General features: G+C 53.3%; 1 protein-coding gene across 5 annotated transcripts; it reads left to right on the plus strand.

Annotated features, from left to right (window-relative positions):
* Positions 1-3,657: 3,657 nt before the first annotated feature.
* TRIOBP (TRIO and F-actin binding protein) lies at positions 3,658-58,933 on the plus strand. 5 transcript variants are annotated; one of them, XM_032492205.1, is made up of 21 exons: positions 3,658-3,786; positions 8,483-8,622; positions 9,943-10,123; positions 11,207-11,372; positions 16,621-18,646; positions 22,722-22,836; positions 23,540-24,628; positions 27,298-27,375; positions 38,856-38,912; positions 41,536-41,604; positions 41,726-41,815; positions 42,197-42,306; positions 43,788-44,292; positions 44,947-45,057; positions 50,371-50,518; positions 52,241-52,343; positions 52,926-53,085; positions 53,165-53,278; positions 54,326-54,412; positions 55,161-55,324; positions 58,197-58,933. In XM_032492205.1, the coding sequence occupies exons 1-20, from the start codon at positions 3,673-3,675 to the stop codon at positions 55,320-55,322; spliced, it is 5,625 nt and encodes a 1,874-aa protein (XP_032348096.1). In that variant the 5' UTR covers positions 3,658-3,672; the 3' UTR covers positions 55,323-55,324; positions 58,197-58,933. The 5 variants fall into 5 exon arrangements, with proteins under 5 accessions (XP_032348096.1, XP_032348092.1, XP_032348095.1 ...); XM_032492201.1 differs by lacking the exons at positions 3,658-3,786; positions 8,483-8,622; positions 9,943-10,123; ... (3 more) ...; positions 23,540-24,628; positions 27,298-27,375 and adding an exon at positions 33,864-34,052; XM_032492202.1 differs by lacking the exons at positions 3,658-3,786; positions 8,483-8,622; positions 9,943-10,123; ... (3 more) ...; positions 23,540-24,628; positions 27,298-27,375 and adding an exon at positions 36,911-37,048.
* The last annotated feature ends 1,997 nt before the right edge of the window (positions 58,934-60,930 follow it).

Raw genomic sequence — 60,930 nt, forward strand, 5'->3', positions numbered from 1 at the left:
AGGAAGGTAGAGGGAGAGAAGAACTGTCACTTACTGTTCTGCTTCCCTGGATCTCTGAAGAGATGTGCCTGGGCCAAGGGCAGCAGCATGAGCAAAGGAGGGGAGGCGAGCAGGCACAGACTCTCCAGGGAGCAGAAAGGGGAATGAGAGGCTGGAGCTAAATGGTGACAAGTGGTGACACTACCCTGGCTGCCACCATTACACCCTGAGCCACCCCACAGAACTCAGTGTTGCTAGACCAGGCTCTGTCATCAAGGAACTGAGTGGCTTTGGGTAACTTGCTTGAACCTTGAGTTTCCTGTCTATATAATGGGTTGTAGCTGCCCTTCTCATCACAGGGATGGTGTGGGGAGAAACCCACTGATGTGTATGTGAGGATGGCAGCTTTGCCCTCTTGGGAAAAGGAGGAGCTGTCATTACCTAGATTACTAAGAGCCCCTCTTCTGGCCTCAATCACAATCACCTACCACTGTCCCCCACAGGAGGGGGCTTCCTCCAACTGTCCCCTTCACTCCTCTCAACACACCCTTGGGCTCCCAGGCCCCCTCCCCCCACCTCCTTCCAACCATGTCTCTCCCTTTCAGAACCCTGGCTGCTGCCCAACCTCCCACCAACCATTTCCCCTGCCCTGGAGGAGGGGAACCAGGCAGTTTCAGAGCTTAGAGAGAGCACTCAGGACAGCTCACCAACCCTACTCACTGGCCCTCCCCCTTATTCCCTCATTCTTTCCACTCCAGCCCCAGTGTCTGCTTCCATCCCTGCAACCTGAAGCAGCCTGAATCCCTCTTTCCCAGGACCTGCAGGCTCACTGCCTCATCTTCTCTAGGTCTTTGCTCAAAGGTAGCCATCTGAGTGAGGCTTTCCCTGACCACCTTATTTTAAAAGTAATGCCCTCTCCACAGCAGCCACTTCCAATCCCCTCCCTGCTTCATTTTTCTCCTGAGCACCTATCACCAGCCAACGTACTCCATATATTGCTGACTTATCTTGTTTGGGATCTGTTTGTCTGCACTAAAATGTAAGTACCACAAAGTACACCAAACAGGAGAATCACTCTCCATGAGTATTGAATGAATTAAATTGTCAAGAGTGCCACCCTGAGTTGGCTCCAGATTTTACTGATTGGTGGGGGCTAGAGGGCTGGGGCCATACCCTCACCTTCAAAGTCAAACCAGGTATCCACTTCACCCTTGGCTCAGAGAGGTCAAGTAACTTGCAGGATTACACAGCCACGAAGTGCTAGAGCCAGATATTGCACATGAGTCTCACTACTTTGTTTTGCTTACAGTACACACCAGGGTTTTGGTCTTGGCTCTGCCACTAACTGTGTGACACTGGTGAGTTAGTTAATTCTGATCCTAGTTGCTGTGAAATGAGGATCTTGGTACTTAATCTTTCAGGTTACTATGTCCTCATATATGTAAAGATTTTGGAATAGGAGTTGGCAAATTGTGCAGAATAAATGTTAGCTTAAAAAAAGAAGGCAATTTTTCTTTTCTTGTTTTTTTTTTTAAGGATGAACTGTACATTTTGTGAGTGAGCGCCACATCAGTGGAAGGGTACAAATGGTTGAAAAACCCTGGACATTTAATTTCATCCTCACAGGTACTATTACTACCCCTATTTTACAGATAAGAAAACGGAGGCACAGAGAGGTTAAGTCTCCAGCCCGAGGTCTGGACTAAAGCCAGCCCGGGGGACTGTGGTGGGAATAAACCAAAGGGAAAGAGATTAGGAAGCCAGACCCGCCAGTGCCAGGCCTCTCAAGAGCCCCCTGGGAACCCCCTGGGAACCCCCTGACACTGCTGCTCAAGCTAAACGTGCAGCGGGTCCCGCACTCGGAGGCATCTGGGCGCCGCCCGCCTCCGCCCCGCCCCTTGCTCTCGGGTTGTCCAATCCCACAGTCTTCATGTAAATAAAGCACCTAGAGAGAGCCTATGCGAGAGTGGCAGGGGCGTGGTCGTCGTCCACCTCCCGGGCAACGTTCTGATTCATTGTTAAAATAAAGAGGCTGTGACCCCTGGCACCCCACCCCGTCACCCCCTGTGCGTGGAAACCCGAGCCGAGGTTAGTACAGCGGGCAGAAAGGTTGGAAGGGAGGAGAGGCTAGTGGAGAAAGGTAGAGGGATAAGAGACACGGGGAGGGACTGGTTGACTGGCTGGATGGAAAGAGGTCCAGGGGTCCATTCTCCGGGTGGGGCATGCATGTCCGCTGAAGGTTTTTTATTGTTATATCCACACCTAAAGTGCATTTTAGAGAAGGATTCTGCCAATTGGTTGGGGGTGGGGAGGAGGAAGCGGGAGCGGTGAGGGGCACGTGTAGTAGAGCCCCCCACCCCCGCCCCGAGGGAAATAACGTTCTTCATCAGAGGCGATCCTCCTTTATGTGGCAAGATCTGGAAAGAACCGCCCAGGCAGGGCAGGAGGGATGCGTTCCCCTCTCCACCACTGGAAGCTGGGAACGACTTTGGGAGATTACAGTCCCGGGAGGATCAAAGACCCCAGGACCACCGAGGGGTCAGTGGGTGCCCCTCAACCCCCACTGTGCCCTGCTGCTTCCCTAGGTCTGATGGTGGAGGAGCCAGGAACCTTCTCCCTGGCTGCCCCAGGGGAGGACCTGAAATTCCCCAGCTTTCAACCGAGATTGGCAACTAAGGCTGAATCCCTGAGCGGCTTAGGAGGAAACTTGCCAGGTAAGGACTGTATGGGCACATGACCTGGAGGCATGGTAAGGTGCATGTGTTTGGGAATATGGATTCCTCTCCTCCCCACCCCTCTCCTGGCTCTACGTGAGTGAGGATGGCATCTTCAAATCACTCTTCTGAACGGGCTTCCCCCACCCAGGGTGTGGCATTGGAGCCCTTAGCGGCACCTAGAGGGAGATCCCTGGGCTGAAGTCAGAGTCTCTTTGGCTGAGCTCTGCCACCAACTTGCTGTGTGACCTTATGTTGTTCACTTTCATCCATGATTTTGTCCTCAACTCTGAAATACCTGGCTGGCCTCTTGCCTCACTCCCAGTGTCTCCTAAGTGACCTGTGTGAGCTGGCAGTGAGGTCCAGTGTCCCTCACTTCCACCTCTGAGAGGGTGGCGAGGCACACAGACTGGGTGTGAATCCAGTTCAGCCACTGGGGCTTTGAACAAGTTCTGGAACTTCTGTGAGCCTTAGCTGCTTCATCTGGTTGGCATTAATTTTATCCACAATGCAGGATACTTGTACGGCAAGGGCACTCAAACTTCTAGGTGCATTGGAGTCACCTAGGAGACTTGTATAACACCTTGTATAGGTGTCTCACCTCCAGAGATTCTGACTGGGTGAATCTGGAAGGAACTGGGAATATGCATTTTATGAGCAGCTCAGCTGAGTCTAATGCAGGGTCCCCAAAATACACTTCGAGCAACGCTGCAGTAATGACTACAAATCACATGTCGAATGCTTGGCAGAGTGCCTGATGCTTAGGAGGTGCTTAATGAGTGTTTGTTGAGTGAATAAATGAACAGATGAAAGAACTGATGGATAACCTCATTTCTTTGGTTCTTGTCTATCTAGGGGCAAGCTGGGGCTGGAGTCTGGGTAGGCTGCCAGCCAGTTAGCTGGTCCTTGCTCCTATCCCCACATTCTTCCCAGGTCCCACCATTTTGGATTGCAGGAGCTGCCGTCTGACTCAGACGATATGGAGGGGATGGCTGGGAATGCCCCCTGTGGACATTTTGAGGCCAATGTGCTTACCCAGAGCTGCTGTCAAAACTGCTTCCACCCTGAGGAGGCCCACAGAGCAGTGTACCAGGTGGGCAGTCTTTCCTGAGTTGTCGGGGTGGTTTGGGATGGGGGAGTCTGTGATGGGGGGAGGGGCCTCGCTGTGCCACTAACTTGCAGTTAGACCCAGACACTGACCCTCCTCCTGGGCAGAGCCTCAGTTTTCCCATCTGTACAATGAGGTGGTGGGACTATGTTAATGTTTCCCATGCCGGTCGCCTCCTGCTTTTATGATTTTTTTGCCAAGCCTCATGAAATCAATTACTTACCTTATTGTCCTTTAAATCAACATTTTTTGGGGGGTAGGGTATAGCTCAAGTGGTAGAGCACATGGTTAGCATGCATGAGGTCCTGGGTTCAATTCCCAGTACCTCCTCTAAAAATAAATAAGTAAACCTCATTACCTCCCCTCCCCAAAAAACCAACAACAACAAAATCAAACCAACACCCTTTTTTCACTTATACTAAAACAAAACTTTACATCACCACCACAAATAGAAACCTAGGATCATATCCTTTATAGAGAAGGTTTAAAGGAAAGAAAGAAAGAAAAAAAAAAACCAGAAATGTCATTAAATTCTAACTAGGGTGTTGTCGGCTAAAGGCTCTGAGCCTGAGTCCTGCTGTCACTCTGTCAAAAAGGGAGAATGGTAGGTGTTAGGCATTAAAGGTCCCCCACACCCACTGGAGACAGTCTCCTTGAAGGTATTGAAGGAGTGAAAGGGGAGGGGTTTTCTCACTTCGTGATGGATGTGATTTTAGGCTAAGCCCTGGTGCATGTAAACCTGAGCAGCTGGTACACACGCTCTGAGAAGCACGGGACCCGTGAATCTCCGAGGGCCCCTCCAGCCTTGACCCCCTATGGCTCCATCATCCCAGGGGGGTGCTGAGGCTCCTCTTAAGCCTGGCAGCCATCCTCATGCAGGCGTTAGGCTCTAAGAGGTGGCCATTGTAAGGGAGTTGCTGTTCAGCTTTGGAGCCAGGCAGGCCAGAGTTCCAGTCCCAGGTTTGCCATTTACCAGCTGTGTGACCGTGGGTCATTGATCTCTGGTTTCATTCTCCATATGGGTAAAGTGGGGCAACAAAGCTTCTCACTCAGGGCATCCGGCCCTGCTTAGCTCAAGTCACATGTGGCTAATTCAATACACGTTAGTTTCCTCTTTTCCACCTTCCCAACCAGAAAAATAAACCTGGGAGATTCTTTCCTACATCTCTTGATACCTCCAATAACAGTTCCTCTACCCTCACCCAAGTTCAGGGAACAGATGCCTGAAAGCCCCGTGAGTCCATCTCCCATGCAAATGACCTTCTCCCAATGAATGGGGAGATGGTAAGTGTGGAACAGGAGAAGAACCTTGGATTCAGGTCTGAGTTTTAGTCTCAGTCCCACCACTTCCCAGCTGAGAACTTGGGCCAGCTCATGTGTTCACATATATTGCAGAGGTGCTTAAAATGTCCTGAGCATGACGCTAGATGTTGGGGAAATAGTGATAAATAGAACAGATGCAGTTCCTGGTTCATGGGGCTTATAGTCTAGTAAGAGAACTGGAGACTGAGAAAGTAATCATGCAAATAATTATTTAATCGTGGTTGTGATAAATGTTGTAAAGGAACAGCAAGAGGCATGAGGGTAAATGATAGGGCATCGGGGAATGTTTCTCCAAGGAAATAATATTTCAGCTGCTGGTAAGGGTTGTGAGGGCATGGCCAGTGAAGTTGGGGGAAGAGGAGAGGAAGGGAACGGTATGTGCAAATGCCCTGAGGCAGAAAAGAGGAGAAACATTGGAGAGAGGGAAGCCAAAGAGAGGGAGGGGCAGAGGGCCTCTAGGACAAGGATGGAGAATGGGGTGGGGACTGGGATTCACCGGCCTTGTGGGGACTTGTGGACATGCTGAGGACTTTGGTCTTTTTCCTGAGAGGCATGGGGAGCCACTGAAGGTTTTAAACAGGAGAGTGAAGGGATCAGATTTGCATTTTCAAAAGTCAGTCTGACTGCAGGGCTGAGAATGGACAGCAGGGAGTGAGAGTGAACCAGGTGACCAGTGAGGAAAAGTGCAATTACTCATGCCAGAGATGATGGAGACTTTGAGATGGAGACAAATGCACACATTTCAGAACTAACTGAATAGAAGAATCTAAAGGATTTAGTAACTGAGTGACGTGGAGGGGGGTAGAATATAGCTGACTGCTAAGTTATTTCCTGAGGCAGTGTTCTTGGGATGGGAGGTCTGTGTGGAGTTGTTTGGGTTGGTGAGTGAGAGGTCCCTGGGGACACACTGGCGATGAGGGGAGTTGACTTAACATAAGGCGCTCAGGAGCCAGACCTCAGCGGGAGGCAGAGGCTTTCAAGTTATCAGGATCTGGCACCGATGATCTTGCTTATGGAAGAGCAGTTTCAAATATGTGGAGTCACAAAATCTGTATGTTAAAAAAGCACCCCCCAGCCTTGAGGGATCTGTGCAGTTCCCAGCTGGACCCCTAATTACACATGGAAACAAACGCATCCCTGAGGAGCCTGCTAAAGGTATCACCTGGGATAGGAGCCAGTTCTGACATCACCTACGTTAGAATATGCAAAAATGGCCCCAGGTCCCAGAGCAACCCTTTCCCAGAAGCTTGCTCCAGCTCCCCTAGGATCCTGGGCTCCAGAAGCATCTCAGTTCTACTCTCAGCTGAGTCTCACAGGCTGGGAGGAGGACATATCCCTTGAAATCGCACAGCCTTGACCAGGTCCTGGCCAGGGAGGGAGGAGGGAGGAGGGAGGAGGGGCTAAGTGGGAGAGCCCGGCTGTGTGCCAGGCACCACACATTCCTTTTCAATGTATCTATTCTTAAGTAGACTTAACATTCTATTGATTTAACACTAATAAAATTCTATTGAATGTTTTTATACTATTATATTTAATGTGTACAGACCAGGCACTTTACAAATATTAACTCATTTAAATCTCATAACACCCCTAGGAAGTGGGTTCATTAATCATCCCGTTTTGTAGATGACAAAACCAGGCTCAGAGAGGAAAGCCACTGGGCTGAGGTCACCGAGCTGGGAAGTGGAGGCGCCAGGATTGGGCCTGATGTCTGTCTGAGGCCAGAGCCCATGCTGACCCGCCAGACAGGAAATCAGAGCTGGGGACTGGCTACTGGGCCTACTCCTTCGGGTAGTGGGTAGTGATGGGGGCTGGAGGTAAAAGCAGGGAGGAGGTGCTGGGACAGGCTGGGGCTCCTGCTGGGCTCAGGACCCCTTGAGGATGCCCCGTGAGCCGCTCCCTCCTCATTCATGTGCTGAGGTCCCCAGGGCAGCCAAGGTGCCAGGCCAGGCTGCAGATCTGACACCTCCTGCTACCCAGCGCTGATCAGAATCTAGCTCTGGGGCAGGGGGCGAAACTGAACCCAGCCAGGCCTTCTCTGGCGTGGACTGTGCAGCAGACACCCCAGCCCCACTCCTTGTCATGCCCAGATCCCACAGTGGTGAGTGGCCTTCTTGGAACCCAGCGACTCCGTGCCCACCCTGGGGCTGTGGCCAGGCTGTGGCCTCCGCCCTGGTTCTGGGCTCCAGGGTCCCCAGGGAGCCCGCGCCCAGGCCCCCGCCCGGTCTGCTCTCAGGTGAGCCACAGGGATCGGGTTCCTGCGGTTTCATGTCCTGCATTGTTCTTGGCTGGGCCCTGGCTTATGAAACAGTAATGAGGGGCCCCTGCTCCCGCAGCTGGCCCCTCTAAGGTTTCCACTGCCTCGGCCGACGCCGTCACGGCCCAGAGTCGGGGCCTGGGAGGGCGGCAGCGCGGGGGCCTGAGCCGGAGCCCCCCAGGGACGAGGGTGCTGACAGCCGCCAGCCGCCACCGCCGGAGCCCGCCGCCCAGGTAACCCAAGAGGAGGCGGGGTGCAGGGTGCTATGGCCACTGTCTCCCACCCCCAGGGGAGGGCCCTGGCACCCCAGGAGGTGGGAAGGAATGGGGGGGCCTTCCCGGAGGGGAGCAGCCGTTCCCCCCGGGTGAGCCCAGCACCAGCCTTCGCAGGTGTGGCCCTGCTCAGGGCAGGAGGGAGAGAGAGGCCTGCAGTCGGCTCAGGGCCCCCCGCCCCCACCTCTGGGGCCTTGACCCTCCAGCCCTGGAAGCCCCGTCATCTTCAGTAGGGCAGATCTCTGCCTGCCTCCAAGGTCTTCTTTCCCATCTTCTCCCTCAGACTACCTCTTCCTCCCTCCGGCATTTTCCTTCTCCAGATCAGCTTAACCCTCCCCCTCATCCTTATCTCCTGGCTACCAAGACCCTTTTGGGTCCTTTTGTGCACTTCACATCCTCAGGTCTGCACTCATGTATTTGTGCCAACATGCACGTGCTTGCGTGTGTACACAAGTCAGGTGGGTTCACTGATGTGTGTATTTATAAACACACAAATAAACATACACGCACTTATGCAAACCGACACACCAGTGTTCCCACAAGTCATGCATACACATGCATGCACACGCACACACTTGCACACACACAGGCCTTTATACGCACACATACCTATACCCATGTACGCGTGCACATACCCTGCATCTCTGCCAGCCCCCAGCTTGGGTCCCAAGGGGCGCTCCCAGTCTGATGGACAGCTCTCCTTGAGAAGTATGAGATCCCTGGAGGTGTCTGGAGACTCTTCACATCGCCTGGTGGGGGGAGGGGCTGCGCAGGGGGAGGGGAGCCCCCACGTGGGCCATAAGCTGCCACCTCTCCAACTCTGTCTCAGGAGCCCAGGAGCCCTCCAAGTGCTGAGGCACCCTACTGTGACCTACCCCGCCGCCCGCCTACCATTGACGACCTGTTTGGTGCTTCGACCTCCAGCTGCCAGTCCGTGGTGGGTCCAGGCCTTGGGCCAGGGCCCGAGAGGTGGGTAGAACCCTGGGATCTGAGGAGGGGCTCCTGGGGTAGGATGCCATCACCCACCCTTCCCCACACCCCCCTTCACGATGGCAGCCTCTGTCTGTGATGGCTTCTGGCATGGGTCACACAGTCAGTCCACTCAGCTTGGGCACAAGCAGCAGGGCGGGTTCCATGGGCCCTATCTCAGAGGATGGATCAGCTCTGCATCCACCCGGCAATGGGCATGGCCCACAGCCCACTCATTTCCTGGTTCTCTTTGCACAGCTTTAAAAGATTAAATTGTCAGCACCCAGGGGCAGTTTCCACCCACCTCCCTGACCACGCACTGCTCCTCCACCCCGGGGCCTGAGTTGGACTGAAGTCCCTTTTGGGGACCATAGTGCCTTGTGGAGGCATGGCTAAGGATCTAGAAACCTAGATTCCAGCTTCAGCTCCCTCCCTGATGGGCTCTGGGACCTTGGGCAAGTTGTTCCTTCTTTTTATGCCTCAGTTCCCCTGTTTAAAAAAGAAGAGGGATTGAATCAAATCAGCATTGCTTTGGGAACATATGTTCCTTAAAGGTAGGCATTATTTAAAAAACAAACAAACCAGCTCTGCCATCAAATATGTTTCAGAAAGTCTGCGATAAACAAATTTGAATAGCTTGCTTGCAGGACTTGTCAGAGCCTTTAGTTTGCTAGCATGCATTTGTGCTTTTGGGTGGGGGAGGTAGGAGAAGGATGTAATGTATCTTAAACTTATTTGACCACAGGCCTCTTTTAAAAGTCATCACCCATTTCTATCCTGTAGGCCAATCTGTGGGTCACCCTTTGGGGATACTGCCAGCTCTAACTGGCTGCCTTCTTTAAAGCAGGATTTTCTGTACAAGTCCGTCCCTCAGCATCCAGACTTGTGGCCCTGTCACTGTCCCTGGAATCCTGCTACCTCTCAGAGCGCCCTATTAGTCTAGCATGATTCTGTCTTCTTAGTCTTACTGAACCTGGGGTCCTCTCTCCTGCTCCAGTGACATGGTCAGGGCTGGGGCCACAGCCCTGGTTCATAATGCATCTCTGCCTTTTCCTGCCTCTGTGACCTTGGCCGGTCCCTTGACCTCTCTGAGCCTCAGTTTCTTCATCTGTAAAATGGGAATCATTACATTCATTTCAAAGGGAGGCTGTTGTAGCTAAATGAGGCAGCCCATGTAAAGAGCAGAGCACAGAGTCCTCAGTGTTAGTCCCCTCCTCCACTGTAATGTGAGGTGTGTGTGTACCTGGGTGGTGGTTGGCTGTTAGTCCTTAATTCCCCTTACTTTGAGGGAAAAAGTCATGAGTCTGTCTCCTCTCCCAGGGGCCCATCAGCAGGGCTCCCTGCAGAGGGCCTCACAGCCGCTCCCAGGAGCCAGGAACCCGAGGCAGTGCCCTACCTGCCCTCCTCCCTGTGTGGCAGCTTCAACGAGAGCTCTGACTCTGGCACCAGCTCCAGCCCTGACTGTGACGCCCCTGATGATACCAGCAACTCGTCCTCTGTGGTGAGATGGGGGCGGGAGGCCAGGGTAAGAGCAGCTCTCTGCCCTGGGCCAGCCCTGGGGTTCCCACCCAAACCTCCAGGCAGGGCTGAGCCTCTCACACCAGGAAACTCAGCCAAGGTCCTCTGGAGACTTAGCTGCTCCTTGGGCCGCCCTAGACCTTCACCTGGGGGAGGCTGGCCCAGGGGGCTGAGGGTCTGGCTATGAAAAAGTGGAGGAAGGCGTTTCAGTTGTCAGGGAGCTCCCCGTGAGTCACCAATGGGCTCAGGCTGCCAACAAGTGTCAGTTCACAGAGGGCGGGGATGGTGGGTGTGGCATCCAGAGCAAGGATGGGACTGGCCCTAGGCCCTGCCTTGGTCACACAGCGCTGAGCCGCGTGACCAGCCCTGGCATAGATCTCCAGGGACAGAGGAAAGGGAGCAGGTTGGGGGGCCTGACAAGGGCTGGGGGCCATTTAACTGGGAGAAGAGGAGACACAGGGGAAATTTCTGGTGCATTCACCCCTCAAAGGGCTGTCATGGGGCAGAAGAGACAGGCTATCCATGGGGCCCCAAGGGGGAGTGGTAAGTCTCAAAGGAAAACAACACAGACGGGTGGGCCTTGTCTTGGGAAGTCCCCCCACCCCACCCCGTCTGAGGTAGAGACTTCCATGGTTTAGGGGCCAGAAATCTGAGGCTCAGAGAAGGGAAGTGACTTACTTGAGGCCTCACATCCGGGAAGTGGTAGAGCTGGACTTTGAACCCACCTACTCTTCTCTGGGTCCTGGGGGTGTCTCTGGGGTGGGGGCTGCTATGCCAAGGCCCTCCTACCATACGGAGTCCAACTGCCCTGGGTTCAAGTCCCCTTCCATAGAAACCATTTCCCAGCTGTGTGATTTTGGGCAAGTTCTTAGCTCCAATGGATGTGCCTACCTCACAGGGTTGATTGAAGATTCACTAAGTTAACACCTGCAAAGAGCCCAGCAAAGTCGTGGTCTCTCCACGTCAGTTCCTTTTCCTTCCTTCTACCCATCTCATGCTGGGAGTGCAGGATCTGGGCTCTTTCTTTTATTCTCCAAACACACTTTCTCTTCCCCTTCCCTGGCAGGACTGGGACACTGTTGAGAGGCCGGAGGAGGTCCCCAGTGGGGACAAATTCGCCGTGATGATCCCAAGGAAGCCGCAGGAGGGGCCAAGAGCTGACAGCACCCAAAGGGCTCCTCTCCTCGCCCGGTCCCCTGTGGGAGGAGACGCTGCAGGCCAGAGAAAGGAGGGTGAGTACCTTCAGCCAGGCCAGTTTGGTCCCTGTGACCACAGGTGTGGGGATGTCCAGGGGGCCTGGGAACTAGATAGCTGTGGGCCATGTGGACCCCTTGAGACATCTTATTTTGGCAGCTTGAGTCTTGATAATAGTAACAGTTCCCATATAACTATGGAGCAGCTATAATGTGCCAGGAAATCTGCTTTAAATACATCATCTCACAACTGGTGGGTTAGGATCTTCAGGTTGCAAATGACAGAAACCAACTGAGTAAAAGTCTAAGGGAATATGACTTCAGGCATGGCTGGATCCAGGTGTTCAAATGGCATCAGAAATCTGGTCTCTGCTCTGCTTTTTTGTGTTGGCTTCATTGTCAGCCAGATCCTCCCCTGATAGTGGCATGATAAGCAGCAGCAGGCTTATCTTACCTAATTTTCAACCCCCACAGTAAGAGGGCACAATTTTCCCTATAGATGTAGCCAAAGTCCTGGGAAGGGTTTTCCCTGGGACCCAGCATGGGTCATATGCCCAACCTGGTGATCTGGGATGGGATCAGCTCCCTGTGCAAACGTCATGGTCTGAGAGTGGAGGAGAAGAGATTGCCCAAAGGAAATCAGGGTGATGTTGTTCGCAGAGAAAGGCAAAGGCTGCTGGTCGGGCCAAGCCCACAGATGCCTATGACACTGGTCAGCGTCTTGCTGTCATGTGAACCCAGGGTGCTGGGCCCTCCATCACTACTGCACTGTGTTGCCTCCTGGTCTGTGTCTTCAACATCATCAGCATTTGGGGCTGTGGGGCCAGGGCATCATGTCCTAACTACTGGGGGACAGTCCTGGCTTCCCACAGCTCCTTACCATTCAATCAGCAAACATGCAAGCGCTAACCATGTGAAAACCCTGATGCTAGACACTGAGGGTGTTCAGGAGGAGTTCAATGTGGTCGCTGCTCTGGAAAGCTCATCATCTAGTAAAGCAAACAGTTGGGAGGTGACGAACAGCAGCCCAGGACAGAGGAAGAGCAGAAACAGCTGTGTGGGGCTGTGAGCCCGGCTGGGGTGGGGGCAGGGGCAGGGGCAGAGGAAGAGCTTCATTCCAGTCAGGGAAGGACTCACAGAGGAATGCCTTCTGGACGTGGCACTCAGCTGGGTAAAGGCTTGGAGGTGTGAAAACGGAGCATCCTGGTACACACAGCTTTAGCATAGATGGGAGTGTACAGCTGGACCAGACCCTGCGGAGCCTCAAGAGTCTAGCCAAGGAGTTTGGACTCTCTTCTGTAAGTAGTAGGGAGCCACAGAAGGTTTTTGAGGAGGGGAGTGATGTAGTTGATCGTGCACGTTAAGAATTTCACTAGGGCAAGGGTGTGAGGGATGAATTGGAGCAGGGCAAGGCTGAGGGATGAGAAACCAGTTAAAGAGACTGTTGTGGCCGCTGGAATGATAACTGGTTCGGGCACGAATCACCTGCTGATGCTAAATTCCTAGTGAAAGGTTGTCGGGGAACAGGATATTCACACAGTCTCAAAGTATCACCCCTCAGATTACACATCGATTACAGAGGGAAAAGGCACCCTTAGGATGGGAAGATCTGGCAGACACCACCTTAACCCAGCGGCAGCTCAGCATCCCAGCGTGGGGCAAACCGGCACCAGGTGCTCCCATGTAATGCGCAGTGGGAGGACACAGCATCCTCTCCGAGTCTCGCTGCTAAAAATCCATCCCCTGCGTCTAATCCCAGCAGAACATCAGACAAACCCAAACTGAGGGACGTTCTGCAAAATAACTGACAGAACTCTGCAGGAAAGACAAAAAGGGCTGAGGAGCTGTTCTTGAATAAAGGAGACAACAGAGACAGGGAAGTGAAATGTCCTGTGTATCTGGGCTTGGATCTGGGAGAGGAAAGGACAGAGCTAGGAAAGGTATTATTGGGACAGCAGGGGCTATTTGAATTCAAGCTGTGTGTAGATAACTGTATGGCGTCCATGCTGTATTTCCTGAGTGTGATAATGGAAGGAGACTGTCCTCGATCTTAGGAGGTACATATGGAAGGCTTAGGGGTGAAATGTCATGATGTCTTCAACAAGGTAGATAGAGCTAGACAGACAGATGATATGTAGGTAGGTAGGTAGGTGGGTTGATCAAGCAGATGAGGCAAACCGTTAACAGCTGGTGACTGGCTGAAGGATGGATGTATGCATGACCCGTTCCTGCTGTCCTTCTGTAGCGCATTGCAACTGTCCAGATGAGAGACGGAGAAACCTGAATTAGGGCTGCGGCTGCAGGATGAGGAGGGGGCGAGGAGAGACACTGAGGACATAGATTTGATGGGACTAGGGACAGAGGAGTACTGGGGAGAGGGTGCAAGCAGTGCTGACTGTGCTGGATCTGAGAGCCTGGGAAGAGACTGAGGCTGGGGGCGCCCAGCCAAGGGTCAGGGCCTTCTTCACTGGCTGTTCCTTCTCACTCTGCTCTGCTGATGCCTCCTCCTCTGCTCAACCTTCAAATATCAGACTCCCCAGAGTCCAGTACTGGGCCCTCTTCTGTTCTCTCCCCGCTAGCTCAGCCACTTCAGCTTTGAATATTGTCTGGAAAGACCCGTTATCTCCCAAGTCCATGCCTCTAATCTTAATTTCTCCCCTGAACTCTAGTTCATCTGCACAACAACCTCTCCACTGGGTGTATGACAGCAGCCCAAGCTCAACACAGTGCTCTTTATTTTACTCCTTCGATAAGTGTTTATTTATTCATTTATATATTTTTTAATTGAGGTATCATTGATTTATGACATTATATTCAGTTCAGGTGGACAACACAGCTGATTCCAAATTTTTACACATTATACTCCATTTAAAATTATACAATATTGGCCATATTCCCTGTGCTGTAGAATGTATCCTTGTAGCTCATTTATCACAGTCGATAAGTATTCACTGAGCACCTGCTATGGGCCAGACCCTGTCTTAGTGCTGCAGAAACAGACAGACAAGACCCACCCTTACGGAGCTGGCAATCCAGTGGAGGGAAGGCAGACAGAACACACATGGAAAGCTAGACCAGAGAGTGGGAACTGATTTTTGGACAGCTAAGACAGGAGGCTGTGAGAGTAAGTGGACAGGGATGGCCTCTCTGGGCAGGTGACATTGTAGCTGAGATCTGAGTTGAGAAGCAGAAGGAACAGTCAATACAGAGGCCTTAAGGAGTGGGCAGAGGTGGTAGGTTCAAGGAGGGAAGGAAAGTGGGGTGATGGGAACATGTGGAGTTGGGGACGGGGTTGGAGAGGAGGCTGGCATGAGGAGCCACCAGCAACCTGACCCTCCTTCCAAACCTGCTTCTCCTTGCCATCCCTCTCGGGCCACCTCCCAGTCTGCAAAGCACGCTCAGTGGGGCAGGCTGGGCAGAGCCCGGCTGGCGGAGGGACAAAACACAGATGTCCTAGAACATCTGTAGAGCCTGCTCTGTGTGCCCACTTAGGGCGCTGCAGGAGTGGAGTCAGATCCTGGGTGGGCCGGGCTCAAAAGGATGCTTGTCATGGGTGGGAAAGGGAAGAAACCGGGGACAGGGGTGCTGACCCTGCTGTGAGCCACGAGAGTGGCGGCAAACACCATCTCAGCCAGCACCCATGCTCAAAGGGCCCGAAAGCTCCAGGATAAGGCAGAACTCAGAGCTGGAAGGCGGTGGCCCAGTATTATTGGCCACCTATGGTGTGCTAAACACATTTCTAAGCCCATGTGACACCGTGGAAAACAAGAAGGCCCGGCCCCTCCTCCCAGGGAGCTGGGAGGCTGGTGGCGGCGGGCAGAGCCTTGCCAGCCGTGGGAAATGCCTGGATTGATTTTATTCCAGGTGCAGTTGCAAGCCCCTGCAGTTTTTTCAGCCTTTGATTTTGAAATTACTTTAGTTTTATAGAAGAGTTGCCAAGATAATACAGAGAGTCTCCATTATGCCCCTCACCTGGGTTCCCCCAGTGTTGCCATCTTACATAACCATAGCACAATTATCAAAATTAAGAAATGAACGTTAGGATCGCACTTTGCATGCAGTCACATCTTTTCAGTTTTCCCCCACCTGAGATAGCTCACAGTCTCTCCTTGTAAGCAGGTGTAATCTAGCCAGGTTTGTTTTTGGAAAGGATCTCCCTGAACGGGACGAGGACCTTGTGCCCAGAGTGCACATGTGGGGAGCTTTTGCAACCATCCAGGTGAGAAAGGAGGATGGCTGAGAGCAGGGAGGTGGGAGGAGGTGGATAAGAGAAGCAGGCAGATTTGGAACATCGTGGGGCATCAGTCCACCAGACAACAACGGTACACGTGTTAAGTTCTGCTCTGTGCGTGGTTCCAATTCCTTGCTGTGTGGCAACTCAGACTTCAGTGACACCAGCTCAGAGAGTTTAGAGGAGGCGGAGGTCTCAAAGTAGAAGAGGGAAGGCAGGAAGGCAGTCGTGGCTCCTTCAAGGTGAGTCCACAATACCCTTTACTTCTCTCCTAAAGCACCAGCCCAGGGACACACACAGCTGGTGGCCACTACCTGCTTGGTGACCAAGGGAGTGAGGGGGGTTCAGAGTGACACCAAGATTGTGGCGTCCCCTTCATGGGGATGGGAGTTGTGAGGGGGTCACTGTTTAGAGAAGTGACATGAATCCTTTAGATTAGGGCTTCTGAAACTATAATGTGCATGCAAATCACCTGGGAATCTTATTAAAACACAGATTCTGATGCAGTGCGCCAGGGTGGGTCCTGAGAGTCTGTATTTCTAGCAAATCCCCAGGTGAGGCTGATGCTGCCTGTTCACAAAAGGAACTTTTTAGAGCTCTCGCACATGAATCTCACTAGAAGAGATGGGAGAGTTTCTCGGAATCCAGTTGCAGGAAGTAGAACGGGGAGCGGAAACTTGCTAGGCAGCAGCTGTTGGAGCCTCGTCTCCCTCTCTGCTGCCACACAGGCTAGTGTCAAAACTGCTCTCTACCAGTTTGCTTCTTTTCAGGGACTCCCCAGACTATGCGACCTTGGCTCTGGAGCCCACCCACCATTGACTGAGTCAGCCTGGGTTTCAATTTCAAATTCATGACCTCAGCTTGAAAGCGGCATCCGAGACCTCCTCCAGTCTGCTCTGGTCAGAGGGGTGGAGTTGTGTGGTAGGGACAGTGGGTCCTCTAAGAAAACAGTGTGGGGTCTACCCCAATCATCCATCTCAGGAGACAAAGAAAGGAAGGCTGTGGGAGCTGCTTGGACCTCTCCCCTAACCTTGAACCTGCCTCTTTCCTCTCTAGGCACCAGTGGTGGGAGCCGAAGTGCTGGACAGCACTGGGCAAAGCTCCGGGGAGAAAGCAGGTACCTCTCCCCGGAGCGGCACCAGTCAGCACTAACCCAGGCCTCTCCCATGACACCACAGAGTGGACCTCGAAGTGCCACCCTTCAGGCCTCCACACAACTTAATACACCCCGAGCCTCCTCTCCTCCCCGAACCACCCATCGGGACACCCCCAGAACCTCGTCCACCCAACAGGACACTCCCAGAGCCTCTTCCACACAGCGGAACACCCCCAGAGCATCTTCCCCCTCAAGAACCACCCATCGGGACACCCCCAGAACCTCGTCCACCCAACAGGACACTCCCAGAGCCTCTTCCACACAGCGGAACACACCCAGAGCATTCTCTCCCTCAAGAATTGCCCAATGGGACACCCCCAGAAGCTCGTCCACCCAACGAAATAATCCTCAAGTTTCCTCTCCCCCTCGAGCCACCCAACAGGACAACTCCAGAACCTCTTCTACCCAACAGGAAAAACTTCTAACTTCTGTTCCTACTTGTACTCCCCAGCGGGACAACCCCAGAACTTCTTGTATTCAACAAAATTCTCCCAGAACCTCTTCTACACAACGGGACAACCCTAAAACCTCTTGTACCCAACAAGACAATCCAAAATCCTCTACCTTATGGCGGGAAAGCCCTGGAAGCTCCTCCTCTCAGGGCTACACCCAACAGGACAATCCTGGACCACCATCTCCCCATCGCTTCTCTCAACGGAACAACCCCAGAAATTCCTCTCCCCATCGTACTAACAAAGACATTCCTTGGGCCTCCTTTCCCCTCCGGCCAACCCAGAGCAATGGCCCCCGAACATCTTCCCCATCACGCTCCAAGCAAAGTGAGGTTCCCTGGGCATCCATTGCCCTCCGGCCAACCCAAGGTGACAGGCCTCAGACCTCATCTCCTGTTAGATCAGCTCAGCGTGACCCGCTCCAGTCCTCCTCTGGCCCTACCCTGCACAACTCACCATCCCGGGCCACTTCGTCCTCCCATAACCCGGGCCATCACAGTGCCTCCCGGACTTCTTCACCTCTGCACCTCACTACCCGTGGCACATCCCACACCTCTTCTGAGCCCTCCCAGCCTCCGTGTGCTGTGTGCATTGGGCACCGGGATGCCCCTCGAGCCTCATCACCTCCTCGCTATTTGCAACATGACCCCTTCCCCTTCTTTCCAGACCCCCCCACCTCTGAGAGTGAATCACCCCACCACGATCCCCCCTATGTTCCCCCAGCTGTGTGCATTGGACACCGAGATGCCCCTCGGGCTTCCTCACCCCCCCGCCACACCCAGTTTGACCCATTCCCCTTCCTCCCAGACACATCAGATGCCGAGAACCAGTCCCCTCAGCATGACCCTCCTCAGTTCCCCCCACCTGTGTGTATCGGGTACCGCGATGCACCCCGGGCCTCCTCCCCACCACGCCAGGCCCCAGAGCCTTCCCTTCTGTTCCAGGATCTCCCCAGGGCCAGCACCGAGAGCCTTGCCCCCTCCACAGACTCTCTGCATGAGCACCCCCACATCCCCACCCCTGTATGCATTGGGCACCGGGATGCACCCTCTTTCTCATCCCCACCACGCCAGGCCCCCGAGCCTTCCCTCTTCTTTCAAGACCTCCCTGGGACTAGTATGGAGAGCCTGGCCCCCTCCATCGACTCTCTGCGTGGCTCCCCAATGCTGCCCCCTCAAGTGTGCATTGGGCACCGGGATGCCCCTCGAGCCTCTTCCCCACCCCGCCACCCGCCCAGTGACCTAGTGCTCCTGGCAACCTCGCCTCCGCCAGGCAGCTCTGGGGGCTCTCGGGGCTCAGTGCCCCCGGGGGAGGCCAGGCATAACTTGGAGAGGGAGGAATACACCGTGCTGGCCGACCTGCCCCCGCCTAGGAGGCTGGCACAGAGGGAGCCAGGGCCCCAGGGCAGCAACGGGGGCCGCACCCGCAGCCCTGGCCGCGCAGAGGTGGAGCGCCTCTTCGGGCAAGAGCGCAGGTGAGCCCAGGGCGGGGTCAGCTAGGTGGGCTGGGGAGGAGGCTCGGCAGCAGGACAGGCGGAAGGTTCACTGGCTTAGGTTGCAGATGAGGAAAGGGTTTAGATCCACATTCTGCCACTTACTGGCTGTGTGACCTTAGGCAAATCACTCTACCTCTCTGTTTCCACGTGTTAGGAGTTGTTTTTGATGATTAAGTGATATCGGTCATAGCCTAGTGGTTAAGAGCGAAGGCCAGGGTCAGGTAGGCTGGGTTCAAATCCTGGGTCAAAGCCATTCCCCAACCTATGTGACCTGGTAAAGTGATTTAACCTACCTGAGCCTCAGTTTCCTCCTCTGTAAAATTAAAACTTTAGTCCATTAATTTAAATGAAGTTAAACTCTCAAACCCTTCGATCCAGAGTCACAGGTTTGTTTTTTTCACCTTATGTGAGCAAGAAGAAGAAAGTGTCCATGATTTTTTACCTTAACAAAGAAAACTCATGGGTCCCACGCATTTCAGAAAACATGTCAATTTAAAACGTATGGCCAGAGTCATGTATTTTAAATAAGAGAACTCATAGAATTACGGACTTTGGAGGTTAAATGTTCCTTTCCTGGGACTTGGCAACAGCACCTGAAGTCCAGGCATCCCGCAAGCCTCTTGGGTCAGGCATTTACAACCCAGTAGAGCATTTGCTTTTCCACAGCTTCCAGGAGGAGAAGTATCTCCTCCTGAGATTTCTTTCTCCAGCAGTTCCAGCCTCAGAGCCTTTAAGAATCAGGGCTGGAATTCCATTAATTAGGGTTAAGAGAACAAAAAAACATAGGTCTGAAAGTCTCAAAACTTTCAGTGTAGAATTCAATAAATTACAGTATATTTACCAAGACTGGGTTGTACAACCATCACCACAACCTAATTTTAGAACATTTCTGTCACTCTAAGGAGAGGGTAATATTTTGCATCCACGATTCCTCTCTCTGTTGCCCCATTTTCTCTTAGATTTGAATCTGCATGAAAAACCTTATCTCTCATTCTTCAGATTTCCTTTTCCAGTAAGTTTTATTCATCTACCAACCGGGTGACAACCTTTATGGTCTGCAGCATTAGTATAATTCTTTTGTTGGCCTCTTCAAAAAAAAAACCAAAACACTGCAGTTTTAGGTTCACAACAACATTGAGTGGAAAGTACAGAGATTTCCCATATACCCCCTGTTCCTGCTCATACACAGCTGCCCCCACTATCAACATCCCCCACCAGAGTGGTACACTCATTAGTCCATACGCTTAACGCTGACACATCCTTATCACCCAAAGTCCGTAGGTCATATTAGGGTTCACTCTCAGTCGTGTACATTCTGAGTTTGGACAGATGCATAATGACATGTATCCCCCGTTAGAGCATCATGCAGAATAGTCTCACGGCCCTAAAAACCCCCTTTGTCTTTGGCCCTTTTTTTAGGATAACTATTTTTGGTCTGAGGTCAATTTGCATATCTTTGACTTTATCTGGTAACCTAGCAGGGTCTTTAAACCAAAGTCAAATTTTCTTTCTTTTCTTGATAACTTTTGTAGAGATAAAGGGTTTATAATAGAAGTCTGGAATATATTTATACTTTTGTTAATTATTTAATTGTTTTTACGTAGATACTTCTATTCATTTTATTTTGCTCTCTTCGACATAGGTTATTTACCTTTCTTTAAAGCTTTATTTTTGATATAGAAAAATCCCATATTTAACTTACATTTTTTGGTGAAGTACATTATTTACCTTTTAACCAAGGTTTTATAACTCTACTTAGTAATTAAAATTTTCCCTCTTGTATGGCCCTTTTTCCAAGTAGAAAACCATCTGTCCTCAGAAGATGAAATTTTAAAACCTGTTTAAGTATCTGTAAGGGACAGACTGAAATTTATAAATGGGTGGCTATAGGTCTGAACTTTTATTTCCTCCTATTTATTCATTCAACATGTATCAATTGAGCATCTACTCTGTCCAAGCATTGTTCCAACTAAGCCTGGAAAATTTTTCTTAAAGGGCCATTGCATTAAAGCATTAGGAATTTTGGCTTGATATCTTCATTTACCCCCACCTCCCTTGATGCCTTTGGAATCTCTTAGAATTATAGAAGTATTTCCTAGTCTCTTGAAATCAAAACAGAGCCTTCATGAAATTTGCTAGACTTGATGGCTGTTGTCCTTTTATACTCTCTGGAGGTGGAAGAGCCCATCCAGACTTCCAAAGGAATCAAACTTCGTCACCCTTGGTGCAGCCACACCAACCCCCGGGAGCAGGTGGCCTAAGGAGACACGGTTGCTTCTGCATCAGGAAGGCTGGGTCTCGGTCGGAGTCTGAGAATTTTCTTGAGTCCTTCACTCCCATCTCTCCATTTCTCTCAGGGCTGGGAGGAGAGTGGGGACCTTCCCAGAAGGAATGCTCATTGTGCAGGCCGGAGTTTATACGGAAGATGCATTCACTTGGAAGAGAATGCACATTTGCCTCGCTACCCTGCACAGAGTATTTTTTGCTGTCACCTCCCCACCTAGTCATTATCAATCCTCCCCATCTAGTCACGTTTGGGGTTTTTGCTTAGCAGAAACTCCTACACCCCAGTTCTGAGGGAAACTCACTCTAAAGTATCAGATCTCACAGAGCAAGGAAACTCGTTTGCTTCAAATTGGATTAAAAATTGAACCTGACCAGGCAGCCCTTAAACTTAGAAACATTTACTCCAGAGCAGAGGACTTTGGTTCCCCGTGAGTCAAGTGCTAAGAACTGCTAAAAACTCAGATCACTTTATAGATCAGATTCTAATGACATTGGCAAAAGCCATAAGACAAGAACAAACCCCAAGCTCGTAATTGTTTTACTCTCTGAAGCCTCTATAGAGTTTCAGCCCAGTCCCCAAGCTGTCAGCAGACTACAGAGCCCGGGTCCCTGCTCAGGTCTGAGTAGAGATTCCTCTTACTCCCTTTTTGCTGGTTTATTCAAGGCTCAGCACCTGGTCATCTTTTTCAGGTTTCTCCTGGTTTGGTTCAGCCATCAGAGACACAGCTCCATTTGGCAGTTTAGGTGACGTCAGACTCTCAAACCCTCTTGAAATAAATATTCAGTGGAGTGGTTAGGTCTTTTGTCTTGACCCCTTTACATGTAGGAGGGGAGAAATATGCCCAGATTCTGTTTGGTGTTTCACGTTTCAACAGAGATGTTATATTAAATATTAATAGTCATAGCTACCAATTACTAAGCAAGACAACTAGCTGGAACTAGGGACTTTCTACAGCTTAGAGGTCATCTTTGTAGGACGTGGCAACAACGCCTGAAGTCTTGGTGTCTTAGAAATGACATTCACATGGACAGCTTTATGCTGCCCTTTGTAGAGTTGTGGGGCAACAGAGGACATTTCTTCCTTCTGATCTTGCTAAGAGCTCCTGAACCAGCAGCTAGGAGTTTTCAAGGCTAAGTGCCGGAATCCTGTTATACTGAGGGGAAACATAGGTAAGCCTGAGAAGTCTAAAACTTACCATATGGACAGGAAGAGGGCAGAAAGAATGGAGCACATTCTGCATGGCATTCTACATCTCCTGTCCCCACCTCATGGGCTGATGAAATGAGACAGTACCAGTGCCTGGGACATAGGAAATGCTCGGTAAACTTTTGCCATTATGATCATGTGTGCACAATGCCTGGTACACAGTGGATGCTCAATAAATCTTAATTCCTACAGGGCCCAGTAAAGCCTTTGTCTGGGGTGAGCCAAAGGCTGCTGGTGGGGAGGCGGTCAGAAAGGAAGTACTGATGAGATAGGAGGAGGTCAAGGCCAAGGCTGAGCACCCCCCTTCCCACCCTTTTTTCATTTCATCTTCACAATAGCTCCATGAGGCAGGTAGAAGAAAACAGTGTCAACAATTCCCATTTTACAGAAGGGGAAACTGAGGCCCTGAGAGGATCCTCCCTCACTTAGGGCCCTTCAATGAGCTTGTGGGTCCTTGGATCTGCCTCATCTCTTCCACTGAGGTTGGGAGTAGAGGAGTTGGGGTGCCAGGAGTGGGACAACCCCAAGGGCCCTCAGAGGGGTGGCTGCGTTTGCTCATAGGAAGTCCGAGGCACCGGGGGCCTTCCAGGCCCGGGACGAGGGGCGGTCGCAGAGGCCCAGCCAAGGTCAGAGCCAACTTCTCCGAAGACAGTCCAGCCCTGCCCTCAGCAGGGAGGTGAGCACTGCCCGCCTACCCCCGGCCCCTGCACCCCCAAGGGGTGAGCCACTGCTTCTCCCCTCCCCCAGGTGCCAGGTGCGGGGCCTGGGAAGGGAGGTTCTTTATGAAAGGGTCAGAGTCCCAATCATGGGTGTCCAGCTTCCCCCTCTCCCTAACAGCCAGCAGCTCTTGGCAGAATTGAGAAGGACCCCAATCAGTCCATCTTGAAGATGGCCCTTCCATGCTGTCCCCTTCCTTCATTAGGTACCTGCCGTTTTGAGAAGTTTTCAGAGAAAACCTCCCATGCAGCAGTCCAGCTCTAAGGGCTATCCCTTCCAGGGCGGGCATTTCTATTTTTAAAGAAACTCTCAGACGGCAAGGCCCAACCCAGTGGATGCAGTATTGGTGGTGGAAATTCCGGCACCTGATAGCCTGGGTTGGAATCAATATCTTGCGGGGAGGGGAAGCCAGGAAAGTGAGCAGCTGTTTGCAGATCTCATTCTGCGACTGAGGAAGGTGGGCGAGAGGGAAGGGCTGCTGCCCCCAGGGAGGGCATCCAGGGACCCTAGGTACTTTTTGACCTGCTTTAATCCAGGCTGCTGTGAGGACACAGTTTGCATCTCCCTGAGACCTGGCTAAGACCCCAGTTTCCTGTCCTCCTAGACAGAGACCACCCAGCCAAGGTCCTGGAGCCTCACCCACCCCCTCACCTCATCCTCAGGTAACCAAGCCCCTTGTGAAGCAGGCAGAACCGGCCTGGCGGAGCCCAGCAGAGCCCCCTCATCCCAGGAGCCCCGAGAGGCGGCCTGAGGGGGACCGGCGGCTCCAGGGGTCCTCACTGCCCCCGAGGACATCAGCCAGGACTTCTGAGAGGGAGCAGCGGACAGAGAGACCTCTGGAAAGTGGCCGGGTGGGCCCAAGGCAGCCTTTAGGAGGGTGGCAGAGTCAGGAGGACCCACCAGGATCCTGGGATCCGCACAGACACCTGGAGAGAGGCTGGGGCAGCCAGGAGGAGGGCCCAGGCCTGGGGGGCTGGCAGGGACTTGAGGAGCCCAGACAGGGGCCTGCCAGAGCCCCAGAGGGAACATGGAGGGGCCCCACTTGCCACAGGGGACAGCCAGAGGCCTGGGAGGAGCACCCCCAGAATGGGCTACGGGAGCCCCCTGGCAGGCCAGCTCAGAGGGGCTGGGGCAGCCTGCAGGAGCTGTCCAGTCCTCACCAGCCTATGAGCCCCTCAGAGAACTCCAGGGCAGGCCCAGTAGAGTTCTCGAAATCCCAGAGGCCTGAGACACCCCCTGCTGTGGGCTGGTGGGCTGAGGGAGTCTGCCCACACCTGCATGGCCCCGAGAGGCGACCTGAGCTTGACTGGAGGGAGCTGGTGGGCCTTCTAGGGGCCCCCAGAGAGGGAGCTTGGACTCACACGGAGGAGCCGACTCTCGCCTCCCGCCTTCCAAGGCTGGACTGGGAAGGCCTCCTGGAGCTCCTGCAGGCCCAGCTCCCCTGCAAGGACCCAGCTGGACACTGGGGTGGCCCGGCCACAGCTTCCCCAGGCACGAAGGGTACCCTGGAGCTGGAGCAAGAGCGGCACAACCAGCCTGAAGGAGCGGCAGGGGCTACCCTCCTCAATGGATACAGCCCTGGGCAGTGGCCCCAGAGCTCTGCCCAGCCGCCCAGCCCTGCCAGCGTCTCCACCCAGTGGCCAAAGACCAAAGTGACGGGTGGACCAGAGACCTCAACTATGGCTGATCTGGAGAAGGGCCAGCTGGGGAACAAGAGCCCTGCAGATGGCCCCAGCTCACCACTGGGGGAGGTAAGTCAGTCTCATTTCCAAGTCTTGAAAGTCAGCTCCACCCAGCCAGGTGTCCCCGGAAAGGCATCCCCTCAGTTCTTGCACACAATCCTCCCTCCTGTCCAAAACCTTTCCCTACCACCAAACTGGACAGTGATAATGACCAGCACTTTTTTGAGCGTTTACTATGTATTAAGCCTTGGTCTGAATGTTTTATGGTATTTTCCTCATTTAATCTCTATAGCAATTTGATGAGAAAGGTGCTATTTATTTACAGATAAAGAAACAGACACAGAGAGGTTAAGCCACTCACCCAAGATCACACAGCTAGTAAGGGCTGGGGTAGGGGTGGATCCCAGGTCTTATCTGTGCAGATCACCCTGAGGCCTCAAGCAAGATGCTCTGGCCAGCAAGATGCTTCTCCCCTCCTGGCCACACAATACCTAGTTTGTGTTGCCTCTGGTGGTTCCTACCTGGCCCTGTCTGGGGCTGCAGCTAGTGTGGTCACGTCCCTACCCTACTGCTGTATTTCAACTTCCTTAAAGTCCAGGACAGTTTCATTTACCCCTCTCTGGCCCCTATAGCTCCTCTCAGGTGGAGAAGAGGTTGTATAAATGCTCACTGGCCTGAATTGTCTGCTGAGACAGCTGCTTAAATGAGGGCCCATGTGCAAAGGAGGCCCAGCGCCTGGCACACAGTAGGTGCTCACTAAGTCCCTTCCCTGTCTCCTTGGCCCAAGGGTGGGATCACAGAGTCAGTGGTGCTCCAGTGCCACCCAGAGCATTTATCTGAAGATAGCGGGTAGGAAGGATCCTGGAGGCCAGCACCCTACAGCGTGACCTCAGCTCACCAGGAACACAGCATGTGGTTTTGGACACCTAGCCTCTCCTGGTCCTGCTCTTCCCCTGTAGAATGGGACAAACTGCTTCCCTGACAGACACCACTGGGGTGATGGGGAGCCTCCAGCTTGTTCATCCAAACCCTCCTCATCTCCACAATGTACTCCCCAAGGTAAGGGTTTACAGTGTGGAGGGCCCTGGGCTTGGTGCTTTATGTGCTTTGCCAGATGTACATCAGCTGGATCCAAGGCTCAGATTCACAAGGCATTTGCCAGGGGTCACACATGTATAAGTCGAGAGAAATGAGATCAACGCATCAATTCCAAAGCCCGAGCTTTTAACCACTGTGTTGTGGAGCCTCTGAGCCCATGGCAGGACTCAGGAGCCCCCTGCTCTGTATTTCCCTAAGGCTTTTACCGATTTGTCCTCTGATCAACTCAATGCACAGACACCAGAAATGCAGGGCTGAGCCAGCTTCGTCCTGCCCTCATAACCAAGAGGGGACCCGGGGATTTGGAGCCCCACATGAGAGGTTGCTGTCAGGTTTGCTGGGGAGACAGGTGGACCATAGGCAATTCAGGGAGGAGAAGATGCTGTGTCCCAGTGGACACTGGGATGCTGCAGGCTGGCCTGGTCCAAAGGGAAGAGGGTGGGACAGAGAGATTCTTCAGCTAGAGTTACTCCGTGGTGGGGCTCAGGGTTCCCTGGGAGGTTAGGAGATGGTGACTGTGGAAGGATGGTAGCACCAGGGCATTTCACAGATGACACAGCAGAGGCATTCACGAGGTCCTGCTGGGGCTCCTTGGCATGGCATTCAAGGCCTCCTGGCCTTCTACCCCAGATTTGCCCTCTAGTTGTGCTGAGCTGGCCGCAGAGCTCTGTGAGCACATCTCCCTGCCTCTGTGCATGCTGTTCCTTGCCTAGTATGCTCTTCCCTTCCCTCCTCACTCAGCAAACACCTGCTCATCATTCAAGTCTTAGATCAGGTGCTCTGTTCTAAGATGCCTCCCCTGAATACTCACCCTACTCCTGAATTGGTGATGTTTCCCTTCTGGGCTTGGTGGTTCTGCTGCTCTGCATCTGGTCACAATTGTTTTCCCTTAAGAAACATAAGCTCCATGAGGGCAAGAAGTGCACCTACTTTATCTCTGTACCTCTGGCTCCTGGCCCAGAGAATGACACAAAGGAGGTGCTCAGTTCAGTAGTGGTTGACCAGTGAATACATGGATTGAGTGCTTGTAAGAAACAGATGGAGGGTGGGTAGGTCAGTGGGATGAATGATGGATGACAGATATGTGAACGGGTGATGGATAGATGATGTATGTTGAACAAATGAGAAAGAGATGTTGGATGGATGACAGGTAGGTGGAGGGATGGATAAATGAGTGATGAATGGAACAGATGATGGGTGCTAGATAGATGGATGTTCTTAGATGATGATTAACAGATGGGTGGTTAAATTTTGGGTATAATACTTTCAGATGGATGTTAAATGTTGTGGAATGTTGTGGAATGTTGTGGAATATGGATGATGGATGGTGAATGAATGTTGGAAGGATAATGGATGAATGGACGTTGGATGAATTGAGGAAGGATACATGGATATAGGATGGATGGATAGATGATGAATAAATTGAGGATGGAAGTATTGGGATAATGGAGGTTGGATAGATGAGTGGGTGGATGATATAAGATGAATTTCAGATGGTTAGATGGATACATGGATCTATTGATGTTGGATTCTTGGTGGATGTTAGATGGATAGATGCTGAATAGATGGATAAGAAGTTGGATAGATGGATGGAATCTGGGGAGTAACCTGACCTAAGCTGTGTTCTTTCTTATCTCCAGTTCCAGTCTAAGGAGCCCGAGGAGTCAGAACGAAGCAGAGGCCAAGACTCACTGACTGACCAGAAGCAGGCAGACTCGGTAGTTGGGTCATGGGTGTGGGCACATAGGGAGGGGAAGGGAAGGGAAATCAGGTTGGAGGTGGGCTGAGATCCTCAGATGAGCTCTGGGGTCATCCACACCAAGGCTGGCTCTGCCCTAGGGTCATTGAGAAGAGGAGCTCTGAGGAGCTGCGCAGCAGGGCCACCTTCTGGCTTGGGGACCTGGGTGGATGAACAATACTGGGGTCAGAAGCTCAGGGCTCTGCTTTCAACTTGCTACGATGCCCTGAAAAGGTCACTGCCCTTCCCTTGGCAAATGTCAGTTTGGCCCTGAGGGTCTCTGAAGGCAAGGTCCTTCTGGTTCTGGGGGGCTGGCCAGGCTGGAAGAAGGGGTTGAGCTTCCAGGAGCCGGATCCAGAGAAGCACTGAAGAAGGCCGAGGGGGTACAGAAGTCAGCTGGGCCTGGAGGATCTCCAGGGTCCTTGGGGCGGGACAGATGTGTGCAGGGGGTGGGACCCACTGAGACTGCTCTGAGGCCTGTCTGCAGCTGGAGCACTTTGCTCTGCCCCTCCCCTCCCTGCCAAACAGACTGTTCTCACCACCCTCAGCCTCCAGAGAGGTGAGGTCAGAGCCGAGGGCCTGGGGCAGTGGGAGGAGGGGAGGAGGAGACAGGCTGTTTGAGGCTGTACATTCCTCATCCTGCTGTTCTGCTGTTCTGCTGTTCTGCTGTTCCCCATGCCACCTCCTGAGAAGCAGGGTGTGTGGGGTGGAGGAGTGGGAAGGGCATCTGTCTGGCCACCTGGAGCCCCCAGGTCTGGCCCTGCCGCTAGTCAGAGCTGCAGGGATTCTGCCCAACCCCCTACTGTGCAGATGGAGAAATGAGGGGCAGGGCCGTCATCCCAGATCACATAGTCAGTCGGTGGCTGGGCTCAAATTAGGACCCAGGGACCCACGCTCTCCCTGTTCCTCCCAATGCTGCTTCCTGGCTCTGCCCTGATTGCCTGCGGGGCCTCCCACAGTGGAAGCACCATTCTAACTGCTTGGTGGGCTAGCCTTCCCATCTGTGACATGGGAGGGGACAGGGGACTGGTCACTAAGGGCTCTTCTAGCTCTCACAGGGACTCCGGCAACTTTGCTCTTCCTCTTTCTGGATCATTTCTTCATACTTCGTGGGTCCAGAGTTTTGTGAACAAAGAGGAAATAGCAATATAGGAGTCCCCCTCATGCAGAGGGCCCCAGGGACACGGAAAACCTCTCAATCCACCACCAGGAAGCCTGGACTGGACAGAATTGATAACTGCCTCATTCATCCATTCATTTATTCACTCATTCACATACCCTTAGTGAGCACCTTCTGCATGCCTCAGTGTGGGCCAGAGGCGAGCTGGAGCGTGGAGCCCACGGTCTAGTGGTCAGGGCTGTGATGGGGATGTGGTGGCAAGGTGGGGGCAGTCCTTCTCCCAAAAGCCCCCTCCACCTGTGCTTTGACGCATCACATCCCACCTCCAGAGTGTCTCTGGATTCTGGAGAGTTGGGACACTTGGGCTCTGTCCTGCCTCTGCCAGTAACCTGCTATGTGACTTTGGGCAAATGCCTCTGCTTCACTGGGGCCTCAGTTTCCCCAAATGAGGATGACTCCAAAGGGGGTGCACTTGGGGGTTCTGCTGGGTGCAGCTGGAGAAGTCTGACTCATTCCTCTCACAAAGGTGAGGAGAGTAGGCAGATGGAGGGGACTCGGAACTGAGGGGCCCTTAGGTGACTCCTTGGCCCCAGATGGCTGTTGCCATGGAGAAGAGGGGCCAAGAGTTTCTCCATAGATATTTCTTTTTTACTTTATCTTTTTAAATTTTATTTATTTGTTTATTTATCCATCCATCCATCCATAGATATTTCAAGAGAGGCTGCAAATATGTAGTTACTTCTTTTTTTTTTTTTTTTTTTTTGGTGGAGATACTGGGGATTGAACCCCGGACCTCAGGACCTTGTGCGTGCTAAGCATGTGCTCTACCACTGAGCTATTACCCTCCCCTGGAAATATGTAGTTATACGTTAAACCTCTTGATTATTTAACACTGAAACCTAATGCAAAATAATCTGAAAACCCTATTTGGGCTGAACACACATCTGTGGTCCGCACTCCCCTCCCACCTGCGACCTGGGGCCCAACTTTAGGGGGGAGAAGTGCACATCCCTGAGGGTGCTGAGCCCCAGGAACCCTCAACCAACACCAGGCAGTGTGAAAGAGTTAACCAGTTCTTTTCTCGACAGCTCTGGGAGAGGAGAAAGATGGGAACCCTGGGCCTTTGAGGTGGGCATGGCAGCGTGGATGGGGGGCTGTCGTCAGGGACTCCCCCCTCCCATCAAAGGTACCTGGGGGCCAACTCTGGACCCTGTTTGACAGGCAGACAAGAGGCCAGCAGAGGGCAAGGCTGGGAGCCCGCTCAAGGGCCGACTGGTGACCTCATGGCGGATGCCCGGGGACCGTCCCACGCTGTTCAATCCGTTCCTGCTGTCTCTGGGGGTCCTCAGGTGGCAAAGGGTAGGATGGCTCCAGTGGGGCGGGGGCGGGTGGATAAGGGTGGGGAGAGAAGGGGAGGGGAGGGAAGAGGCTGGTATTAGTCAAAGAAGAGAGAGTAGGCGCTGAGAGGGAAGGATTTGGGGCCCCCACAGGAGAAAGGAGAGATGGAAGCAGAGCCCTGAGCTCCTGTGGTCTCTGCAAGTCAGTGGGACATCCCACCTCAGGACCGGGCTGGACTGTTTTCAGCTTTTGGGGTGAGGGATGATTGAATAATCTGCACAGCTGAAAGCTCCCTATCAGCAAATAGGCCAAGGGGAGCCTTGCTGAGGGGGAAGGGGAGAGGGAGGGAGGGCCTGCGAGGGGCTCTGGGATTGCAAAGTGTGTCTCAGACCTGGGCCTGAGCCAGTTGTACAAACATCTGGCATTACGTAACCTATCCCCTGCCCAGAGAGGGCTGTAAACACTCAGGCCTCTGGTTCAGGGTTTCCTCAAGGGCAGGGAGGGGAGGCAGCTGTGACTAGCTCTCTCCTGCCCCACTTCACGGTGGGAGGGAAGAGGCCTGGCCTTCTCCAGGGGCCACAGGCTGGATTGTGGGGTCTCTGCTCTCAGTGACAGGCTGACTCTCATACCCTCATTGGTTTGGGGTCCAGCACTAGGCTGTATGCCCATTCTACAGAGGACAGAGACAGAGACTCAGGGAGGTGAGGTTGACCTGCCCGAGGTCACATAGCTAGGGTTTAGAGGAGCCAACCTCTTGCTGATTTCCCCCATTCTTGGAGAAGAGAATGGCTACAGCCAAACCCAACAAGCCTCAGTTGCCACATCTGTCTAATGGAGAAAAATCTATGGAGGCGATCAGGACTGCAGGGAGGGCTGAGAAATCAGGATGCACAGAGGTGTGATGGCGGGAGGCGGAGGCAGGCGTCCAAACACAGTCTTCCATCCACTTCATAATTCCCTCTCTGCTGCTCTTTGGGAGTTAAGGCACAAGGGCAATCAGGCAAACGTGGTTATCTGGGCAGGGCAGTATCTTTGAGCCATGGGCGGGAATTAAACTTATTAGTCTAACTAAAGGTCACGAACACACAGCAGGTCTGGCAGGAGGGGCCAGGTAAGTCCCTGGTTGGAGGGAGGGGGAGAGAAACAGGGAAACGGACTCTTGGATGATGATGGTGGTGATGAGAATCAGCATTTATTGTGCATCTACTGTGTGCTCAGCTGTGTTCAGTGCGTGGCATACCTGATGGTATTGACACCTCACCACCAGGCATACCAGAGACGGTTCATACTACCCATTTCATAGATGAGGAACTGAAACTCTTGTCCAGATCTCACAAGGGGGAGAGCTAAGATTTGAACTCTGTTCTGGCTGTACCTCAGAGCACCGCCCCCCCCCCCCGCCACCTCTGTGCATCCTTATCTTGCTGAGTCCTCCTTGCAGCCCTTAGAATCTCCACGGATTTTCCCATTAGACAGATGTGGCAACTGAGGTCAATGAGTTTGCGGCTGTTCTCTCATCTAGGAATGAGGAAAATCAGGAGCTGAGAGATGGAACTGCAGTGGAGCCTCCAGACAGTTACTTAGAGCAGTTTCAAACATCCCTTGGGCTGGAGAGTGAAATTAGTCCAATGTCAAGAGCCAGGAAGCCTGGGCTTGAGTTCTGTCTCTGCCCCTAACTTGTGTGGCTTTGGGCCACTGTCTCCCTTCTCTGAGCCTCACATTGTTATCTTCAATAGAGTAACAGTTTGAGACTGGATCACCCCAAAGTTTGGTGGCTCTGTTTAAGAAGTCACTCCTGGGTCCCTGAGGCTGTACCATCTCTGTCCTACCAAGGCAAGCTGCAGTAAGTGAGTCATTGCTTCATTTGCGCATTCCTTAATCCAATCAAGGAGCTGATATGGGCTGAGGCCCTGGGTGGGCCTCCAAGATATAGACAAAAACCACTCTTTCCCTGCCCTGCCCACAAGGAGCTCACAGTTTGTAAAAGGACACTGATACATAGCTGATTAGAACCCAGTGTGGTCCTCACTTGAGTTGAGAGCTGCAGGGAGCCCTAGGCAGGGAGTTAATGTCGCAGTCCCGGGCAAGGAGATTCTAAGTCTCTGCTGGGGACACTTTGGCTTCCTTTGGACTGAGACTTGAAGGGTGAGGAGGAATTTTCCAGGCAAACAAATATTTGTGGGGAGGGGAAGGAGAGACTGAAGTATGCATATGTTGGGGCATAAGAGGACAGGAAGGGAAGTGTTCCAGACACGGCAGTTAGGGAAGTACAGAGGACCTGGCTTATTCTGGAAACTCCCAGTAGTCCAGTATTTCCCTAGCATGTGAAATGTGTGTGTCTAATGATGGACAGCAGGCAGGGGCCAGACGGTAACAGACACTGACTGCCTGGCACAAAAATGTATCTATCAGCATTGGAGAAGGGTTGGAGAACTTTGAGCAGGGGAGTGGTCTGATCACTGTGTTGAGGGTACTAGAAGGGGAGTTCCAGAGGCCAGGAAACCAGCAATGAGGCTGATACTGTCAGGTGCCCATGCAACTGGGCAAGGGCATTGGTAGCAGATGAAGTCTTCTGTTTGTTCACTCATTCTCCCAAGGACCAAATGCCTGAGTGAGGTACAGGGGTAGGGTGGGAACACAGCACGGGGATGCCAGAAGGCCAGTGTCCAGGGGAAGGTGGACTTAACCCTTGGCCTCATTCCTCAGGGTGGGGGAGAGAATTCCAGTGGGAAATGCTAGGAAAACTTCAGCTCCCTGGGCCTGCATTTCTTTATCTGTGAAATGGCGATACTAATTATAATCATGACAGCAATAATTTTTTTTTTAGGCTTTATTGTTTATTTTTAGAGGAGGTATTGGGGATTGAACCCCGGACCTCGTGCGTGCCATTTGAGCTATACCTTCCCCATCCCATGACAGCAGTAATTTTGAACCCTAAACTGAGATGGTGGAATCATTGAAATGGTAATTATTCCAAGCTCCCCTGCCCCCCTACCTAAGGATAGCTAACTAGGGATGAAGGGGTTGTTCTAGGTGCTTTGCCTAAATTAACATTTAATCCTGACAGCAGCCCTGTGAGATAACAGCATTATCCCATTTTACAGAGGGCAAAGTTGAGGCATAAAGAGGTTAAGTACCTGCTTAAGGTAACACAAGGTTTGAATCACAATGCCCCATGAGCCACCATATGTATATAGCAACAAATTCCACCACAGCCCCTCCTCAGCTGTGGGTTTAGGGGAGCTCCTCCAGGCAAAAGGCCTGTTACAAACCAACAAGTGCTCTGGGAAAGTAAGAAACGGGTGTAGCCCACACCCAAGAACCCAAAATGAAGTTCTTAAGCAGGGAAAGACCCCCTGTGAGGAGGGGGCATTTAGAGAAGGCCCTACTATTCCAGAACTTTTCTTTGTGCTTCGATTACGTGCTAGGAATCCCGTCTCTTCTTATCGTGTGACCTTGGGCAAGTTGGCTCACCTCTCTGAGCCTCTATTTTCTCATTAGTAAAATGGAGACAAGAACCCCCTCTATCGGTCTATGGTAAGGACAAAAGTCGACTACACAGCTAATGAGCTGGGCTCGGCGGGCGGGACCCACTGAGTTGGTATTACTGAGTGCTTTACCCATGTAGCCATCAAACCGAGGCGCCGAGCCCTAATGGACCCATCGCCCCGTCTGGAGGCTGGAGGCTGGGGCGGGGAGCCGTAGCTGGGCGACGAGGGTGCCACGCCCGGCCGCCCCCACCCCGCACTCCCGCGCCGAGGCCCGACCGAGTCACCTGCACACTGGGCCCTTCCTTCCTCCCAGAGCGCCGGAGGCCAGAGCTTGGCCTGCCTCCCCTTCCCTCCACCCCCATCCGCCCGCCGGGACCGCCCCCGCTCACCCGTCCCGTCGCGGCAGGCTCCGCCCTCTGCCCCTCCAGCGTTCCCATTGGCCCGTCCGCGGCCCCCGCCGCTGTTTGTCCCGGCTTCCTCGCCGCCCATTGGCCCGCCCGGATCCTCCCAGGAAGTTTGAAAAAAAAAAGTTTTATGGGCGGATGGAAGGGGCCGGGACAGCGCCGGGGAAGGGAAGGGCCGGAGGAGCGGCGGCGGGCGGCCGAGAGGGGCGGCGGCTGCGGGATTCCCGCGCCGCTGAACCCGGCCCGAGAGCCCTTTCCACCTTCCTGCCTCCTGCTCCCGCCGCCCCGGGGTGCCGCCATGACGGTGAGTGCCCCCCGGGGGGCAGCCCCTCTGCGCCCCAGGCCGGGATGAGAGCTATGGCCCCAGCCGGAGCCAAGCCGAGCCGCTCCCCTCCTGGGCAGTCCCCTCCTCACTTCCCGGAGGCGAGAGAAGGTCTCGGCTGGAAGACAGGGCGACCCCAGCGGCACGGGCCGGCCGTCCTGCCTCACCTTCCCCCGGCCTCCTCACCTTTCCGGGCCAGGAGCCCAGGTGACCTGAGAGGTGATGGGAACTCTCGGTCCCAGGCACCACCCCCTCACTTTAGCGGGACCAATCACAGACGGATTCGGGGTGGCCCTTTCCCATATCCCCTCCAGTCCCCCTTAGTGAAAACCTGATGATTCCCCCCAGCTGCCAGATCCGTAGGGTCTCCCAAGTTTCTGGGTCACAGAAGGAGCGGAGATGGGCCTGGCCTCGGTCTGGATCCTGCCGGGGGCTGGAGAGGCTCTCCCTGGTTCTAATGGGTCGCGCTGATCCGGGCCTGGGAAGGCTGCCCGCTGGTGTGGGCTTGGTCGGAGTTTGGGTGAATGATAAAAGGCCGCCCCGTCCCACCCTGTCCGGAGCCCGTCCTGACACTTCTGAAACAGCAGTATACCATGTTCTCCCAGGCTGGGCTTACCACTTCGCAGTGGCGCTGGGACCTTGGGTGGGGCATTGGAAGTGGGGGACATGATAGCAGGGATTTATCTTTCTCTTGGGGATGAGCCCTACCCAAGCTCTATTAGTATGAGCTCTGTTAGTCTTAATTATCACATTGCGCTGAGTTCACCATTATCCCCATTTCACAGTGGGATAAACTGAGGCTTGATGAGGGGCATTGGTTTGTTGCCAGAGATGACCCTGAGTATAAGGGAAGGAGTAGCCCTTTTCCAAGTCAGTCTGGCCCCTTGACTGTGAGGTTCTGGAAGGGAGTGGCAGGACTGCTTTTGGTTTCTGGCAAATGCCTGAGGGAGGCTCTGACAGCCTGGTGAGGAGGGTTGGGGAGTTGAGCAGGGTGTGTGTGCACAGGCACGTGTCCCCTTTCTTCAACTGAGTGGAGACCCTGAGGAGGAGTGGGCTGGGCTGATGGAGTGGGGAGTGGTTTGCACAAGGGGCCCCTGCCCCCATGAGTGTGATGACCTGGTCACTGCCTGGACTTCCTCAGCCTCTGCACATCCTGCCACCTCTCTGCTGGCCCTTCCTGTCGTCAGCAGCCTCCCCTGTTGGAGTAGAGAGGGATGTGGGGGGGAGGAGCTGAGTCAGTGTCCTGGCCTCCCCTCCCCAGGCCAGTGGGGGCAGGGCAGTGGTTGCCTTGCCGACTGGGTGCCTGCCAGGCTCAGAACTGGGTGCTTTCACATTATCAGTGTAGAACCTTGAAGGCTGATGGAAACTCTCCATCTAACAGATGAGGTGTAGGGAGGTGAAGTCACATGCCCCAGGTGACACAGCTGGGACCTGGCTGAGCCAGAATTTGTAACCAGGGCTGTCCCAGTTTTCTCTCAGGATGAGATAAGAAATGTACACAGTTGCCTTTGCTGGGGAAGCACATGCTGAAAAAGGGTAAGGCTGCTAGAAGCAGCACGAAGGGGTGCTTGGAGGAAGGTAGCGCATCCCTGCTGGTGGGAGGGGGCCTCCAGAGGGAAACGTCCTCCTGTGACTGTAGGACTTTGTCGGGTGGAGATGGACTGGGGAGGGGACAGTGTGGACAGAGGCTGGTGGCCATGTTTGGGGAATTGAGTGGTGAGAATATAGAGAAGGGACTTGGGAAGGAGGGCCTTAAAGCCAGGAAAAGCAGCTTGAGCTTTTATCAGGAGCACTGGGGAGCCATGAAAGGTTTTCGAGCAGAGAGGAGGCTCACGATCACCTTTGACAGTGTTTGCTGGGTTCATCCTGGCTGCCTTCAGACCTGAGCCAGCTCCAGGCTGGTGTCCTTCCTATTTTTTCTTCACACACTTTTCCTTTCTCCTGGCCCCATCTCCCTGGCCTCAGGGATCTGTACCTGAGCAAGTGGCAAAGGTGCCATGAATGGATAAATGCTTAGAGGCTTTAGGAAGCTGGGCCTGGAGTCAGGATCTGCTCCACCTCCTTTTACCTTAGCTGGCTGGCTGCAGCCTTGTTCCTGGAGCTTCATTCCCCAGCCGCTGCCTGGCATCAAATTATATACCTGTTCACTTGTTTATTGTCTGTCTCTATCCTGAGTTCCACCAGGGCAGGGGCCACTGTTCATGGCTGAATTCTTGGCATAGAACCTAGAACAATGCCTAGTGCTGAAAAAAAAAGAGAAAAGGAAAGTAAAAGAAGAAGAAAGAGAGAGAGAGAAAGAGGGAAAGAAAGAAAAGAGAAAGAAGGAAAGAAAGAAATTTCTACAACTGTTCCCTGAGTCCTTGGGTCCTGGAGGGTGAACAGCACATGTCCCTGACCGAGTTGCTGCTAGTCTAGCCTGCAAGGGATAAATAAATGGCTTCAAGATAATCACAGATGCAGCAGAGGCGGTGGGAGGTATTCCGGTGTGGTGTGTGGTGTGTACTGGGAAAGGGGCCGCAGATTTGGCAATTAAACTGGATCTTAAGGCACGAGAAGGGGTTTGCCTCATCAAAGGAGGAGGAAGCCTGGCATTTCAAGCAAAGGACACAGGCGTGCGTAGAGGCCCCGAGTCCTGATGTGTTGGGGATCAGAGAGGATGTGTGGTGACATAAACATGGGGCCTCCTAAGCAGGGGTCGGCCATCCCAAGGCAGCTGGACCTTGTTCCACCTGGGGCTGTCCCTGGAGGTTTTAGGCAGGCCTGTGACTCTAGGCCTTTTTGAGTGGGTCCCCTGACTGGAGTGTGCTTATAAGAGGCTGTGTCACTGGTCTAGGTGAGCAGGAGGCAGTGCTCACATGTGGCCAAAAGAAGGAGGGCCCACTGTGAGGACCTGTCAGTGCTCGGGAAGGGAAAAAGGAGAAAGGGAGCTTCCTGCAGGCGGAGGAGAGGTGCCTGGGCCTGCGGAGCCACGTGTGAAGGTGAGCAGGAGAGATTTTCGTTATCAGAACTTCTGACTCCTGGCGGGGGTTCCCAGGTAACAGTAGGACGTCTCCTGCCAGTGGGTTTAAAAACACATTGGTGGCCTCCCCTCCCCAAGGTCTCCATGGGGACGTGTTGTGTGGGGTGTGTGTACTAACATATCTATGTGTGGCCCGTTTGGTTCTCTCATAGAACTTGGGGGAGGGCAGGGCCCCCCCATCGTTTGCCGCAGGAGGCAGTGGGGCTCAGGGATGTGACTTAGGAAGGTCGTGGTGACCCCACTTCCCAGGCAGCCCTTGGGGTCCCAGCCTGTCATTCCTGCTGAGGAGCCCTTCCTCAGCCTCTGGAAGCCCAGGACTGATCCAGCCCCAGCTCGGTTCATTCCAGTTGGCTGGGTCATCTGCTCGTCCTTCCTAGGGGCTGTCCCCTGGGTCAGCACTGTGATGCCAGCTCCATGGTCCATTCCAGAAAGCCTGACTCCTCAGGGCTGGGGATGGGGCAGGAACTGACCCCAAGGCACAGGAATTTAGACCAGGGACATTGAGGAAGGTGGATATTTATTCAGCAGGTTTTCCTTGGGGCCACAGCATGCTGGACCATGGGGCCCCAGGAGGTCCCAGTCTGCACGCAGACCCAGGTGACTTGGTGACCCTGAGCATGGCTACCGGTCTTCAGTCTTAGCTTGGAACCACCCAGGACAGCTTCCACAACATGTGAGGAACAGGGTGGGGTAGAACAGAGAGCAGAGGAGGTGAACCCAGCCCGGGGTTTCCCAGTTCTGAGCAGAGCCCGTGCCCCTTCCCTCAGGCAGATATGCAGGGAGGGGCTGTGACACCGGGTAGGGCTGCTGGCCTGCTGAGATCCAGGGGCCTCGGTCCCAAGGCCATGGCTAGGGATGGCTCAGGATGTATAGGCTGCTGGCCCTGTCCCTCTCAGGCCTCTTCCTCCACCTGAGGAAGAGGAAAATGGGGCTCCCTGAGAGGAAGGCAGGTCAGGGGAGGTGGCCAAGTCAGGTGGCTCCAGTTTCCAGGTTTCCAGCTGCCATCGTTGTCGCCGCCCACCCCACCTAGCCGTGCCACCCGCTCCCTCCACGCAACCAGACACCTTGGCCTGGTGAGGCTGCAATGCAGCCGCTGATAGGTGGGCTCAGAGCCATGGCAACAGGTGGCCGCCTCCTGCCTGCCCTGGAGCCTGGTCTGCCCTGCTCTCCCTGCCAGTGGGCAGGAGATGAGACTCTGTAGGGGGACTGGGACTTAGACAAGAGAGAGGTCTCCCCAGCAGCCAAGGAGGGTCTATGGCTGGCACCTACCATATAGGCCTGGCCAGAGAAAAGGCCCGGATGAGCAGCTTTGTCATCTAGGGCTAGGTGGGGGGGTCCTAGCTCACAGACCCTTGGGGAATATGCTACAGCTGGGAGCCCCCCGATCCCAGGGCCGTGCTCCCCTGAGCAGCACCCAGCAGGTAGGCCTTGCCAGGACAGAGGTACCACCTCCCCTTCCATAGATCTAGGGGGGACCAGAGGGTCTCTGACTGTAGCCTGGGCCTGGCTCCATCTTTCAGGGTCTCTAGGAGACGAGGGAAGGGCAGGCTGGTTGGACCATGGGAGGTTGAGTGGGTTGTGGGTGGGTAGTAGCATTAAGGCATTTTCTTGTGGGCCGCCTGGGCCTCATCAGCCCTCTCTCCTGGCTTCCCAGGACCTCAGTCTTTCAGGCCTCAGGGGCAGGGGGCAGGATGGGCAGCAGCCCTGCCTCCCCAGGCCCGGTTCTCCACAGGGCCTGACTCATCTGCCCCCTCATCTCCCCATAGCCCGATCTGCTCAACTTCAAGAAGGGATGGATGTCTATCTTGGACGAGCCTGGAGAGGTAGGAGGGCTGACACCGGGGTCGGGGGCAGTGTGGCTTTCTGCAGTGCTCTGGAGGCTCCTGGGGGCGGTCCGTGGCTGAGCTGCTTCCCTGGCCTGTCTAGCCTTCTAGAGACTCTGACTTCTGGGTGGAGGGAGTCCAAGATGGAGGCCGGAGTGAGGGCGGGATATTTCTTGTCCAATTGGAAAGAAGGCCTCGGCCTGTGAGGGTGGGAGGGCATCTCAGACTCTTGAAGCAGTCTGCAGTATGTAAAGGTCACCAGAGTTGGAGGCCTCCTGGCCCTTCATGCCCCACACCCCATCCCCTCCTCTCACCAAGAGCCTCTTGCCCTCCCGCCTCTTGACAACCCTGGCTGAGTATCCAAGGGTCTGGGATGGAAGGGTTCACAGAGATCACCTGACCTGAAGCAGGTACTCAGCCATGCAGATTTCCAAAGACTCAGCCATGCAGCTCCCCTCAACCCTGGGAGTGGGCTTCAGAGCACATTTCTTGAAGTCTCACCAACTTGGGGCCCCACTGGTCGAGTCACAGTGCCTCTGACCTCGGTGGCCACATCTGTGAAATGGGCATTCTGGATAATGATAGTTCTTTCCAGGGGGGATAACAGAGTCACAAAGGTCAAGCATGTTAAGTGTCCCACAGAGCCCCCAGTGCCTACTTGGGCCTCAGCTAATAACCCTTCCCTTTCTCTAATGTGTGCATCTTTAGAATCAGAAGGGACAGTAGCCTTTCACCGGCTCTACCCTTCTGCCTGCCAGGCTGGAGCTGGAGCTGGCTTCCTGCCCGCTCAGCCTGGGAGAGGACATCACCCTGCCTGGGTCCTGCATGCGCCCGCAGCTTGGGTCTGCATGCAGCCCGCATGCCGAGGAGGGCTCGGAGCCAAAGGGAATCTCATTGTGTTTCCTCCCCACATGCTTTATTCCCTCCAGCCCACGGCCTTCCGTACCCGCTGCCTGCTCGCCAGTCCTCTGGTGGCTGAGCTCCAGCCTCACACAAGGCCGGGAACCCCGCCAGTGACCCTTCTCAGCCTCCCCACCCAGGGTCTCTGGAGGGCAGAGATTATGGGCTCCACCCAGAACTGGCCGTTACTCATTCTCTTTCACAGGATTTTGGAATGTCCGAGGTGGAGGGGCCCTGGGAGTTCAGCCAGCCCAATCCCTTGGTTGCACAGACAGGAGACAGGCCCACAGGGGCTTTGATCTCTTCCAGGCCTAGCAGCACCTTGAGCAAACCCAGGCCTAGAACTCAGGGCACGTGAGGCCCCTGGATTTCCATCCAGCTGCCATCTCAGGCAGTCATAGACTAGGCCTGGAAGGGCCAAATAGATCATTTGGCACAGAACCCATGCCCTGCTTTACAGAGAGACAGTTGAGGTCCTGAGCAGTAACTTGGGCCACTCAGGAAGAGCAAGGTCATTCTAAGAGGGCCAGCCTCTCAGAACAATCCCCAACAACCTAGTGCCTGATCTTATGCCAAGTGCCAGGAGAGACATTCCGGGAAGAGTTAGGAACTTCTGACCTCACTAGGAAGCTTAGGGACTTCTTATTAGCTTTCCTTTACAAGTCAGAAAACTGAAGCTCAGAGAGGTCGAGACACTTGACTGAAGACACACAGTTAGCAAAGGATAAAATAGTTGTAACTTTGGTCTCTTTGATGCTAAAATTCTGTCTTCAGGGAGGCAGTGTGAAAAGAAGTAGAAAGTATCCTCCTTGCACATCCTTGAAAACTTACCATCTTCTTGAGGAAAGAAAACTAAGCACTTGAAATAACAAACAGTATGGATTGGGCTTGGTGATGTAGGGGAGCCCCAGGAGGACCAGGGACTGGGTGACATGCACTGACCCTGGCAGTGGGTGGACCTCGACTGGCATTCCGGTGAATGGCCAGAAACCCAGAGGTGGGCTGAGCTTGGCACTTTCAGATGAGGCTGCTCTGATGCCCCCACCCTCTAGTATGTGTTCTGCCAGCCTAACCCCAGTTGGAGCAGAGAGGAGCACTCAGAAAGGCGACCGCATCATAAATATACAGATAGTGCGTTCTCACAGCTGAGCGTGTATATAACCAGCACCTAGAGCAAGAAACAGAATATATGACCAGCTTCTCCCTGGCCCCCCTTCCAGTCCTGCTTTCTGGGAGACTTGTCCTTGGCCACTGAGGTGATTGATTCAGGGGCAGAGTATGGAAAAAGACCTGAAGTTCTGGTCCCTGAATTGCTAGGCAAATGACCTCACACAGGTCACAACCCCTTCCTGGACTGCCCTGGATTTGCTTGTAGGAGCTTTGGTGATCTTGGCAAAAAGGATCAGGAAGCATATGGAAGTATCAACAAATCAGAGAAGGGCTCCCAGGAAGAAAGGGAGGGTGTGGTTACTGAGAAGAAGCTGACCCATTTCACAGATGCTGCTCCTGAGGCTTGGAGAAGAAATGGAGGGGCTAACTTCATATGTGGATTTTGTGACTCTGCACTGTCCTCTGTCCCTTGCCCCCTGCCCCTCAGCAGGGCAGATGAGGGTGCCAGGCCCCTGCTGTGAGCAGAGTAGTTGACCTGGCAGTGCCCAGGACACCCGCAGAATAGCTCACAGACAAACTCATTCCCCTGCTCACCACCGTCTCTCCTTCACAGTGGAAGAAGCACTGGTTTGTGCTGACCGATTCAAGCCTCAAGTACTACAGAGATTCCACTGCTGAGGAGGTGAGACAACAAGGTGGGAGGGCTCCTGCCCCCATCAGATGCTGGGGGACCCTGTGGGGGGCTTGAGGGGCTCAGGTGGGTCACCGAAGGTCATGGACCATCATGAGCATTTTTACTGCAGGCTGATGAGCTGGACGGTGAGATTGACCTGCGCTCCTGCACGGACGTCACCGAGTACGCAGTGCAGCGCAACTATGGCTTCCAGATCCACGTGAGGCTGGGGGACGACATGTCTGGAGGGCCCCCAGAGGAGGTGTTAGGGTGGAGCATGGTTCACCAGACTGGTTCCTGTCACTCATTTACCCAGAGACCCCATCCTCAGAGCCAGTCAGAAGCTCTGCTGCCAACACTTAGCACATCTGGGGTGATCCCGGATATCACTGGCAGGGCGGTTTAAATGTTGGAGAGATCTTGGAGCACACGGGGCTCTTCCAAGGCTAGTGGAGGGGAGATTTTGCATCTCCCGCTTTCCTCCAGATGCAAGACCTTAGATACCCGCCTGGGAAGGAAGGGCACATCCCTGGGGTCCATAGTGGGGTGGAGAGCTGTGGGGCTGGCCAGGTGGCAACCTACCTGTGGGGTGGACTTGCAGACCAAAGATGCTGTCTATACCTTGTCGGCCATGACCTCGGGCATCCGGAGGAACTGGATTGAGGCTCTGAGGAAGACTGTGCGTCCAACCTCAGCCCCAGATGTCACCAAGTATGTGCTGGGCTGGACTGGGGCCTTGGGGGAGGCATTTATCCCTGCATCCCTGAGAAGCTTTCTGGGACTCACCTGAGGGCCTTGTGGCTATACTTTCTAGGCCTCAGTTTCTCTACCAAGAAAATAGGGAGAGGTCAGTGGGCATTCTTGGCACCCATCCAGAAATACATTGTGGCATCAAGGTTTGACTCTTGTCCCTTTATATCCCTCTGCATCCTGAAAGGGTAGGGAGAGGCCTCAGCTCTTTGAAGATGCGGTGAGTCAAAGGCCCTGTGAGGTGGCTGATTGTCTCTCTGCTGTGGGAGCTGGGTCTCAGTCTGAATTAGGGAGAGTGGCTGAGTTGTCTGGGTGGAGAGCTCACTCCCCCTGGAGGTCAGTGTGGGCAGAGGGGCAGCAGGGCCCAGTGACCTGCTGGTAGAACCCCACACAGTACAAACCCCAGACGCTCATGGGGGCCAGGACTTGTGGCTGCTGGGCAGCAGGAATGGAGGCGTGGCGTTGAGGGGTGCTGAGTGTAAGTCCCCTCACCTGGCCACACCCTGGCTGTTCAGCCTCAGGCCAGTTACTGTCTGGTCTGAGTTTCAGATTCCTCATCTGTCAACTCCTGGTGTCGTGTGAGCATGTGCGTGGAGGCCCTTTGTGAATTCTCAACCTCTGTTCAGCTGGACTATTGTTTAGTATATTGGCTCTGCTGCTCTAACAAAGAAACCCCAAATGTGGGTTTAAACAGGGAGAAGTTTATTTCTCGCTCCCAAACTGTCCAGTGTACAGCCAAGACCTGCCTATAGCCCACAGCTTCGCCCCTGGGCCAGAGGACTGCCAGTGCTCTCATGGGGTCCCAGCCAGGAGCCAGGCCAGGGCACAACTGGTCCTTTAAAGAGTGCCACCTCTCACACCCACCAGGCAGGGTGTCATATGGCCGCGCATAGCTGCAAGGGACGCTTTAGTTTTTGGCTAGGTAACCATGTCCCCAGTATTGCTCTGGGAGAAGATAACTGCCACCGTCGTGACAAGTCTACATAGGCTGTGCCATATGCACCCAGAGGCCACTGGTCACCTCATCAGCAGTGACAGTGGGCACCTCCTCTGTTCCACTGTGAGCCTCTTGAACCCAGGGCCCTGTCTCACACCATACGCTGAATACTAATGCTTCGATCACCATTTGCAAAGGGTTTCCTGGTTGCTTTGCACACATTTGCTCACCTGGTCCTCAGGTCCATCCTGTGAGTGGCATTGTTGTCCCATATTACAGATAAGGTGACTGAGGCTCAGAGAGGGAGGCCAGGTACCCTGTTCCCTCTGCTGGTAAGTGGCGGTACTAGGATGGTTCCCATGTTAATGATGAAGCTCCGGTTCTAACCTACTTTCTCCACGGGGGTCTATCCCCAGGCCCCGACACATGGGTAGCACTCTGGAAGTGCTTGTTTTGGGACTGAGCGGGCCAGGTCCCACCTGACGTGGCTCTGCTGGCCCCCTAGGCTCTCGGACTGCAATAAGGAGAACACACTGCACAGCTACGGCACCCCAAAGGGCTCCCTGAAGGCGGGGGAGCAGCGGGGGGGTGGCCCCCGGAAGGCGGATGGGCAGCGGCAGTCGCTGGACTACGTGGAGCTCTCCCCGCTGACTCAGAGCTCCCCGCAGCGGGCCCGCACCCCAGCCCGCACTCTCGACCGCCCAGCCAAGCAGGAAGAGCTGGAGCGGGACCTGGCCCAGCGTTCCGAGGAGCGACGCAAGTGGTTCGAGGCCACAGACAGCAGGGCCACAGAGACACCGGCGGGTGAGGGTCCACGCCGGGGCCTGGGCGCCCCCCTGACCGAGGACCAGCAGAGCCGGCTCAGCGAGGAGATCGAGAAGAAGTGGCAGGAACTGGAGAAGCTGCCCCTGCGTGAGAACAAGCGGGTGCCTCTCACCGCCCTGCTCAATCAAGGCTGTGGGGAGCGCCGGGGGCCCCCAAGTGACAGTCACGAGGTGCTGGAGAAGGAGGTATGCATCAGGGCTGGCCTCTGGGAGCCCCCGTACCCCCACCAATACCCCCTCATCCCTGTAGTCACTCTGTGGCATATATCTTGCGTACCTGCAGTGATGGGGAGCTCACCCCTGATCCTAACACCTCAGGCTCCCTGTGAACTGTGAAAAAGAGTCTTCTTTCCTGGGCTTTTTGTTTTTTGTTTTTTTCTTTTTTCCATCTTAGTTCTGTCCTCAGCAACCACAGAGAAGGGAAGAAGGAAGAGAAGGGAGAGACATTTATTGAGCATCTTCTGTGTACCAAACCTTGTCCCCGGCTCTCTTTACCTACATTAGCTCATGTAGTCCTCACAGCAGTCTCATGATCCCATAGGATAGACCTGATCACTGTTTTACTGATGGGAAACAGACTCCAAGACGTTTCCCCCACCTGCATAATGTGGTAAATATCGGTGACCACGGTGTCCTTCTCCCAACCCTGTCTAGCCTTCTCTGGGCCTAAGCTCTCTGGGTCGCTGACCTGGCCATCTTGGAAGCAGCTGGAATGTCCCCATTGCCTGCATCTCGACACCAGGACCACTTTTCTGTCTCAAACCCAAAGCTCCTCACAGCCTTCAACCAGCTCCATCCTCGCTTCCCGGCCCTCACTGGCCTCGCCTTCTCCCCTCACAGGTCCAGTCTCTCCGGGCCCAGCTGGAGGTATGGCGTCTCCAAGGGGAGGCTCCTCAGGGTCCACCCAAGTCCCAGGAGGATGGCCACATCCCCCCAGGCTACATCTCACAGGTAAGACCAAGGAGCTGTTTGGTGGGGGATGGGGGCAGGTTTCTGGTTGCCACGTTTTAAGAATTTTGGGAGCCCTTCGTGTATATTGGAACCTGTGTGAGGCATTTGACATGCACCATCTCATTTAATCTCCCCAGCGGGCGGACATAAGCACTGTGCCCATTTTACAGACAAGGCCACTGAGCTATGAGACTTTATGTGACTTGCCCGAGGTCAACCGGCCTGTAGATGTCCAAGGTGGGATTTGAGCTCGGGTCCGGGTGACTGCAGAGCCTGTGTGTGAGCCCCCATGTGATCCTCTGTACTTAGACCCCTTCTCCTGTACCACTCTGAGGTAATGGGGGACCTAGTGGAGAGTGGGATCCCCAGTGGGCAGGCCCCTGGGAGTCGCTCCCTAAACAAGGGAAATCCTGCCCAGGCCTGCCAGGCCAAGGCCCTGCACAAGGTGGTCTGCGGGACATGGATGCTCCCAGTGGCCCTCAGGGGACACATGGTCTGCCCAAGACAGCTGATTTTGTTCCCCTGGGGACATTTGGCCATGCCCAGTGACACTTCTATTGTCATGACTGGGACAACTAGCTGTCCAGAAAAAAATGTGTCTGGGTACACACTTACATATGTTTGCTGTAAATCTTACTGGTATAAAGGCTGTTTGGTGTGCAACTTACAAATAAAAAATACACAATGCTTTTTATTGTGAATTCCAGATAGCAAATTGATTTTTCTCAGAATACTTTCATTGATCCTTCTGAATGCTGGTATCCACAGCTTATTGACAAACGAGTGTCGTTCTAACCTGAACGTTGGTTGGCATTTTTGTTGGTGTTAATGAGCAAGACGACAAGACATATGTCAAACTTTTACTTGGTCAATATCATGAGCAGCTTCTTGGCCAAATTAGAGGATAGTTTTCTGTTGAGAAAATTCGAGAATATTCTATTAGAAACATTTCTCATGTTTTTGTTCTTGTACAACATGACAGTCATAGATCAGGCACACTTTGAAGTTTATCTATACTGTAAGCATTGTTAGCTTTTGGTTTTTGTGGTTTTGCGGGGGCGGGTAATTAGGCTTTTAAAAATTGATTGATTGATTGATTGATTGATTTTTTAATGGAGGTACTGGGGATTGAATCCAGGACCTCATGCACGCTAACCACATGCCCTACCACTGAGCTACACTCTCCCCCCTGCATTATTAGCTTTTTTTTCATCACTTGCTTAAGTCTGGACAATCAACAAAACAATAAATCAAGCCCTGATGTGTAAAGTTTACCGATTTCCACAGTGTAAATACTCCCACCCTGGCTGATGCACTGAATGCGGCATTGGGAAGCTGTGTGTCCGCCGATATACAGTGTTTCCACCTGCAGATACAGAAGATGTAAATAACCTCAAAGCACAGCAAATAATAAAATGCAGTGAAATAATTAGGAGGTGATGAATTTTGAGTATCAGCTTTGTTTTTAATGTAACTAATTTAAGTTTATATAATTTCTAATAATGGCTGTGCTTAATAACTGCGCCACAAAATTCCTAAAAATTTGACAGTCGGCGGCCTCTGATCAGCACATCCTTGTCTGAAGCAAGAAGAAATGCTGGGATCTCAGGCTCTGGGCAGGAGGGCCTTCTAGAAGTTCCAAGGGGGCGAGGGGCTCTCAGAAAGGCTTCCTAGGGTGGCGCTGAGCTGACTGTTGCTGTGGGTGGTGGTGTGGGCTGCGGCAGGAGGTGGCGGGCCAGTGGGTGCCCATCATGGAGACCCTCAGTGCCAAGCCGAGGAGCTGGGATCTTGTCCCACCTACCTGAGGAGGTTTGGGGTCTGACAGCGACATTGGGAAGGTGGGGTTGGAGGGGAGGGGGCTTGGGAGGGGTCAGGACCAGTGTCAGGAGCTAGGATGATGGCTGAGGGGGAGAGGGATGTAGGAGGGTGTGTGGAGGGAGGAGAAGTTAAGGCTGGGCCACTGCCCTGAGGAAGGCAGAGGGGAGCTGGCTGGGAGCTGGGCCTGCCATGCAAGGCCACGGACCATCTGGGGCTGAGTGGTTGATGGAATGTTCAGCTGAAGGGAGACCAGGGCCACGGGGAGTTGGGGTGTGATGTGGATGGCTCACTTGGGGGTCACCTGCCATGGGGAAGGGGGAAGGGAGGGCCTCGTGTTGTCAAGGCTCCTTTGAGGCTGGAGGAAAGTGGGGCATTTCTGGACAACTCCACCACCTGAGGTATCTGGGGACCTCAGAGACCCCTGCAGAGGCTTCAGACTGCTCTGTGGAGCCCTTGGACTCCCCAGGGGCTGCCTTTCTGTGCAGGTCCCTCCACAGCCACCGGTAACCAGAGCACCTCCGTCTTTGTCCATTTTACTCTTGGAACGTGCATTAGATTCCCACTGGAAGAAACTTTCTGTCACTAAAATGAAGTTTGAAAAGTGCTGCTCTAACTTCTCGGCTTATAGCTGGGGAAGCTGAGGCCCAGAGAGGAAGCGAGACCTTCAGGCTGGAGGTAGACCCAGACCTGTGCCTGCAACCCAGGCTCTCTGGTCCCCAGGCACCCACTGGGCACCCCAAGCTGTCAGCATTTCTTCCTGTTAGGTTGGGATGGGCAGGGGAGCCGGTGGAATCGGGGGTGGGAGGGCATAACGGGGAAACAGAGCCCAAGGTGGGGTGGGAGGGGCCCAGGGAAGAGGAACTGAGGTCTACGCCCCTTCGGGCCTGGGAGGAGGCCACTGGAGAGTCAGTGGACCCTGGAGAGGTGACAGCCGGGGAGGGATCCCCCAGCCTGGTATCTCAGGCCAAGTGGGCAGCCCTCTTTCAGCCTGTGGTGCTTGCCACAGGACAGCAGCTGGGGGGCCTGGGGCTTTACCCCCTGGGGTGTCAGTGCCTCCTGCAGCAGGGGCCATGGCACTTCTTTGTCTACTTGGATCCATGTCAGAGGTGGCCCTCGGGAAGGCAGGGCAGAGGGAGCAGCACCTGGCCTTCTAGGAGCCCCTCCTCGTGGGCTGGTTCCTACCTTCCTCATCAGCCTCCGGACGTCCTATTAGCTGCCGGGTCTGCCAACCTGATCTGGCTCTTTAAGAACAGCAGCCCCACCTCCCATATTGCCCAAATCTACAGGTGGATGATTACAGGTGGGCACTGGCTTACCTTAGGGACCCTCGTGAGTTGGTCTTATGGGGTCTGTTTTACAGATGAGGAGATTGAGGCTGAGAGAAGGAAGGGGCTTGTTCAAGTTCACTCCATGGTACAGCCAGGACCCGGTCTGTGGAACTCCAAAGTCATGTTCTCTTGACCTAAATGGGGGGACAGACAGAGGACAGGCACAGAAGCCCAATGGGACAGATGTCCCCTGCCCACCACTCAGAACACCTAGACCCAGGGGGCCTGGCCCTTACCCTTCCCCCAGACTGGCCTGTGCAGCCTCCAGATGTGGCTGCTGGAGAGGTGAAGGGTCAGTCCTCACCGGACATGAGGTGCCCCTGTAGCCTGGGGGAGGATGCAGTCTCTCATCTGGCCCTCTGTACCTCAGTTTCTTCCTTGGCCCCTTCATTTTTTAATGATCTTAAATATTTTTTAATTGTATAAGAAATATGTTGACATTTTCAAAAATAGTTCAAACAAATCAAAAAGTTAGAAATAAACATGTAAACCCTCCTTTCCCTGCCTGCTCCCAACCCCAGGGGTCCCCTTGGTTACCATTTGAGCACATCTGTATAGTTTCCTGTTGCAGCTGTAACGAATTACCACAAACATAAATCACACAAATTTATCATCTCACAGTTTTGTGGGGTGGAAGTCCAACACAAGTCTCGCTTGGCTAATATCCAGGCATCTGTAAGACCGCGCTCCCTTCTGTAGGCTCCGGGGAGGCTCCGTTTCCTCACCTTTTCCAGTTTCTGGCGGCCGCCTGCGTTCCTTGGCTCGCAGCCCCTTCCTTCATCTTCAAAGCCTGTGGAGGAGAGTCAAGTCTTTCTCACTTCCTATCACACTGAGCTCCTTCCGTTGTCCCTTCTCCCTCACCCTCTGCTCTCCTGCCTCCTCTTCCACAATCAGGGACCCTGTGATTACTTTGGGCCCAGAGGATAATCTAGGATAATCTCCCTATTTTAAGGTCAGCTGATTAGCAACCTCTATCCCCTTGGCTGTGAAAGGTAATACATTTGCAGGTTCCGGGAGTAGACGAGACGTCTTTGGGGGCCATTGCTCTGCCTCCCGCAGTGTCCTTCCTTACCTTTTCCTGTGTTTTTACATGTGCGCACTCAGACCTGTGGCTCTACGTGTTTTGTTTCCATGACTGAGGCTACATCATGCATGTTGTCAGAAACCAGCTTTCATCACCTAACTTTTGGGACACCTTTCCGCAGCAGTCCACGTGGGCAGTGCTGTCCTTTCACAGCTGCCTGGATCCTTTGTAAAGCTTGATCCCATAATTTATTTCAGGGTTTCCCTGTTACACATTTAGATTATTTCCAGTTTTCATCTGTTACCAGCCTTACTGTAGAGAATACCTTTGTCCAAGAGTCTTTGTACACATGTGACTTTCTGTGGGGTCATTCCTAGGAGTGGACCTGCTAGGTTAAAGAGTCATTAAAACTTTGATGATGCCGCCAAACTGCCCTCCACGCACCCGGTTGCAGCTGACTCTCCCAGCAGTGGGTGTTATCAGTCATTTAAAAATTTGTCAGTCTTGTCTACACAGCCCTGTTTTGTGATAGTCATCAATTTCGGCTCACTTACTCAGCATCTGCCACAGATCAGGCCCTGGCCCAGACCCAGGGGACTCCAAGCTGGATCAGAGCTTTCCTGTTTTGGAGGAACTTACAATCTGGCAGAAGCAGAGTCTTTGGAGGCAAGGGAGAGGCTGCCCAGAGTCAGAGCTAGGGGGATATTTAAGCTGGGCTGCAGACCAAGTGAATTATCCAGGAAGAGAAAGTTGTAAAAGAACGTTCCAGGCAGTGGGAATAACATGAGCTAAAGCTCAGAGATGTGAACATGCTGTTGAATTTTTTTTTTTTTAATAACTATGGGGTTTCATGGTGGGGGAGAGCCAGGGATGAGACCACCAGGGTCAGACACTGGAGCAGGGACTTGGTTCTGTGGGATGAGGAAGCTCAGAAGGATTTGAAGTAGGAGAGTGACAGGGTGAGGTTTGTGGATGGGGAATGGTGGGGGGAGATACAGGCTGATGGTGCCAGTGTCTAGGGGGAGGTGGTGAAGCCTGGACCAGGGCAGGCCTGCCCCTGAGGCTTCTTGCCTCAGGCTGGAAAAGGGCCACTGACCCAGGCAATGGGGGAAGCCCCATGACGTCCTGGCTTCCCGCCCGCAGGAGGCGTGCGAGCGCAGTCTGGCGGAGATGGAGTCCTCGCACCAGCAGGTGATGGAGGAGCTGCAGCGGCACCACGAGCGGGAGCTGCAGCGACTGCAGCAGGAGAAGGAGTGGCTCCTGGCAGAGGAGACAGCAGCCACGGCCTCAGGTGAGGACCCTGGGCGGGAGCGGCACAGCAGGACGGAGGCTCCTCCTGACTGGATTTGGGAGGCCTTTAACTAAGAGGTGAGAGTCTCAGTGCCAAACTTGGGGTGAGGGGTCACAAGCCCCTAGATCTGGCTTCTAACCTTTCTTGCAAAGGGGAAACCGAGGCAATAAAGACCCACACACACAGACCATGCGTTGTAACTCCTCTCCCTCAGGGGCTTGCAGCTACTGGGAGGCCCACCTCAAGCCACACACACACACACACACTGAGCTCCAGCTCCACGCCCAGGCCTGTGCCACGTGCTGGGGAGGGACTGCTCAGCCACAGACTCTGCTCTCATAGGAGTGCTGTCTCACTGGGCACGTGGGCTGTTCTACATGCTCCACACACATCTTCACCGAGGAGAGCAGGGAAAGGAGTGAGCATTTACCAAACCCCATTACCCACATGAGCACCCTTAGTCTTTGCAGTGCCCAAGGGAGTGACCCCGTTTCACAGGTGGAGAAACTGGCTCAGAGAGGTTAGTTAGTGACTTGTCCTGGATGGCATAGCTTGGAGGTGGTGGAAGTTGGAGCTGAAGCTCAAACTGCTCTAACTGCAAAACCATGAACCCTACCCTCTGCTCTCCCAAATCAGAAATAGGAACGCCCAAGATGCTGGCCAACTCCCTCCTCCCTCTCTCTGTTCCCTGCACACCTGCTGTGTGTGTGTGCCTGGCACATCCAAGCACTTCCATGGGGTTTGCAGACTAGTGGAAATGATGAAAGAGGCCACATGATCTAGAACTTACCATCTGCCAATACTTCAAGTGCTCAAGCCTGGGGTCCCTCATCCCAAATCCTGGGGTTGGTATGTTTTGCATTTTAGGAAGATAACCCAGTGTATATATTAGATATCCTCCCCCAGCAGGGTCTGGGCTTCACCCTAGCACTAAGGTTTTGGCAATGAAATTTCTCAGAGTCACACTTAAGTGGGATAATAATGACCACAAATAGCCTTGTGTTTGTTCAGGTTGGGAATTGCCACCAAAAGGGTTATGAAACACTTTCAATACTGAGAGCTTTTGGACTTTGGAATTAAGGATAAGACTATGAATGAGGACTTGTTTAATCTTCACAACAGTCCTGTATGAGTGTGGAAAGAGACTCAGCCCTTGGGAGCTCACAGCCTGAAAGTAAACAGATGGGGGCCAGCGTCTGGGTACTGACTCTGCCACACATTGTTCTACATGCTCCTCACACATCTTCCGATCACCCAGGAGAGAAGGTGCTGTTGTCATGTCCACTTTCCAGATAAGGGATCCAAGGCACAGAGAGGTTAAGTCCTCTGCACAAGTCACATTGATTTGTACTGGCCACAGAGCCTATGATCTTGACCACTAGGCTGGTCCAGGCAGGTGGGCCTTGTTAAAGAACCCTCCAGGCTCTGCAGGAAGGACTCTGGGATCTTACCCAGAAATCACAACAACAAAAGGTACCAGTGGTCAGACACTGAGGTGTCTCCCCAGCAGGGTCCATCAGATAGGGACTGTCATCCCTTGATAGACAAGCTCAGAGAGGTTGAGCAGCTCACCTGAAGACACCCAGTTCATGATACAGCCGGGCCTAGTGCTTTTTGCATCCCAGTCCCTGCTCCTGTCTCCATATGGAGTCCCAGAGGAGATGAAGCTCCTTGCTGCTGACCCCTCCCCAATCTCCCTTCCGCCCTCTGCCCTACTTCCAGCCATTGAAGCCATGAAGAAAGCCTACCAAGAGGAGCTGAGCCGAGAGCTGAGCAAGACACGGAGTCTCCAGCAGGGCCCAGATGGCCTCCGGAAGCAGCACCAGTAAGATGGCACCTGGGCCCTGTGTTCTAGGGGCAGGGCCTCCCTCTGAGCCAAGGGCTCAGCTGTCTACCCTGCTGGTTACGAACAGGGAACCTGTGCTGAGACCCCTTGACAGAGGACATGTCAGTTTGCCCCTAGCTGAGACTCCTGCTCCAGTCACATAACACAAGGAACAGAAGCAGCAGAGCCCCAGCCAGACCCCCACACCAGTCCACACAGCAGTTCTCAGGCCTCTTCTTGTCTAGCCAGTCTCAGCCTCCACACTCCTCTTCCCCTCCTTGGTATCCCCTAGAGCTAGGCTACAGTATCGGCCAGTAGGTGTCCCTCCCTGCCACAGAGGACAGTTCGGGAATGTTGGGGCTATGGAGGCTTTAGAAGTAGGCTCCTCCAACCTACTGCCTCATAGAAAAGGTGCCTGCAGCCCAAAGAAGCTGTCACCATTTCACAGCCACCCAGCGGGCTGAAGGCAAAACCAGGACGGGAAGCAGGAGTCCTGATCTGCTTTGAGTCTGCTTGACCTGACTCAGCTTGTCAGAGGACAAGAGACCCCACACCATCCTTCCCGTTTCCTGCCCCGAGCAGGTCAGACATGGAGGCGCTGAAGCGGGAGCTGCAGGTGCTGTCAGAACAGTACTCGCAGAAGTGCCTGGAGATCGGGGCCCTGACGCGGCAGGCCGAGGAGCGTGAGCACACGCTGCGGCGCTGCCAGCAGGAGGGCCAGGAGCTGCTGCGCCACAACCAGGTGGGCCTGGCCCCTGTGGAGGTGGGGGCAGGGCGTGGACATCCTGGCACCCCTGTACTCACCATCCCACCACTCCCAGGAGCTGCACGCCCGCTTGTCTGAGGAGATTGATCGGCTGCGTGGCTTCATCGCCTCCCAGGGCTCCAGCAGTGGCTGCGGGCGCAGCAGTGAGCGGAGCTCCTGTGAGCTGGAGGTGCGTCCACCCCCTCATGCCAGCCCACCTAGCTGTTTCTTGGGCCTGGGCGTGGGGAAAGCACCCCAACAGGCTGGGTCTGCCCTGCAGTGGGGAGCACTGTGACTCCAAGGGGCTGAACCCTGGCGAGGAGTAGTCAGGTTGACTAGGAAGGGTGCCTACTGTGTGCCCAGTGCTACTGGGCCAGCTGGGCAAAAGCCGTTCTGTCGGGGTCCTGCCACCCACCTTCTGTGTGACCATGGCAAGTCACCTAACCTTTCTGAGCCCCAGTGGCTCATCAGTAAAATGGTGCTAGCACCTCTGTTACTAGAAGGTGGAGTGAGAAAATGCGTGTGTGATACCAGGATCACGCCAGTCTTTTGTTGTATTTAACAAAAATGCATATACAGTTTTGCTCTGTGCCTGGCATTTCCATAAGCCCTGTATCTGCTAACTCATTGACACTTCCTAATAGTCCTATGAGAAAGATGCTGGTACTGTCCCCATTTTACAGGTGAGGATATTGAGACACAGGCAGGTCAAGTACCTTGCCCAAGGTCATATGGCTAGTCAGTGTGGGAGCTGGGATTTGAACCAGGCAGCCTGTCTCCAGAGTCTAAGCTTTTAAGCCTCCCTTATCCTGGCTGAACTTGTCTCCTTTGTCAAGTCAGGATAGCAGTACCTGCCCGTCAGGGTTTGGGGAGGGGTTAATGAGGGAGCCCACAGGGAAGCCCAGCCCTCTCTGGTTCACAGTAGGACCACACTATGAATTCTTTCTGTGCACTTTGCCCTCAAGTTGAAGGCCTGGTGCTGTGTTGGGGCTACAGCAGAGGCAACCATAAGGCAACCATGAAACACCCACTCACATAATATGGACGGGTGAGAGAGCAAGGAGAAATCAGAGAGGGCTTCCTGGAGGAGTCTGTCTCTGGTGGGCAGTGGGTCTTGGTGCAGGTTGGGAGCTGCATTCTAGGGGCCTGAGGCAGAGAGACACCAGCCTTCAGGGCACTATGGGCCAGGGTAGCTCTGGCCTCTGGCCCTGGGTCAGCCTGGCAACCATGACCCCAGGTGCTGCTGCGAGTGAAGGAGAATGAACTTCAGTACCTGAAGAAGGAGGTGCAGTGCCTCCGCGATGAGCTCCAGATGATGCAGAAGGTGAGTCCCAGCTGGCCAAGGTGGGGTATCAGTGGAGTGGGGAACCCCTGGATCCAGCTGAATGCCTGTGCTCTGTGCAGCCACTCCTGACTCAACACGTCATCAGGCTCTCTCCGTGCCTCTCCCACGCGGCTGTCACTGTTCCCATTTACAGACAAAGAAGCTGTGGCTAAGAAAGTGTTAGTGACTTGCTCAAGGCCACACTTGTTTTTATTTATTTAGAAAATATTTATTGAGCATCTGCTATGTGCCAGGCACTGTGCTGGGTGCTGGGGTGACAGCTGTGGACAAGAAAGACCAAAACCCGTGCCCGTGTAGAGCATGCATTCCAATGAGGGATAAGCCAAGTTGCTGGGAGTTGGGGAGCCAGGATTCAGGGTCCAATCTCTGAGGTGTCGTGTCCTTGTGTCTTTGACACCCTCTGTGTGTTGGTGGCTCTGGGACTTGTGTGAGCCAGACTCATGGAAGGGGCTCAAGCACTGGGCCAGCCTGACCTGATTCTCCTCCGAGCCCCTCACTGCTGTCTGGTCTTGGGCTAAAGCTTCACCTCCCTGAGCCTCGGCTCTCATCTTGAATGGGATGAAAATGACGCTGAAACCTGTGTCCCTGGGTGGAGCTGAGGGCCACCTAGGGGGGCCACTTGGAGGAGGCCTTGGGGGCTGTGGAGGGTCCTGGCTGCTGTGTGCTGGCCAGTGGGCAGGGCCAGGAAGGAGGGCTTTGTGCCCTCACACCCCTCCCTACCCCCCAGGACAAGCGCTTCACCTCGGGAAAGTACCAGGATGTGTATGTGGAGCTGAATCACATCAAGACGCGGTCAGAGCGGGAGATTGAGCAGCTGAAGGAGCACCTGCGCCTCGCCATGGCTGCCCTGCAGGAGAAGGAGGCCGTGCGCAACAGCCTGGCCGAGTAGAGGTGGGCGCCTTGGGGTGAGCCCCACAGGGTGGGCAGGGGTGAGGCCAGGCGAGGCAGGATGAGCGCAAGGCTCATCCACGCCCGACTCGCCCTGCCATCTGGGCCAGGGCACTTCCTTCTCCTGGCCTCCGTATCCCTTTCTGTAAATGGGGTCAGTGACACCAGCAACTCCAGGTTTTTGGTTTTTGGGTTTTTTTTAACATTTTTTGTTGATTTATAATCATTTTACAATGTTGTGTCAAATTTCAGTGTTCAGCACAATTTTTCAGTTATTCATGGACATATACACACTCATTGTCACATTTTTTTCTCTGTGAGTTATCATAACATTTTGTGTATATTTCCCTGTGCTATACAGTGTAGTCTATTCTACAATTTTGAAATCCCAGTCTATCCCTTCCCACCCTCCACCCCCCTGGTAACCACAAGTCTGTATTCTCTGTCTGTGAGTCTATTTCTGTCCTTTATTTACGCTTTGTTTTTGTTTGTTTGTTTGTTTTTGTTTTTGTTTTTTAGATTCCACATATGAGCGATCTCATATGGTATTTTTCTTTCTCTTTCTGGCTTACTTCACTTAGAATGACATTCTCCAGGAGCATCCATGTTGCTGCAAATGGCATTATGTTGTCGGTTTTTATGGCTGAGTAGTATTCCATCGTATAAATATACCACATCTTCTTTATCCAGTCACCTGTTGATGGACATTTAGGCTGTTTCCATGTTTTGGCTATTATAAATAGTGCTGCTATGAACATTGGGGTGCAGGTGTCATCCTGAAGTAGATTTCCTTCTGGATACAAGCCCAGGAGTGGGATTCCTGGGTCACATGGTAAGTCTATTCCTAGTCTTTTGAGGAATCTCCACACTGTTTTCCATAGTGGCTGCACCAAACTGCATTCCCACCAGCAGTGTAGGAGGGTTCCCCTTTCTCCACAGCCTCTCCAGCATTTGTCATTTGTGGATTTTTGAATGACGGCCATTCTGACTGGTGTGAGGTGATGCCTCATTGTAGTTTTGATTTGCATTTCTCTGATAATTAGTGATATTGAGCATTTTTTCATGTGCTTTTTGATCATTTGTATGTCTTCCTTGGAGAATTGCTTGTTTAGGTCTTCTGCCCATTTTTGGATTGGGTTGTTTATTTTTTTCTTATTGAGTCGTATGAGCTGCTTATATATTCTGGAGATCAAGCCTTTGTCGGTTTCACTTGCAAAAATTTTCTCCCATTCCGTAGGTTTTCTTCTTGTTTTATTTCTGGTTTCCTTTGCTGTGCAGAAGCTTGTAAGTTTCATTGGGTCCCATTTGTTTATTCTTGCTTTTATTTCTTCTAGGAGAAAATTTTTGAGATGTATGTCAGATAATGTTTTGCCTATGTTTTCCTCTAGGAGGTTTATTGTATCTTGTCTTATGTTTAAGTCTTTAATCCGTTTTGAGTTGATTTTTGTATATGGTGTAAGGGAGTGTTCTAGCTTCATTGTTTTACATGCTGCTGTCCAGTTTTCCCAACACCATTCCAGCAACTCCAGGTTGTTGTGGGAATCAGTCAGACTCAGCCAGAGGCTGCTTTGTTAACTTGAGCATGTTTCTTCAGAGGTGGGGAAGTGAGTTCAGGATCTGATTGTTGTCCTGTCCACCCATGTGACAGCGCGTGTTTCTTAAAACCAAGCCACAGCCGCAGCCTGTCCACAGGGCTGGCAGTGCCCTAACTGATCTGCCTGGACTTGGGCGGCAAGTCCGGTGTGCCCACCCCGCCATCAGACCCAGCGGCGTGGCGCACATCCCTAATCACTCACAGCATCCCTTCCACCGAGCCTCACACGTCAGACATCGCGAGCGAGACTACACCCCGTCCCACTTAGTCTTACAGTCGTCCTTGATTTAGCCTTGATTTGAAACATTTTATGTTGCCTTTCCTAATGCTACATCTGCTTGGAGCTTCCTTGCTAACACGTCCTCGTGGACTCCTTGAGGCACTCTGGAGAGGCCACCCTGCAGGCCAGGCTCGGGGAGAAGCCCGGAGGAGCAGATTTGGTCCAGCCTTTGGGGCGAAGAGGCGTTGGAAGGATCTGCTGGCCACCCTTGCCTGGTCTAAGCCAGACTCCCCCACTCTTTTTTGTTAAACTGAAGTATAGTTGATTTACAATGTTGTGGTAGTTTCTGGCGTAAAGCATGGTGGTTCAGTTATATATATGTAAGATATATATATTTTTCAGATTCTTTCCCATTATAGTTTATTACAAGATATTGAATATAGTTCTTTGTGCTATACAGTAGGACCTTGTTGTTTGTCTATTTTATATATAGTAGTTTGTATCTGCTAATCCCAAACTCCTATTTTTAAAAAAAATTTTGGGGGGGTAGGTAATTAGGTTTATTTATTAATTTTATTTATTTATTTATTATGGAGGTACTGGGGATTGAACCCAGGACCTTGTGCATACTAAGCATGTGCTCTACCACTAGAGCTATCCCCTCCCCCATCAAACTCTTAATTTATCCCTCCCTACTCCGTTCCTGTTTGGTAGCCATGTTTGTTTTCTATGTCTGTGAGTCTGTTTCTGATTTGTCAATAAATTCATTTGTATTATTTTTTAGATTTCACATATAAGTGGTATCATATGATATTGTTTTTCTCTACTTAACTTACTTCACTTAGTATGAGAATCTCTAGGTCCCCTCATGTTGCTGCAAAAGGCATTATTTCGTTCTTTTTTTACGGCTGAGTAATATTCCATTGTGTATATATAGCTCATCTTCTTTATCCAGTCATCTGTAGGTGGACATTTAGGTTGATTCCTAAATAGTACTGCTATGAACATTGGGGTGCATGTATCTTTTCTAATTAGCAGATTCCCTCACTCTTGTCTTCTAGGTCCTGGTGGTCCAGCCTCACTGCAGACCCTGCAGCCCAAGGGGACCAGTCGCCCTCCTTCCCTGCTGGATGGACGTCAGAAGCCAAGCTTTCTCCCCACCCTCTGTGGGCCGCACGTGCACTCACATCCACCACACACATGCACTCACAGGCACACACACACATAAGTACACATGCACATGGGCACACACACACACACACACATACACACACACACTGTCTGCGTATCTGAGCGTGCCCCTCGCACTGGGTCTTACCTTGCACCTTCTTCAGGATTTTATATGTGAAGAGATTTTTATATAGATTTTTTCCTTTTTTTTCCCCTAAAACACTTTATACTTTTTAAAAAGCAATTCCTGGTGGCATGTGCCTCCAGCACTGGCTCCCCCTCTGCCTCCAGCCTCCTGCGACTCGTGGGCTTCTGGACCCGTAGCCCCGGCCTGGGTCCAGCGGAAGCCCAACAGCAGCAGCGCCATGGCAGGGCTGGCTCTGGGGGGAGAGGCAGGGAGCCAGCCACCCTCTTCCCGCCCTACCTCCCACTAACTACTTCCTGCCCTGGGGGGACCTGCTCCCTGGGACTCTGGTCAGAGGGACAGATGGACAGAGGGAGCCGGCAGCTGTCCCCATGGCCCCCTCCTCTGAGAGGGTGCTGGGCTTGGATCTGCTGGAGCCGCCCCATGCAGGCATTTCTCTCCTGCTCCATGAGCCTTCTTAACTTAATAAAATGTTCCGGCAGCTCTGGTGTCCTAGATGGCTGGGACAGGGTGGGTGATGGAGGTTGGGGTTTCTTAAAGTGGCCTCACCACCCACACCCCCCAGCACTCCACCCTTCCTGAAGGGGTGGCATGTGGGCTTCTGAGGGTGGAGCTGAGAATCTGGTTCTTCCACGAGGCTTTGCAGCTTCACATGGGGTTTGCAGATCCAGCAACTCCAGGGAGCTGGTTAGAAACACCAAGTCCAGACCCCACCCTGACCTACTGAGTCAGAATCTGCACTTTAGCACAGCCCTCCTAGGATCCGTGTACACCTCAGTCTGAGAAGCCCTGAAGTGGGCACCGGACCCAGCCTTGGAGGGAGGACTGGAGCTGAGACTGCCCGTGACTGACCTTGGACAAGTCAGATCCCCTCTCTGAGCCTTAATTTGTTTCTCCATCAAATGGGTACTTTTCAGCCCCAGTCCTATACTGAAGCTGTGCCCAGAGGTCTTGTCTAGCCCTGGAAGGGGTGGGGGTGGGGGCAATGGATGTGACCACCCCAGGCCCACCTTGCTGGGAGGCCTCATCCCTGCTGGCTGGCTGTGCTGATCATGGCCCGGTGTGGGGCTGGGAAGAGGCCCCAGTTCTGAGCCGCTGCTGGCCCAGCCTGGGCTGTCCGAGTTGCAGGGTTATGGCCTGGGTGACAAGGTGAGGGGAGAACTTGAGCTGGTCCCGCCCCTACAGCTATTCGCATCCACCCTTGGGCACTTCCTCTGGGTTGGGCACTGGGCATCCAGAGTCAGACAAGAACTGGCCCAGCCCCTCACTGAGGCCACAAAAACAGGCCACATTGGGTAGGGTCCCAAGGGCTGTAGGAACCCAGAGGAGACCCCAACCCAGCCTTCAGGTCAAAAACGGTTTTTGGAGGTGGTTTTGGTATATGACTTTCCTAGATAGAAAAATCAGGAAGGGCATTCCAACTCCAAGGGAACAGCATGAGCAAATGCCCTGTGAACCTCCCTGGTGTGTTCGGGGAAAGACCCGCAGCGGGGTGAGCATGCGGGCTGTGGGGGAAGCGGACCCCATTCCCCTGCCAGGGACGGGGTTAGGAATGGGCATGGGATGCGGTTCTGGCCAATGAGATGCCCGGGAGAGTCTTGGTTGGGGTGGAGGGTTGGAGGGGATCATATGGAAAGGTCTTCCTTGCTCTTAAAAAGGAGCCCAAGGAAGGGAGGCCTATCTCTCTCAGCCTTTGGTCAGTGTTGGGTGAAGTCCCCGTGTTGCCACCATCTTGTCTCATTAACATGCTAAAAATGGCCGAGCAGAAAGAAGGAAGAACCAGGACCCTTGAGCCATCAAATCACCCAGGTTTGGCGCTGCCCTGCCTCAGGACTTCTTGTCTCGTGAGATAAGGAGCATCCCATGGGCAGCCCCAGCATCCAGATAATTAGGTCCAGGGCCCTGCTCACCACACTTTCCTCCTGGCACCAGCCTTCTTGGGCATCCCTGCATTCCATCCTCTGTCTCCATGACTCAGCCCAGCTCCCCGTAGCACCTGGGCTGTGGCAACTGCCTCCTCACTGGCTCCCTCCCACCCCACCCTCTCCTCAGGCAGGGCTGCCTGGACAAGCTAAAAAATCAGGCCAACCTATGAACAGGTGCCCCACCTCAGCCGTTTAAAAACAATGCTATCACTCCCCACCCCACCCCCACTAGAATAGCTCAAATTAACAGGACTAACAATACTAAGTGTCTGTGATGATGTGAAGAGCTGGAATTCTCACGCACTGCAGGTGGGAGTGGTCTTGGTACTAGCCCAGCGGGACACTGTTGGCAGTTTCTCATAAAGTTAAACAAACATCTACCCTGTGATTGAGCATTTCCACTCCATCTATGCCCAAAAGAAATGAGTGTTTGGGTTTACAAAATGACTAGTACAATAATATTTATATCAGCCTTACTCATAGTAGCCCAAATCTGAAAACAGTACATATGTCTGTCAACAGTAGAATGAATGAATAAATGGTGGCACATTCATA

Source organism: Camelus ferus, chromosome 12, assembly GCF_009834535.1.
Source record: "Camelus ferus isolate YT-003-E chromosome 12, BCGSAC_Cfer_1.0, whole genome shotgun sequence".
Lineage (NCBI taxonomy): Eukaryota > Metazoa > Chordata > Mammalia > Artiodactyla > Camelidae > Camelus > Camelus ferus.

What these genes read in the sequence shown, in the direction of transcription:
- TRIOBP (XM_032492205.1), top strand. Translation starts at nt 3,673, where the DNA reads ATGGAGGGGATGGCTGGGAATGCCCCCTGTGGACATTTTGAGGCCAAT. An exon ending in CCCACAGAGCAGTGTACCAG is followed by an intron (nt 3,787 to 8,482) that starts GTGGGCAGTCTT and finishes ACTCTGTCTCAG; the next exon opens with GAGCCCAGGAGCCCTCCAAG. An exon ending in TCAGCCCCAGATGTCACCAA is followed by an intron (nt 42,307 to 43,787) that starts GTATGTGCTGGG and finishes CTGGCCCCCTAG; the next exon opens with GCTCTCGGACTGCAATAAGG.